Here is a 70,723-nt window from a genome sequence, read left to right as displayed (position 1 = left end):
TGTTTGCCAGAGTGCAGGTGTTCCTGTGACTGGGGGAGGATTTTAGTAAAGCAGCTACTGGCTGGTTTTAACCTCGCTCCTGTGAAATCAAGTGAGTTCAGTTATGAGGCCAGTGGAAAGTGAGTTAAGACCAACAACGTCAAAAATACTGCAATTACAGCTCGTGTGGCTTTTTATTTGTTTGTGTAGAGTGTCCTCAGACTAGAGGGTAGAGCAGCAGAGGGAGAGCAGAATTGCTGAGGGGTGAAGGGAAGGCAAGTATCCTTTCCTGCAAGCATGATACAGATTTTTGTCTATATGTACAGACAGGAGGATCTCTGTGAGGTATATTCTGTGTCAGTCTAAGGCCATGTCTCAGAGTTTCACTAATTAAATCAGACTCGGGCACACAAACATAGAGTGTGAGCAGGAACTCTTGCATGTTCATGCAGCACAGAAATGGCTGTGGGAGCTGCTGTGCCAGCTGCCCTGAGCCCAGAGCAGTGCTGAGGAGATGCTCTGTGGGGTGCTGAGCTGCAGGCCAGGACACTGCCCTTGGCAGAGCTCTTCCAGCTGGGGACAGCACAGGGAGAAGGTCTGGTTCAATCTCCATGCTGCCCTGCTGACTGAAGTCAACATGCAGAAACCCTCAGGGATTTTTGGAAATGGTGAGCACCTCTATGAATCTCAGTGGAAACAGCAAGCTGGATGGCTGCCAGGCAAGCCAGAATCAGATGTCTGGAATTAGATGAGTACATGCAGTTCATTTTCTTTTTGCTGCAACTCTTGTGCTGACAAATTGTTCAGTCTGGATGGAAAACATGCATAGAAAGGGCAGTGCCCCCACGCCCAGCTGAGCCACGCCGTGAGCCACGGGCTTTCCATGGTCAAGTCATAGCTCACACACATGTGCAGGAAGTAAGTCTTTTACCTGAGTGAGAAATCACACAAAAACTGCTATTTCAGCAACTTAATCTCACAGGATTTGGTGTGGGCTTTTAGGCAGTTTTCTGTCTGAGGCTGGTAAAGTTAATTGTGCAGAGGCAGGCAAATGTGGGTCATAATGTGGGCAGTGGGGGCTGGAAGAAGCACAGAGCTCTCAGGATCCTCCAAAACAGAAACGGAAACCTTCTGACAAAGTTTTGTGATTTTTTTTTTTTTTACTCCTCCAGGGAAACTACTCTTTCCTCTTCCCACTCAGACAATGGGCTGCCAAGTGGGGTGTTCAGCAGCCCAGGCTCCTCCTTCATCCTGGACGAGCGGGTGCAGCTAACCGTGGGCCTGCAGACCCAGGAAAGACATCTGATTTTGTTGAGTGATGTGCTGGTCATTGCCAAGTCCAAGTAAGAGGAATTTCCACTCCTTCCCTTTCCCCAGTAGGTGCTGTTGAAGCTAGCTCAGCATGTGGCGGGATTTTTGGGGCTGTCCTGTGCAGAGCCAGGTGTTAGACTCAATGATCGTGTGGGTACCTTCCAACTCATGAGATTTTATGAGGCTCTGATCTATTTGTGGAGCACATAGCAGCCTCTAAAACAATGTTTCTTTGGAAATGTGGATCTAAACGTGGCATTTCCCCTTTCCACCTTCACAAATTCTTCTTGGAATTAATGTTTCACTCAATTTTTCTGAAGAAAAAAGTTGTCTAATCAGTTTTCCCCATTTCCTCATGAGGTTGCTTGAAGATACACCATGAGGGCAAGAGGCAAAAGGACAAAACTGACTTTCAATCTGACTCCTGTCACATATAAATTAAGAGCTCTAACTGCATCTGCATGGCTTGAAAGGAGAATTATCAGACTCTGGAGGTCTAAATGTTATTCTCTGGCCTAAGGAATTAATAACTTCCATTGCAGATCCTCCTCCAGCCTGAAGCTGAAAAAGCAAGTGCATCTGAGTGAAGTGTGGACCGGCACCTGTCTCAGTGAAGTGACAGAGAAAAAGATGAGTCCTGAGAATTCATTTGTCATTGGCTGGCCCATCACCAACTACGTTGTCACCTTCAGGTACCTTATCAGACATCAGAGCTCCCTCTGCACCCCAGTAGCTACTCAGGTCTCCCTGTGTCAAGTGAAACAATGACTGAGGCTAAAGGGCCCATTTCCTTTTCCATTTCCTTACCCTGAAACCCAGGTAACCTGTGCTGGCAGCAATAGTTCTAGGAACAGCAGGCTTTGGGAAGGAAATACCGGGAGAAAGAAAATAGCAATTAAAGGTCGCTACAAACATAATGAGGGCCCACAAGATGAGTTAACTCCAGCTTCACAGAAAAGGATTTTCCCTTATCTGAACACTCACCAGTCTGACAGGAAACCTGGTCCAGTTTGTTGCTGGGATTTTTTTGTTAGTATTATTTTTGGTATTTGTTAAAATAGAACAGAAGAAGGAAAGGACTGTGCTTTTGTTCCAGGGCTTTGCAGGAAGCAACTTTGACTTACAGCCATATATAAATGCAATTGGGTAGAGTTTCCAAAGGCTGTTACCCATTCAGCACTTGTTTAATGATCTGCCTCCCTTTTTGTCTTCAGCTCAGCTGATGTGAAGGAACGATGGCTGTCAGAGCTGCTGGGGTAAGTGACCCTCCTTTCATCCTCCTTCCTGGTGGTTCCTCTACAGGCCTTAGAGAAATCTGCCCTTCAAATTGTGCTCTGATTTTCAGCATGTTAAGTGTCTAAGTGCTGATTGAAAAACCCACTTTTGAAATCTGAATATTGATGCCCCTACAAGAGTGCAAAATTGGAGCTAACAGTTGGGAAAAAAGGGGACCCATCAGAAGATGATATTGATGGACCATCCTTTTTCCTTTGGAGCTGGAGGCCAACTTTGCTAACACTTGTGGAACTGTCACAAGTGTTACTGATTCTTCAGATGTTTTTTGATTTGAACTAAAATTTTTATTTCGTTGCATCTAGAGGCTACAGTTTTTTCTTTTTTTAATGTTTTATATATTGCTTCCACTAACACCCAGACAAAAGGGTTTATATAGAGACAAAGAGGGGAAAAAAATCTTCTGACTTGTGGAGAGCAGTAGTGATCCTGAGGGAACACTGGAAGGAATTATGCAGACACATCTACCTGCACTGAAGTACTGCATGGGGGGGATTGTCAGTCTTTGTGCTCCAGGTAGATAAAGAAGTCACTAAGAGCACATGGCCTCACTATGAACATTACATTCATGTTTGTCATAGTTAATCTGTATTTATTACAGTGCCAAGGAGGACGTCCCATCCAAATTTTATGGTCTTTCTCAAATTTGGTTGGGAAATTATATCCCTTCCCCTTTTCTTTGACTTCCAGGCATATCAATGAGGTAAAACAAAATGAGTATGTGAAGACTCTGACCCTTCAGATCGTTGTGCTGGATGATGACAACTGTTCCTCTGTAAGTAAAGCTAAGGACCTGCTCATCAGATCAAGACTACACAGGGGTCTGTGGAGCAGGGGAGAGAATGCAGGGCTGTGCTGGTATTCCAGCATCTGAATACCTGCATCCTTCCCACTTGGAAGCCCACTTGGAGAGTTTTGGTTTGAGAAATGAGAAGGTAGCCAGGCCCTTATCAAACAGCACTTAATTTTTAAGATTATTCTTCACCTCTGACTTCTTTTCTCTTTTCCTTTTGCTTCAGTTCAAAATTTATGACAGTTTGTGGCTGAGTGCCACAGTCAATTCCTATTTCCAGTGCTATGAATTGAGGATATTGATCACAGAGTCACTGGTGTGTTGTCCTGAATTAATTTACTGGAATGTGTCCCAGCCTAGCACACATTTCTTGGCTTCATGCCGAGCTTGGTGGGTCACATTTGCCTCCTGGGTGTTCTTCCCTCACAGAGTGACCCCTGACACTCTGGTTGATGAGCATTGCCATATTCCATATTCACCCTTCTGAGCAACAGCGGCATTATGATCAGCCAAACACTGATGGGATCAAACACAGCATCTAAGCACCACCCAACTCCTGTGATTTCTGCTGGATGAAATCTTTGGGTGATATAATAGACCCATGACAGAAGAAGTAGTGGAGAATAGCTTTCACTTTGTATACCCATCATCCTTTCTGGTGTAGTTCAAATTTGTACAGCTCATCCAACCATGAATATTTAGTAAAGACAGTCACTAGACACAGATGTGACATTTCCCCCAGATTTTGAAGCTATAAGAAACTGCAACCAAACTTCTCACCTTTGTCTTAGCTTCCTGTATTTTCTCTGTTTGCCTTTCTAGACTACTGCAGTCAAGGTGTCCAATGTGGAAACTGCAGAGAGTGTGATGAAGAAGACCCTTCTACAGCTTGGGCTTCCTGTAAGTGGCAAATTTTAGCTAAGGATGCTGGCAGCATCTGCTTCACAGAACAGAGTGGGTGTGGATAAGTGTAGATTTGCTGTCTGCTGCTTTCTGAGTGGAGGGCAACATCATGGACCCTCACTCTGGCCCCTGTCAGCTAACATTTTCTCTTTGCTCCTCACCCAACAGGGCAGGACCAGTGAACACCACCTCTGGGTGATCTCAGGAAAAGATGAGCCTGCTTATCCTCTCATTGGTAAGAGCCCTCTGGCACCAGAAGAAAAAATAATAAATTGTATTAGTGTATGTGGCAGAGAAACATCATAAACATTGCACTCTTCACTTCAAAAGCAATAGCAGGGAGACTGTTCTTGATGTAAGATGTGACATCAAGTTGCTGTGAGATGTCTCTTGGCTTTTATCATCTCAGCATCCCCATTTAATCAAAGCATGGTGATATCTTTGAAAAACTTGACACTTAAATCCCTTTTCTAAGCAAATGTGTGCATTTCTGGGTGGGAGCCCATCACACTTTTAAGCAGATGCTCCAAATAAATGGGAGATCTTCAGGCTATACCAGGAAGTACCTTGTTTGCAGCAGGTGTGGTGCAGGGGTAGGACATGCCTCAAAGCCTAATTCAATCCCTCTGGCTGCTGGTATGAGCTTGCAGGGCTCCAGGTGTGGAGGCTGGTCATACTCTCCTGCTCAGCTGAGCAGGCATCTCCTCACAGGCAGAGCAGGAGGTCAGGGGCAGCCTCTGCCCACCTTCACTGTCTGTGGCAGAGGTGTCCACTGACCTCTGTCAGACAGAGCTTCTCCTGACACTTCCCAGGCCCTTTGCCGTTGGGCTCTGTCAGAACCAAACCAATTGATGCAGTCAGGTGGGTATTCAGCAAGGGTGTTTTACATCTAGAGGAAAGCACTTTCACAACTGAAAGAAGCAAATTTTTCCCATGGTCTATTGGTGACTTACAAGCCTCTAGTTAGGAAGCCAACATATTTCTCCTACTCTTTTGGTACTTATTTAGTTTTAATTGCATTTCAGTTCTCAAATAATGACAATATTTTGTGCTTTCTGCACAAAACATTGCACCATATTGAAAACCCAGTTTGTTGAATATGGGTTGCTATTTTCTGAACTGCAACCTTAATCCTAAACTGACATCATGAGCACATGTAGGCCACTTGCATCAATGCCTTCACAGGCTGTTTATTTGAAAACTTTCCTTTTAGGTTTAAGAAACTCCTCAGGCTTGAGGGCGGGTAGGTGTGTATATGGGAGCCTTGAGGACAATCGCAATGGTGTTGGAGTGCTACAGATGTGTAGGGGATGATTTCAGAAATAGGAGAAACATTTTAAAATAAACCACTGAATTTTGTCTGTTAAGTTCTACGCATTCATCATGGCGATCACCAAAGCTGGAATTTTTCAAGAACAGTAAGAATTTTTTACCATAGCTCTGCAGTTTTGCTTGCTCTTTACACAACTCTGCTCAACAGGGCACGAGCATCCCTTCAGCATTGCCCTGAGCTGTCTCCGGGACTCTGCTGACCATCAACAAAGAACCAACAATAACACTGTCCTGGCTGATGGCACAGAGGCTTCCTTCCTTGCTCAGCTCTCAAAGGAAAAACAGTGTCAGTTTGTCCTGAAACCCAGACTCCAGGCTCCGATGCAGCTGAGGAGAGGTAAGGACTGCAGGAGAGTGGTACAGCCGGATAGAGACTTTACTGACCAGTGCAGTGCTGAGCTCTTCTGGCATCAAACATGTATCCAGAGTTGCTGTCACACCTGAATGGAATGTAAAAAGGAAAAGACTGCAGAGAGGGGAAATTTCTCTGTGCAAATATTCAGACTTAGCTTTTAGTCCTTCATTAGTCTGCAACTGCAAGTAATTGTAATAGAATCATAGAAAATGCTGAGTTGGTAGAGAACCATCAGTATCATTGAGTCCTGGCCCTGTACCCAAGAGCCCCTGAGAGCATCAGCCTGAGAGCATTGTCCATATGCTCCTTGAACTCAGACAGCCTTGATGCTGTGACCACTGCCCTGGAGAGCCTGTTCCAGTGCTCAGCCACCCTCTGGGTGAAAAACCTTTTCCTGAGATCTAACCTAAACCTCCCCTGACTCAGCTTCATGCCATTTTCTCAAGGCCTATCACTGGTCACAAGGGTGAAGTGATTCTTGCACTGCAGAGACAGCAAGAGAAGAATGGTGGTTGAGAGTTTTGCTGATGGTTGAGAGATGAATAAGTGATTTCACTGATTAAGAGTTCAGTTAATAAACAGGTGAGGGTAGAAAGTGCTTGTTTTGCTGGGAACTCTGCCTCCACTGTAGGCACTCATCACTCACTGTCCAGCAGATAGGGGTGTAATGAAGGTGTGTGTTTGCTTTCAGAGTCTCTGCAGAAGCACACCAAGAGGAAGAAGTCCTTGATTGACTGGGCCCTGCGCCGCAGCACCAGCACCCCCACGGGCAGCCCTCCCTCACAGTCCCCTACCACACCCCGCAAGCTCTTCGGCCTGTCCCTGTCCTCTGTCTGTCCCGATGGAATCCTTCCCAAGCCAATCATGGTGAGCAGCAGCCTGGACTGCTTGTCTTGATGTAAATTTGGTGTGTTTAGCCCAAAATTTAAAGCCCCTTGCAGCACTGATGAGGATTGAATGGGGAAGAGGACCATAGTTTACTTGTGATCCAGACTCAGCTCAGTAACAAGGGTGGGAACAACCCTCTCCTGTAATCCCCATCACTTCATTCACAGGCATTTGTCCTTTTCAGTGGGTGTCTCAAGGTCATCACCAGCTGACAAGGGGCAATGTCAGTGGATCCTGCCATGCTATGTAGCCTAGAACTCACTCACTACAAGAGTCCCATGGGTTTACACTTGTCACAGGATAAGCATGCCCACATGAACTTTATCTGCAGCTTGCCTGTCAGGTTCTTGTCCCTGGTTAGATCAGGAAAAATCTCTTGTATTGTTTTCTTCCCATTACCGACTCGGTCATCTGCTAATTACATTGCAACACATGATGAATAATATACACAAACAAGAGGGTAAAGAATTAGGCTCTAAAGTACAACTGGCTTTTCTCTTAGGATATGCTGCTCCTCTTGTACCATGAAGGTCCCTCTACTACGGGCATTTTCAGACGTTCTGCCAATGCCAAGACTTGCAAGGAATTGAAAGAGAAGCTGAACTCTGGAGGTGATGTTCAGGTGGATGGAGAGTCAGTCTTTGTGGCTGCAGCTGTCATCACGGTAAGTGTGGCCAAGTAACTCAGCTGTCTGGGCCAGTGACACCTTCCTTCTTTAAGGAAGCAGTGATTCTTTATGGGCAGGGAGGATTTCAGGGGAACAGAAAGCGTTTTCCAGCAAGGAACATTTTCACCTGTTTGTGGGCACAGAGGTGATTCAGTGGCCTGGTTTTCACATGCAGATATGTGCAGCCCCTCAGGATGGGGCTCCCTTTGGCACCTGCTCATACCAAACCACTCCCAGCAGGAAATACAGTGATGTCCACCTGCAAGGCAGCTGTGATGTCTGTACAGTGCCAAATAACATGGCAGATGCTGCACTGACATATGCATAAAAACCCTTTGGTTGCAGCAGCACAGATGTTTTCTGTCATTTCTGAATGCAAGGCAGAGGCTGCAGAAGCTTTGGGAGGCTTGTGCCACTTGAGGGCAGCTGCTCTGCAAGCCCCAAAACAGGAGCTGACCTGTGCTCTCTGAACCTCCAGCCTTCACCCTCTGATCAGCCAGCAAGCACAAGGGAAAGCAGCTGCTAAATCCAAGCAGAGGGGCTGTGGTGGGTAGGGGATGAAGCTTGTGATAAGACCCATGTTTCAGTAAGGAAAAACCTGTATTTTGTACTGGCAATTAAATCTGGTCAGAGTAATTTAGGCACCAAAGTATAAAAAAATCCCCTTTTTTCTTGTTGGCCTGATATCCAGGCAGTTCCCAAGACAAGACATACATTGAGTTGTTGAATAGTCCCCTGAGAAAAACCAGCAGTCCTCCTAGCTGAGAAATGTTTCAGAGAGATCTGTGCAGAGCCCCAGGGCTGAGTCCTCTGCTGGACTGGAAAAGGGACAGTCCTGCTCTGGAGAAGGGGCAAAACAGAAGGGCTGCCTGTTCATCCTGCAGTGCTGCCACAAAAGAGCCTGAGGAAGACAGCTTGGTGGGCATGGGAGGGGAGAATAAACATGTTTGTGTAGTGTCTTGTTTTATCTTGTGCTTAATATGAATAAACAGTGACTGTATGCATTGTGAAACTGAAACCAGGAATTCAAAACTGACCAGACTGCTCTGCATATATATATTTAATTCAGGATTTTCTCCGAAATATACCTGACAGTGTTCTATCCTCAGACATGCACGGACTGTGGATGGAAGCTATGGACACAGAAAATCGGGCACATAAGATTGAAGCTATCAAAAGGTTTGTAAAAGTTTCTTTTGATGGGTAAAGAGGGATCATATGGGCCTAAGAATAGCCTTCATTTTCTGGGAGATTACTGGCAATGCTCCAGGCCACAGGGGAGGAGCTATTGCTGATTGCCAGTGTCATGAATCAGAAAATTTTCTTTTCAATGGTCTTTTTCGAACATCCTCAATATTTCTGATGCCAAAAAAGTAATTTAAAAATTCTCTTCTGATGATTAGTTCAAATTACCAGAACAAGTAAATTGAAAAAGCATAATAATTCAGCTACCAGGAGTGCATCTATGGTAGCAGAATTAAATCTTTAATGACAGTAACTGTATTCTTATGTGCACGAAATGAGGCTGATCATCATATTGGCAGTCAGTCAAGGTGGAGATGTGGACCTTGAAAACAGCTTTACTGCCTTGAAACTGCTGCCCTGAACATGAGCAGTTTATCAGCCTCCTGTTGGATATCCCGTTTATTCAACCATGACTCAGCTCAGTTTTTGAACCTTACCATTTACCTTGGGCCTTCTTTATCCATGTTCCCCACAGCACATGACACAGCAGTGTCTGTGGAGCGCTGCTGGCCTGGAGCTGTCTCCTGTATCCTCTGGCCATTCCCTGTTTGGTTAAGGCATTGTGGGTTTCCCCCACATGCTCTGAACCCAAGTCCCTTTGTCCCTCCAGCTCTGAGACCAGAGCAGGTGGGAAATTTGGATGCAGAGTTGTGGCTCTCACATGAGTTGGTGGAGGGGAGTGACACAGATTCACCTTATTATCAAGTGGGGATGTCTCAGGCTGGGTACAAAGGGGCAGGAGGGGGGAAAAAGCTTTGGGATGCAACTTCTGGAATCCAAAGAGCAGATGTTTGTGAACAGCACTGTTTTCCTTTTTTCCCTCTCCCTGAATAGTCTCATCAACCAGCTTCCAGAGGCCAACCTCATCTTACTCAGACACCTCTTTGGAGTCCTGCATCATATTGAGCAGAATTCTGGAGTGAATCAGATGAATGCCTTTAACCTGGCTCTTTGCATAGCACCCAATATGCTGTGGCTACCCAGTCCCACTGGGCCTGAAGAGGAGAGCCGTTCTACAAAGAAGGTAATCTTCCATGGGTTTGGGAAAACTTCTGGTTTCCTCTTTCACTGCTTTTTATGGCACTGCCTTTTGTAGTCTAAAGGAAGGCACAGGGCCAGTGGCAGTGCTGGCTGAGTGGCACCCAGGCCCCATCCTTTCCTCTGTGCAGCTCTGCCTGTGCTGGGAGGGGTTTAGCCCCTCAGGCTGTCCAGGGTGAAAAGGGAAGCAGTGATTGCTTCACCAGATGAGCTTCCTATATGGCCAAGCAAGCCCAAGAAAACTGGAGCAGCTGAGGTTGGACACTGCCACCTCAGCTGGAACAAAATGAGCAATGAGCACAACAGTGCACCAGAAAGGAGGAATGCTTGCTTGGAGCTTATGAGGTGAAGAATAAGTGAAGAATAGCAAGCAATAGTGAAGAAAACTGTAGAATGTGCTATACCTGGCTCACAGCACCAGTTCACATAGTTCATATTCTTGCCTCAGGTGTTCATACAGATGCACTGCCACATTATTAACAGCTTCTTGAGGAAATTACATCTGTAAAAAAAAAATGAGATGATCTGGGTATGGTTTTACTTGCTGTTTTCATGAAACTGAATCTGAAAATTCCTGTCTTTGCCAGGTGGCCTTGTTAGTGCAGTTTCTGATTGAAAACTCAGGAGAGATTTTTGGGGGTGATATTGCTTCCTTGTTCCAAAGACCTGACATAAAGAAGTCCAAAAATTCAACGGAATCTCTGGGTAAGTTGGTGGTAGTAAATCTTCCAGAAATATTTAAAATCTTTTAGTAGGTAAAGTCCTCAGACAAAAGAGTTTGCTTTACCTTCACGTTTCTTCTAAGGAACAACATTGAAAACCAGCTAGGTTTTGTTTTCCCTTTGCCTGTCAAGCATAGGCAGGAAGAGAAAGCAAAGCAGAGGGTTGAGGTGCAGAAACTCCAATGTGTCCCCAGAGATGGTTGTCTTTCTCTGTGGATGCTGTTAAACCTACTCTAACCATTGCAAGAATTTAGTGTAGCCTTAACACTGCCATGTCCCAGCAGTATTTTTATTTTCCAGGTTAGTTCTATAAAGCTAAACCACATGGTTTGTATGGAAAGAGATGTAGTTGTCTCTGTTAGCTGTCCTATGAATACAGGCCAATGGTGAAAACTGGTCATCAAATCAGGATTTTTTTATTATTTCCTGTGAGAATAATGAATTATCTTTGTTTTTCCATGGGCTTCATACAATTTCCCTGGTTTGGTTGTGAGGTACTATATATATAGCAACAAATAAATTTGTGTCCTCTGCCCCAGACATAGGCTTGGCTCAGCATGATGATTCCTCCGATGAGCTGGAGTTTTCCACTTGTGATCCAGAAGGGCCAAAGCACCACCTGGAATCTGACGATGCCATTTTTGAAGTACCCAGAAGCTTGTTACTCGATGAGGATCAGGAAGACTGGGACTTGTTCAGCGAGATCACAGCCTGCTACCAGAGCAAAGCGCAGACCAACGCCAGCGCAGACAGCTACGAGCTCCTGGAGGAGGACGGCTCCTTCTGCTCCATCGGCTCCATCTGCTCGCTGAGCCCGGCCCGGGACCGCTGCTCCTCCGAGCCCAGCGTCTGCCTCAGCTCCCAGCTGCCCCCGCAGAGCCACGAGCCCGTGGCCCGCCAGTCCAGCTGCGACGCCACCATCATGAGCAGCCATGCTGACTACGTCCACAGGCTCAGGCAGCTGCAGATGGAGAGCCAGAAGCTCATTGATGAGGGCCTAAGCCCTGGGGTTAATAAGGCCAGGCAGAGCTTGTGGCAACCACCTCAGAGCACCTCCAGGGTGAAGCAGATCAGCCTTCAGAAGTCCAGCCTGTCCAACAGGTCCAGTTTCTCCAGCCTGTCCTCTACCACCACCTCCCCCTCTGCCTCCTCACTTAGCTCCTTGGACAGTGCTTTCTCCTACTGCTCAGAGTCATCAGCCATCAGTCCCACAGAGGTCTCATCCCTGCCATTCATGTTTGGCACTTCTGCCAGGCTTCATGCTGTGTCTCCCACGGCTGCCAAGAGGTCCCAAAAAGAGTGGCACAAATCCTTCACATCTCCTTTACATCTGTGCAATCTGGACAGTTTTCATGAGGGTGAACCCAAGGCTGGAGAGACCAGTCATTTCTTTGGAGAGCAGAAAAGTTTTCCATGTGTCAGCAGAGCTGCCATGGGAAGCTCATTCACTGACATTGACTGGGAAGAGGAGGAGAGACAGCTGAGTTGTTCAGGGTACCCTGGCCCAGGGCTCAGGAGCCAGGATTATAACAAAGAGTTTGAAGAAAGCCCTGAGTACCCAGCTGCCAGCCCATGCAGTGAGACATCCCCACAGGTCAGCTACCAGCAGCACAGGGAGAAGACAGTGAAGAACATAGAGATCAAAGGCATTGATGACTGCCCTCTGAGCCAGGAGAGCCTGAAGCGGACCAAGATAACTTTTTATGTGGCCCCAAATAAAGAAAGCTCTCAGGGGTCTCAAGTGGGAGAAGAGGAGGGATCTGTGACAAACACCAGCAGCACAGACTCACCCAGCAGCAGCAGTGAGCAGAGCCTGTCCAAGAGCTTGCAGACTGTGAGAGTCCACATCCCCCAGACATTGTTCTACGGGCAGAACACCCCCCTTGTCCTGCAGTCCTTCTCCAGGCGCTACCACCACGAGCCAATGGTCCCATCCCTGCAGGCCAAGCACAGAGAGAGCCCCCAAAGTGCCTCTGCTCCTGAGGAGCTGGAGAGACAACCAGTGGAAACGGCGCAGGCGCCAACCCAGAGCAAGGGCTCGGACACATTCAGCCACACCATCCGCATCATCCTCCCCGACACCATCCGGAACACCATCAGGGACTACTTCAAGCAGGATGAAACCGAGCCCTGCCCCACAGCAGAGGTGGAAGCAGTGGAGAAGGAACTGCTCCGGAGCAGGGTGGAGTGGCTCAGGAGCCAGCCTGTGGCAGAGGTGGCCACAGAGGAGCGTGACACAGCGGTGTTTGCAGAAGAGACTTTTGTCTAAGGCAATGGTTGTGGAGGAACTAAATATTTTTTGTGTATGTGCAACAGAAAATATTCTGTAATATATGATCAGGGTGTGAAGAATTTAGCAGGCTGCCTGGGGCAACAAGTGTAAAGTGACACTAATGTGTATGTAATACTCATTTTGGTGGGAGGTGGGGGGGCTGCTCTTGTGTTTTCTTTATGCCCTTTTCTGATGAAAGAGACTTCACTGGCTGGGTGTGGAATGGAGTGAATACCACCAGACTCTCCCTGTCCTTGAATTAGCTGACCTGTACAGGGCCTGACTCCATTTTTTAATAGCAGGAAAAGAGAAATGTTGCTTTATTTTCTCCAGTCAGCCGCTGATGTTGGTGGATGACTGGACAACAGGGATAGCTAATGCTTTTAATAATTAATAATCTTTACACTTGCACAAAACCCACCGTTATTCACAGTTCATCACAACCATTCATCCAAAGGAAAATTCTTCACCTTCATTCCAGAAATCACTGCTGCTTCACTCTGCTCATCTGTTGTCTGCTCTGGTCTAGCTCACAGCCCTCAACCATTATTGGTTGAGGCCGGGTTCCAAAATCAGCAGCTGGAGCCCAGAGTCCAGCATTCACTGACAGACAACATGTGTAACATTTTACGGCCAAGATTGCTTTTTTCTGGAATTAATTACACTGTGATTCTTTCTTCTCATACCTTCCCCAAAGTTAGCATTTGACAGAGACACAGTTGCCATGAAGGATTTTAGTACTGTCACTTTGACAGGGCTGTGAATGTTCTTCTGTGTCCTCTGGGAGTAGCTCAGTAGCTAGGAGTTTCAGTCCTAGTGAAAGTTGACAATTTTCTGTCAATGTTGATGCCCCTTTCTAGAGGCAGTGTGGATGAGGCAAGTGACTAAATTCCTAGCCATGCTGAGAGGGACTTGAGCAGGGCTTGGTTTTAGCATGAGGTCAAGGAGTTGTGGAAGTTGTCAGGAATGTTGTTGAGTAGATGCTGAAGCAAAGTCCCATCTTGCCAGAAAGTTGTCAGTCCATGCACTGAAACTGTCCAGGCTTCATCACCGATGCTGGCTCAGAGAAACACTGAGTTCCCCCTCAGCAGAGTATGTGGCCCTGTGCACTCCAGTAGAATTAATTTTGGGGAATTCCAGGCAGGGATGTGCTAAGCAGGTCGCTGGTAAGGACCACCAAAGAGATGCAGCCAGTGGAGTCCTGAAGCATCCCTCAAAGCCATGCTCAAAGTGCCACAGACAAAATGGGACTTGTTAGAGCTGAGCTCTAAAAAGATGCTGAGAGCACCACATTAGTTTGACAAGTTGTTTTAAGGAAACAATGGGAAAGGTCTCAAAGGTTGAAAGGTTTGGGATGGTTCATTTGAAAGTTACATGAGAGTTTTCTATGGTGGTATCTGTCAGAGAGACAATCCTTTTACTCAGTGAACAGTGAATGGGTGAAGGAAAAGAGAAATACATGAATCCTAATGACTGAAAGCTTGTGGAATAAGTGTCCCTGCAAGCTGCTGAGTGTCTGCAAATAACCAGAGCTGGAGCTGCATGACAGCTGCCATGGTTCAGTCCTTGCATAGATGGGAAGGCCACCTCTGTAAAATTATCTGGTGTCAGATCGCTCCACTCATCTGCCAGGTGCCTGCGAGGGTCAGTGACAGGAACCTGGCCCAGCACTCCAAATCCACATCATCAAATACTAGGGCAAGGGAACCAGGGGGAAGCCCAGAGCCCACTTTCCTAGGTGTATACAGTCTATTTTGTTAGATGAAGGGTGTTTATCTCTTAGATGTGGCACTCTGTCCCAGATCACCTTTGTGGCCCTTGTATAATGAAAGGTGTATATAATCATAACACAACTCCACCACCAACATAATTTTCCTCACACGTGAACAGCAATAAAGCATCCACAGTTCTTTTTTTCCAGAGCTAAAGTTGTAACTGTTTTAATAAAAGACACACAAGTTGTCACTGTGGTGTTGTCACCTTTTGTTCCCTTGCTCTTGCTCCCCTCTCCCCTGTGTCAAGGTGGTGGCATTTGCACTGAACTGCTGTGAAACACACTCACCTCCCAGCCCAGCTCTGCCAGGCTGGCCACGCTGGCAAGAAGCCTTCTGCCAGCACAGCACTCTAGGCATTACTCCTGTCTTTTCAAGAAGGTGAAAGAACAGTAAATATTATAAGAAAAGTCTGCCTGTTCTTGGAAGAGAGATGGTTCTGTGTTCTAAACATACTAACAGATGTAAAGTCAGTGACTGGGCTCAGGTCAAAGGGGACCTAAACCAAATGCAGAGTAAGAGCTCATAATTTGCATCACCTAAAAAGATCACAGGAAACTTAGAAAGAAATTAGTTTAGAGAAACACTGGGTGAAACAGGGAAAAACACACAATTTTTCCTTGCCTCATCTTAGGCTGCCTAATGCGGGCACAGTTCTCTGGGTAGCTGCTCTAACCTAGCTCTGTATTATAACATTTTTCTTTATTTTAAACAAAACAAAATCCTGCAAAACTTAACACAAACCAGAGTTCTGGGCTTGGAAATTCACAGCCCTCCTCTTCCATGAGCCAGACAAAAATGCAACTCAGAGACCAATCCTGAAAATGTTCCACAGCCCCCAGCTTGCTCATAACAAGAAATAACAAATGCACAGACACTTGGTTGGCTTTCTGCCTCAGAAAGGCCACACTTTCCCTTAATGTATAGACCTGGGAGGCAAACAGGTTTTTCCCTTCTTTCTCTGCCCTTTTTCAGATCATTTAGACCATGCTGGCCTGTCACACACTAACAGCCCTGCCCACTGCCCCAGCAGATGCAGCTCTTGGGAAGTCGTGTTCCATGGTCACCATCCGGGAAGTGAGGAGCCTTCAGGGCCTGCTCCCAATTTAGACCAAGGCCAAACAAGTCCAGTTCATCTGCCTGGAAGAGAAATGACTCATGAAGCCTCATCTTATTTCTGTTCAGGATATATGATTTCTTTCCTTATCCTGCAGGCTGACAGAAACGTGACAGGAGTGCCTGAGGCAGCTGCAGTTTACTTTAAACTTTCCAATTCTATTTCGGATGTTTCAACTGTGAGGAAAGCCAGTCTTCCAAGACATACTCTCCCTCATCCTTTGTAGCAGCTCCTCTGTGCAGGGGCCTCTCTGTTATCCCAGGGCACCTTCAAGGGACAGCCAGCCCCACCAGAGCAGCACGGGCTACTCTGACCCCCTGCATTTCCATGCTAACAGCTTGTGCTAGAAACTCTTTCTTCAGAGGTCACCCACACTCTGAAGAGGAACACAGCAGTCATTCAATCCTTCCAAGCCAGAAGCTGCTCCCTCCCTCGCCATCCTGCCACGATGTGTGGAGAGCTGACCTTTTCCAGCAGCAGCCTGGGCTCCAGCTGCCAGCTCACCACAAGGTGGGGACTGAGGAGTGGGACTGCAAAGCTCCAGATCACCTTGGCTTTGTAAGAGACTTGAAGTGCTACTGAAGGTGATGGCTTAGCTGCTTTCATTTAATCCATATTTATTATCTTTGCTTTTTTTACAGTAAACCTGGGACAAGTTGGAGGAGAAGAGGTTTCGGAGAAACAGGCAGAGCCTGGAAGATTTTTCTGATGTATGACAAAGCAAAGGGCTATCCTGTCACATGCCAGTCACAATCCTGAAGCCTTAATACATCACCACATCCATGGCCCCCAAACAGAGCTGGGACCCGGCAAAAACCCACCCTGCTGCCATCACCTCTTACAGCACATGGCTCTGGCCCATGCCAGAAATCCTTCCTGCAGGTACCCTTCTGCTAAGGATAAAATTCTGGCATGGATAAACATTTGTACCCATTTTTGCATGAAGAACTAGACAGGAACACAAAGCCCACTGAGAGGATTCACAGATCACTCATCACCAGTGCCCACCGGGATAGCAGGCCACGCACGGCACGGCAGGGCTGGTGTGTGCAGTGGGGAGGCATGGAGGTTCACAGAGACCATTAGACACAAATGGCAGCTGTGGCTCCCCGAGACAGGCCCAGGCACCGGTCAGGGCGAGAAGAAGGAGGAGGGATGGGCACGGATGGACACAGGGCAGCAGCCCGGCCGCCACCGCGGCCTCCTCATCCTCATCCTCCTCGCAGCCGCCCCCGCGCGCCCCCTGGCGGCAGAGCGCCGCCACAGCAGCCCCGCGGCCCAGGCTCAGCGGTCGCGCTGCTATTCCGTAAATCACAGAACCGCAGAATATCCTGAGTTCAAGGGACCCTTCAGGATCATCGAGTCCGACTCCAGGCCCTGTGCAGGACGTGCCAAGAATGCCATAATGTGCCGAGGAGTATTGTCCACACGATTCTTAACTCAGGCTGGGTGCTGCTGCCCTGGGGAGTCTGTTCCAGGGCCCAGCCACCCTCTGGGTGAAGAACCTTCTCCTGAGATCCAACCTAAACCTCCCCTGACTCAGCTTCGTGCCATTTTCTCGAGTTCTGCCACTGGCCATGAGACTGAAGAGCTTGGTACCTGACCCTCTGCTTCTCATTGTGAGGATGTTGAAGAACAATCTCACCTTAATCTCCTCCAGGCTGAACAAACCAAGTGACCTTAGCCACTCCTCATAAAGCTTCCCCTCCAGAACTTTCATCACCCTCATGGTCCTACTCTGGACCCTCTCTAGCAGAATAATGTCTTTTTTACATTTGGTGCCCAATACTACCTGCAGTATTCCAGGTGAGGCCCCAGCAGTGCTGAGTACAGCAGGACAATCACCTCCTTTGATCAGCTGGCAGTGCTGCACTTAATGCAGACAACCAAATTTCCATGCATCTCATTCTATTCCAGCCAGGCTCATGGTACCATCTTGTAGGTCTGAAAGGCTCATTGTTAGAATTTTATTTGACAGGTGGGATAGTACAGCAATGACAAAATTTAACATTTGGAGAAAGTGGCTCCTCACAGCACAGAATAATTCAGGGACCCAAAACATCTCAAGTTCATAGAAGTGGTGCCTGCTTACAGGAACCGTCAGCACCCAAACGTCCTCAGTATGTTCTTTCTGACCAAACTCAAGTCACCTACATCACCAAGCCCATCAGTACACTGTCTTGCAAACAGCAATCTCTTCTTAAGCTTCCCAAACTGGAAAAGTCTGCTACACTTTTAAAGAGTCGAGCCTTGCAAAATTCTCAGCAGTTAATCAGAATAGCAGAATTCTTCAATTTCAAAGGAGAAAGCGAGTCACATACAGCAGAGATATTTACCCACCCAGGGAAATATAAAGCCATACACTTTAATCCAGTTGGTTCAGCAAAGCATTTAAGCACTTAAAACACGTACCAAAGACCCTATTAAGCATGCTGCCTTGTTCAAATAAGAGATTTGCCAAACACGCCTTTTATACTGAATCAGACCTTTATGGCCTACTGCAAGCCAGCCACAAAAAGCAATAGCGTCAACCAAGAGCTAAGTACCCTGCCACACCTAAATGAGGGTGTAAGCTGTGCAGCAGTCGTTTCCAGTCACTGTTTGCTTTGCTTTCCAACCTCCAGCTGCCTCCTCATGTCCGACACATCCATGGGGACCCTCAATGTCACACCATCCATCCACTTCTTAACGCACACCTGGCAGCCAAGGCGTGATCTGAGAAGAAAACATGAAGTGAGGCTCCTCTGTTCCCCAGGAAAAGGCAGAAATCCCCCACCCCCACTGGGATGTCTGGCTCAGGATGGGTTTTCACTAAAGCTCCTGTTAAAGATCAGCTGTACCTCAAGAGAAAGCAGCTCTCAAGGCACAGCTGTAGTACAGAGCAAGCCCCATCCCCTTGGAAAGAGGTGGCACATGGTGAATCAGCCTCGGAGGCTTGAGGATCTGCTGTGATCAGCGGGGAGGCTTACGTGTCAGTGAGTCCATATGCCAAGTCCAGCATGTCTAGCTCTTCATCTGAGATGGCATCAAGCTTCTGGAAGGTGTCCTTGTCAAAGATGAGGTGACAGGTAGAGCAGGCTAATGTCCCTTCACAGGCACCTGGTGGAGAAGTGAGGGAAGGACTGCAAATTAGGAAAATAAGGGGATGAGAGAGACCATCTTTAGGAACAGTGTGAGAAAAGGCCCTTTAACAGATCTGGAGCATGTCAAAAGAGATGCCAGGAAACACAACAGATGGATGCAGTTTCCAGCCTGCCTCTTCTCTGGGAGAATCACCATCAGTTTTCAAATTTTTACATCAGCTCCATGCAGCCAAAAGCACTGACAGAGGCTGCTGCAATGCCGGTGTGACAGTGTGAGGTTACATTGCCATCTCAGCATGGTGAGCCACCCTGCAAGCAGCTGGTGGGGAAGGGAAACTTGTTTATGGTCTGGGCAGAGCACAGTGGCAGATCGTTGCACTATTCCTAAGCACCCACTGGCCCTAACAGCCCATGCACATATCCTGCTGCAGCACCTACCAAATCCATCAATGGCCAAGTTGTGATTGACTACCACCTCCAGCAAGCTCTCCCCTTCTTTGGCTGTGGTCGTTAGTCGCTCTCCATCCCGATTTATAAAATGCACTGTCACCCGATCCTCAGAGCTGTAAGACAAATTTGCAAAAAATCAGGACTCCACCCTTTTCTGCACATCCACAAATGAGGTCTTGTGGCTGAGAGCTAGAGACATGGCACTTGGAGGGAAATGTGCACACAAACACTTTCTCAAAGGATTGTGCCATGTGCATTAGAAAAAATTCAAATTATCAGTTCTCAGTGGCAGGCAAATCTGAGTTGACCCAAAATATTTCTCACTTTATCAAACAGCCCACAGAATAAATGTCTATCTGTGCACAAACAAGTGCAGGTGCCCTTCAGGTGCTGCCCCTGCTTGGGCTGGCTGGCAGAGGCAGCATGGCTAGGCAGGCAGAGCATTTGCAGGTCCCAGGCCTGGGCTGTTCATCCTGGCTAGAGCAATGCAATTACAAGCAAAGTGCTCAGGATCAGATACTGATACAGCAAGAAGGGCTGTTGTCATTCGTGATTTGCTTCCCCTTCCCTTTCCCAAGGAGATTACTTGGTGATTGTTCCTTTTTTGCTGCTTTTTCTTCCATGAAGTGCCCATGCCTTTCCTTAACTCCATCACAGGGAGCCTTCTTGTGGTAAGACATGTTCAGCCTCAGCTTTTACAGAGCTGCTGGGCTGAGTAATTTCCTCTGAGCTGATATGATCCATGCTCAAGAAAAAATGCTAATTATTTTGACAGCCTGCAAGATTTAATCTGGCCAAGAGTTAGGAACACAGCCATCAGCTTCTCTTAATGATAACTGCAGAAAGGGACTCTACAAATGAAAGGGAAACAGCATCCAGTTCATCTCCTCCTGACCAGGATCTCACCAATCTGGAGAAGGATCCTACCCTGACAGCAGTGTTCAGGATTTCTCACCAGACAAGCATATCCTGAGACTGTTATATTTGCTAGAGGAAGCAAATATGAGCAAACTGGTTTTTTCCTTAGTGTACATACCCAACGCTCACTTAGATATAGATATATATATCTATCACTTATATATAGGAGGTCCCAGTCACCCAAATGTCCCAGCTCCTGTGCAGAAAGAAGGCAGCACCCTGGAAGTGGTTGGGCCTTTTGTCCTGTAACTCTCAGTGTGCCACTGCCCAAGTGCCCATCATCCAAAGCTCAGGGCATTCTCCAGTGGCAGAAGCTTCTCTTTCCCCAATTTCCTTCATAAAGACACCTACAGATATTTCTAAATATGCAATTTAAAGACTAGCCCTCAAATGTCAAAACAAAACAAAACAATCCTCCTCATTTTTAAAGGATCAGAGTAATTTATTCCATTTGTATGGCAAATAGGCATGTTTCTAGGCAATGTTTGGTTTATCTTTATGGGTGAAATAATTTGTTACAAAATAGAAATGGTAAAGTGATAGAATGCAACTTAGTGGTGCAACCGAATTGATTTTTTAGCTGGATAATTGTCAGAGGTTTTGAAAGATCTTACCAGGATGTGATAAACTCAACACTGTAAATTCAGTGTATGCCAACTGATTATTTCCTTTTAAAAAATAAAATCTCAAACCTTTTGTGACACAGGAAAGTGGTGAAGGAGGTTTCACAAAAGCAGTTCTTCCCCCATCAATGTTTTCCTTGAAAGATACTTTCCAAGGCTATATAAACCAGCAAGATGCCTACAAGTACTGCCAGAGATAATTTCATAAGCAACAAACCAGTTAGAAAGAAATCCCATTGATAACGAGTCTTCATAAATCCGCCCAAGTGGGGTTATCTATGACCTTTCTCTAAGGTCAGATGGCAAAATAGTTTGTTGTATTTTCTGCAATGGTTGGCTCTCTCTCTCAATGCCTAGCAGATTACAGTTTCACTCAGATTATATTAGTCTAGGAGATCCACAAATTACATTTATTTTACTTTCTCTTCCTGAACTATCCCAAAAGCAGAGAGAAGAAAGGCTGAAGATAGAAGAAAGGCTGGCAGGGAGCCTGCAGTAGTTCCTGCTGTGGAAATGAGCCAAAGGACTCTTGTGCCTCTTTGTCACCTTCACTATCTGTGGCCCCACAGCTCTGGAGGCAGGACCAGCACCTCTGACAGGCCCCCACAGCTCCAGGGATGGGAAGCAGCTCCTCTCAGGCTGGGTCCTGGCACCACCTTCCTCCCCATCACCATCTCCTCACCCAAGCTGGTGGTTTCATCCCCCACCTGCCAGAGGCCATGGCTTGGCTGGCCTCTCTCCTGTTCCTGCCAGGGGCAGGTGCCTCCACCCCTGTGGGAGCATTTGACCCACCTGGAGTCCCCAGGGGCATCCTGGTGCGTGGAGCTGAAGGCTCTCTCTGCCCAGCCCCTTGCTGGGCCCTGGTGCTGCTCAGTCTCAGCACACAGAAGAACCAGGCGAGTTCTGCTGGCGCTCAGTCTGCTCTGCAAGGGCCGCAGGAGCCCCAGGATGCCGTGAGCCATCCTGCTCCCTGTCCCCTGGGCTGTCCTCTGATGCAAGGACAGCTTGATTAGGCATTTATACATACAGCTGGGGAGGATGGGGGGAAGGAAAGGAAAAAACCATAGTAGGACAGCCTCCCTGGGGGTGGAGGGAGGGAGGAGGGAGGGGAAGCAGGAAGGAAGGATGGACAAAGGGATTGTGCTTGGATCTTGCTGCAGTCCAGCCCAGCAGGGCATGGGAATTGGTGGAAGCACGGGAACAGGTGAAACATCACATCCACATGCCCATTTCCAAGCAATGCTCACTTTGTTTTCTTTACACACTTCAGTTTAGGAGCCAGAACTAAATCAAATCTCAGGAGAAATATTAATTGTGATGTCTAATCATACAAGGAGTTGCAAGTTGAGGGCTGGAAGAGCAGAGAGGCAGGAGTGCCAATGACTGCTTGAGAAGAGGGGCACATGTGGGATCTCAGCACCTCAGGATGAAGGTGCAGAGTGACCGAGACCACCCTTAGGGGGCTCGGGAGTCCTGGAATGTTGCCAGAATTGTCTGGTGGCTGGACTTTGATCCTACACAGGAGATGACACCTGTATGAGGACTGGGAGGATTTTACTGGGTGAATGGTGAAGGGATAAGTTAGTTAGAGTATAAAACACAGGGTTTAGGATTTCTGTACAGGGGGGTCTAAAGAAGTAAGATGGAGGAATTGGGGCGTGTCCTGTCCTTCTTCTTCTTCTTCTTGGCCTCCATCTTCTGTGGTGATGGTGGCACTTTGGGATTGGTCTTTACTAGAAGTGCACCGGCTAATAAGGGTAGAAGGCATTGAGGAAAAATTATAAATATTGTATACGTAACTTCAGGTATAAAGATAAGTGACCGCCCCGGGGGCTCTCAGTGTGCCCATGGCTGACTTGCTGTGCAGACCTCTGTCGGGCTGAAAGAAAATCTTTTAGATAAACAATTAATAAACACCGAGACCGAAACAAGATCAGAAGTCTCTCCTCGTCCTTTGAAGCACCGGGCTGTCGAAGGCCACTCTGGGCCTTTCCAGGCCACCTAAACAGCCGAGAAACCAACAGGCACACAGTTCCTACAGCAATGGAGTGAAAGCAAGACATGAATTCTGCTCTTTACAAGATGGCATCCCATCTCTGAAATGTGAATATTCCCTTACTTCACATGATGGTGGTGAGAGGCAGCCACACTTAGCTTGCTAAACTCTCTGCTGAAAAGTACCATAAAGGTGCAGATAACTATAATTCATTTCATGCTAACTGATAATCCACATTACTAAGCTTTGAAGCCTTGCAGAAGAAAACTCTTAACTTATTCCCAGAAACATTGGTTTAGTCTACCCTCCTCTACACAGTAAATCAAAATGAATTTGAGGGCCAAAAATACAACAGTAGTTTTAGTTCCTGGTTTCTGTGGAGTTAGGGAACAGCTCTCACCTCAAGAGCATGAATGGTTCCTTCCATCAAATTTACAGCTCACCATTTGGTAGGATGTCTGCTTTAATCAAGCTTTTTTAATGCAATAATATATTGGTAGCCAGTATAAGCAAAAAGAAAAAAAAATGTTGATACTGGACTCTCTAAGCAATTTGTGCAGGGGAAAAACCACAGCATAAGATAGAAAATGTCTGCCTCAACACAGACACACACACAGAGCATTGGATTCATAGTTCTGAAGATGACCAGAAAGTTTTGGCTTTTTGCCCCAAAATGAAAGTTTTCCACCCAAGGCCTTCAGGTTGGAAGGGCTGGAAAGAGGTGCTTAGGCTTTCTGAAAAAACCATCGAAGACATTAAGGAATGCAAGTGTTTTCCATAAGCCAGGAAGGAAATGTATTCTTCAGTTCAAAGGCAAGTGTTCAAGCATTCAAACATACCTCTCAGACAGCTCCAGTGGAGACAAATTCATGGGCAATGCATAAAGGATTAAAAAAATAATAATAATTCTCAGGCCAACTTTTCCAGGTGGTTTGCTCTCTCCTACAAGCTGCCCCAAATGCTGCAGGCTTCAAAGCCAAATTCTTGAGCTCCATCTCACCCCCAAACTGAAAACTACTCTGTGCAGCTTCTGCAGCTGAGAGACTCTGGCCAGTTCTGCCTTTGCTTTTCAGGCACTACAGAGATGCAGCAGAGAGCCCAGTTCTGTCTCTCAGCCATTTCCATGGAAAGAAAGCAAGGCTGGCAAAGAGAGCCACAAGGAGAGGGGCCACAGCACATACAAACCACAAAGCATCTTATCTCTCCAGCAAACCTTGAGCTGAGAGAGATACATTAGATATATGCACAGCAGTTTCCACAGCAAGGACATTGGTGTGTTTGTCTGGCACTGACTCCTCTCCCTGCCAGGAGCTCAGAGCACAGCAAGTGACAGGTCAATGTCACCTGATGGAAGAGAGGCCAGTGCAGAGAGGGAAATCAGGGAGACTTTGAGGTGCAGCAAAGGGGACAACTGCTCCCTGCTGAAAGCAAAACAATTCTGCTGGGGCAGGAGAGAATCAGGCCCTTGCAGATTTTGGACAGTCTGTTTTAAGATCTTTGAAATACTGAGAAAGGGCAGAAGTAGGATCTCCTTTCTAGAGTAAATCATTGTTCATTTAGCTAAGGGCACAAAAATAGAAAGCTTTGCAAATAACCACCCCTCCCACCAAAAAAAAAAAAAAAAAAAAAAAAAAAAAAAAAAAAAAAAAGGCGCCAATAAAAAACCCAAATCAAACAACCAACTAAACCAAAGAAGAAAAAATATCAGTGCTTTTGGAAAGGAAAAAAAAAAAAAAAAACCAAAAAAAAAAACCCAAAACAACCTCAAAATTTTGCTTCACAGGACAGCACATATTTTATAATAAGGCCAGGCACAGCCAAAGAGAGCCCTTAGCTCTGTTTCAAGTATGGTTTGGCAGGAACCAACCTCACAGCAGTGCACACAGGCACGTTGCCCCCACCTCCCTGGTTTCTTGCCAGCAGTGCACACTCTGTCAGTGCAGTGGCTGTGCCACACATCCAGTCATGTTCTGGCACATGCTGGTAAGGAAATGGTTTTCTAGCCTGAAATGCATTGTCCGATATCTTCTGTAGCACACACCAAACAATGTGGTCCTCCCTCCCCCCAGTCTAGGCACTCTCATGCAAATATCCAAAACACTTGTGACTGCCTCAGCTCCACCTCAGCCCCAACTTCTGCACAAGGAAGTGAACAGTGAAATCAGCACTGGCCTAACCCAACCAGAAGCTACACAACACCTTTGCAGCCCTCCACAGCAAGAAGCATACTTGGATTTTTGAGATAGCAAACCCAGCTCCTCTGGGTTAGGATTTCTTTCCAGCAGGCAGAGCTGCCCTGGCTCAGTCTCTGCCCATGCTGTTCCTGTGTAGAGGGAGACAAGCTCATGCTGGTCCCATGGGAGAAGTCTCAGGGACTGTAGTCAGAGCAGCAGGCACACAGACCCAGGAACAATGAACATTTCCAGAAGGCAGCCTTCATTAATTGGAAAAGCAAGAACAGCTTACCCCTGCCCTCCTAACCAAGCCTCACAAATACTCCTGTAGGGAAGCAGATATGGGCTGCTTGCTGACACAGAACTAAAGCACTGAACAAAACTCAAATTCACCTTTCCCATTGTCACTTTAAAAACCCATTAACCACCTTTCCTGTTCCAGAGCAAGTTGCTAATAAAAGCAAACAGAACAGCTTGTACTGGTTTGACTTTTAGCAAGCCCACAAGCCCAGACAGAATGCTTCTGCTGCCTCACAAGAGATGCACTGAGCACAGATCTGGGACAAAGTGCACAACCAAGGGAGCTCAGGTCACAGATACTGCCTCAGAGGCTGGGGCTCAGGGAGAATATAAATATGCCTCAATTTCTATATCTCTCAAACAAGGCTATTTGCCCCATTCTAACCTTCCCTACGTGTTCAGTAACCTTCTGAGAATGACACAAACAAAGGAGCAAGAACCAAATTGTCAGCACTGGAAGCAGGAGGGCAGACATGCAATCAGAGATGGGCTGGCACTGCAACAAGAAAGCACAATGAATTCACAGCAGGGCTTTGGACAGCAGCCATGTCTGACAGAGCAGCTGCTCCTGGCTGGGTGAAGGCCACTAAGAAGTTACAGTGCCCCAGCCAAGACCTTCACTTGCACAGGCTTCTCCTTCAAGCATCCAGTCAAGGATGCTTCAGAGATGGATGGGAGTGCAATACTGCTGCATGTGGGGTGTGGACAGCCTTCACCATAACCTCCCAGCTCAAGAGCAGTTTATTTCACACCCCCTTCAAACTTGTTGACTCCAGACCAATCCTGGCCTGTATTTTGTTAAAGGATGATGCACAACCACAGGCTGCAGCAATCATAGGGGCTTGTGATTTTTAAATTAGCTCTGCTCACCAGAAATGTGTGTATTAACACCTGCCCTGAGCAAGTGCATTCTGACCATAAGCTGAAGGTACAGTGCCTTCCACAAGCATCCACTATTACTTTTTGCAGTTTCAGCACTACTTTTTCTCTAACACCCCCTCATTCTTTCTTCCACTTTTCACTATACCCCTCATCCTGACACCTGTCCTGAAAAGCTCCATCTTGGAATTACTAGTAATGTTTAGAGTCCCATCACCTGGAGCTAGATACTCATTTAGGCATTGTTCAGACACAGGGACCTGCTCCCTTGCCTACAAACTGCACTTAGAACTGCAAATCTGAAGACAAAAGCCAGTCTCAGCCTAGCTTTTCATACATTGAGGCCCAGACCTTTTGTTTACAGAATGCTTTGGTTTGGAAGGGATGAAGATCATCTGGTTCCAATCCTCTGACCATGGGCAAGGCTGCCACCCACCAGACCAGACTGCTCAGGGCCTCATCCATCCTGGCCTTGAACATTTCCAGGGATGGGACATTTTTCTTACAGAAGGAATTTTTCTGCAAGGAAGACATTAACATCACATGTGGCCCAATTTGCATATGGGTATGTAACAGTTATGGTTTGGCATCAGTGACAGAGGAATTCTGCTCTCTGCCAGTTGTCACATGCTCTGAGATTATATACTCTGGTATAAGACATTTAAATTTTACAGCCAAGATTGAGATATGCACAGCTGCAAAGCTGGCAGGGAGCAGAGCAGTCATGCTGATGGTACAGGGCAAACAAGCCATGCCTTGGGTGCTCTCTGCTTTCTCATTGCAGTCTGTCTTTGCAGGTGCTCAAGCAGCTGCCATATGGGTGCCTACAATTATCATACCTTACCCTGTACATTTCATTACCAAGGTTTGGATGCTGGAAAAATCTTGTGCTTCCCTCCAAACATTTTATCCTGAGCAAGAAACTAATAAGCATCTACCTAGAGAAATCCCTACAGGGCTTGTCTGCATCAAAGCAAATCAGAATTTGGAGACCATGCCCTTGCACTTCCCTGCTTTAGAAAGAGCAAAGAAGAGAAGGAGAAAGCAATCAGTCTTATTTTCTGCAGTTGCTTTGTCCTACTTGGGAGTCAGTGCATCTCAGGCCAAGTGCATTAGTCTACCAAACAGATTGAACTCAATGAATATTTTACTCTGCAGAGTTACTTTGCCTTTTCTTTAGAGTTCTTAATAAATTGCACTGCTTAATAAAGGAACATTGCAGAACCTGCCAAAAGACAGTGTTTCTAGTCCCCCAACCTTCTGAGAGCCTTTTATGCTCTAGTCTGCCCCTGTCGCACAGACAAAAGCATCTGGGCCCCAAACATATGTAGATATAGCCTAAACTGGATCTGAAACATCCCAGACAGACTAGCAAATCCAACAGAAGCTGTCTACAAAAATTAGAGGTTAAATGCAAATTTCTGATCCTAAACTACAGAATGCCTTACAACAAACTAGAAGAATAGGGTGGTGTGGATTTTTTTAACATGGTCCTGCACAGAAGCAGTCTTCAGCTTTTAATGCTTTACCCTTCCATTTCTTCAAAGACAAACTGAATATAGATAAATCTGCATGGAAAATTACTAAGCCTCAAGCCTCTAAGGTAATGTCCATTGAGAAGCAAGGGCACTAGAAACAGCAAGAACAAGATCAACCTTTCCAGACCTGTGCAACCTTCAATTGAAGGCTGCTGTAGCATTAAAGGAGACATGCAATTCCTCCAGGGCTCAGGTTTTTAGAATCCTGGCAGGAAGGAACCAAAAATAAAAAAAGACTTACCTGTAGAAAGTGAATCCAAGCCATGCCTGGTGGGGATTGCAGAAGCCTCTGTTGCTCCACGCTTCATGTTTTGTTTATAGAAAAGTCCAAGTCTCTTCCCGAGCACCAGATCTGTGAGCACTAACATGTTCCAGTGAAATCTCCACCTTATTCTGCAGTACAGCAACGATTAGGCAGAGGTTCTGTGAGGCCCCTCTTCACAACCACCAAGAAAGCAGCTGCAAATAAAGATCACACAGTTCATTAACAGAAAGGTGGCAGCAGCCACTCTTCCACTGCTGGAACCCATCCTGAGGCCCTGGGAAACAGGCAGAGGCAGCCACAGCAGGGCAGCTAAGAAGCAGATTGTGCCCAAGTCCCCAGAACAGCTGATGGCAGCACAAACTGGGCAGGCTGTCCATGCAAGCAGCAGCCCCAAGGCCCAGCCAGGCTCTCCTGGGTGCACCCAGGCCAGGGCTGGGACAGCAGGAGCTCACCCGCAGCAGCTCCATCCCTCCCTCTGGCCAGTCCATCTGCAAGTTGAACATTTGTGCTCAGAGCCTCCACAAAGAAGTGTCCATTCCAGGATGGCTCCAGCTGGGGAGGAGGAAAGGGCTGTTACTGAAGCTGCTCCTTTCAGAGTGCAAGAAAGATCTCCCTGTTTGTGAGGGAGCTCCCAGGGTGACCTCTGAGCACCACAAGGCTGATCTGCCCTGCTACAGGACACAGCTCTGCACTTAAAGCAAACCTTAAGTAACCAGCCAGACACAATCTGCTGAATTTCTCTGAACTTTATTGGCACTTCAGGAAGAACAAGGTATGGATTTTAACAACTCCTCTGAATAGGAAAAACATGTCTCAGTCAAGGTTCTCTCTGCAGATAAGCACATGGACCCATTAATTACTCCACAACCTTAAGGAATTGATGTTTTATTATAATCCAGTAAAACAACTGGTCAAAAACCTTCAACATCATAATTTACAGCAACAAAAAATAAAACAAGAAAAAATAAGCCAGGCAACATGTGATAAAGTACTTCCCTCCCCCCACCCCCAAGAGGAGTAGTTATCCAATTAAACTGGAACATGAAGAGGAAGAACAATTCACTGTATTCTAACAAATAAAAAATGTGTCTACAAATCTCACCATAATACTGAAAGCTTCTTACATTAGTTTTCTTGCAAAATATCATCTTTATAATACAGTATACATTTCCAAGGGGAGGACCATAAACATATCCTCCATCCCTTGACTAATATTTTCTAATTGTGCATAGCTAGAAATATTGAAATCAAATATCATTAGATACCACTGGAATATAATACTGGTTAAAAAGAAGGCAGAGCTGAAACAACTACAAAGAGTTAGGTGGACTCACTGGCACAAGCCGTTCTATTCCTTTATTGGACCATGTGGAATTAGAACGTTTAAAAACCCATATAAACAGAAGTCATGCCAACATCAGAATACATGAGAGCTCAGCAGTGTTGTGTGACCCATCAAAGCAGAAAATTACTGGTTTATTATTTGAACACATATTCCAGGCACCATACATCAGCTTGTTAGGAAATTATTAAAATATTAGATAGGATTTTTTCTCCCCTCAAATGCATCGATAGTTGCCATGGACAGAGCAGAAGTGCTGAGAACCAGCTTTAAAGCACCAAAACAGAAGTTTAAAGGTTGTCTGTTCCCCAGTAACGAGACTCGTGCAGACCCAATGCCAATCACCTTCAGTACAGAAATATGCAAATACATTCTGACAAATTTAACTCCAATCTTTCATTTGTGACTTTCATGGTACTGAGGCATATTTTTCTTGGCCAACAAAAAGCTTGCCATGTCATGTGCCCCCCAAAAGCACTCTGTGTCCAGGGGAGAGAAGGGGGCTCCCACATGACACACCTGGAGGTTTAAGGGCATAGGTTGGCATGTTGCTTCTAACAGAAGTTGGCTGGTATTTGTATGAAACCCTACACAGATTGCATTGCTTTCGAAAAATAAAGTAACACAGAACTGGTGAGGTTGTTTCCAGCCACCCAAGGAATTCTTGGGGAAATACTGCAGTTTGTTAACACTATCATGAGCGTTTCTTTTTTGGCACAGTCTCCCTTTGCCCTTTTTCATACAGCAGGGAGCTGAAAATGCTCCAGTTCTCAGATGTTTTCCTTCTATCATCATAACCAGTAACATCATACAAAAGGAGAATCAACAAAACTGAGCAGGTCACAAAATTTGGAATTATGCTAGGCAAGAAAATAAATCCCAGGCTAACCTAATGACTTCCTATAGGGACAAACTAATCCAAGGAGGGCAAAACAAAGGAGGACTTCACTTTAGTAGAACCCATTTTTAAGATGACTCTCCTGAAGGTTAACAGTTCCTTTTATGAGGATCAAGGCAACATCCAATTCAACCCTGAGCATACATGGCTATTTCCTCCACAGAAATGGCAGGGAGGACTCTGGGTAGCTACAGCATGGGCAGCTTGGATGACAGGAGGTGATGCTTATTACAATACCTGGCACAAGCAGCTCTCAGGACCAGTCTCACAACCATTTGTATCCCATTTCTAAGAGAAAGCCTTCTGTTCTCAAAGCCACAAAAGGCCAAAGCATCCTTCTGGGGAAGGAAAAGCACTTGAGCCAGGGATGTGGCAGAGTGCTAGTGAGGATTAAGAAAGCAATTGGACAAGTGTCTCAGGATCCTCTTCCCTCAAATGCTGCTTGAAGCCAGGAAGACAGATGCAGTCTTGTACATGACCCAGATATGAGAGCAGTTTTTGGTCCCCAGCTGCTGATCACTTTTTTTGATTGCATCTAGGTTAAACTAAATGTATCTGAGCTACAGTAGATCTATACACAGTCATAAGGCACCAACAACTATGTGCTAAAAAGGCCTCTTAAGGAAAAACCTGAAATCTTGTTCATGTAACTAGAAAAGTATCTGTTCAGCAAGGGAAAATACGGCTACAATAATTTTCAGTCTTTTACAATTCTACCTCCCACTTTAGGTTTTCAATGGCAAAACCAAAAAGGAAGGCAGTGTACTCTAGCTATCTCTGCCTCACTGGTTACATTGAAGTCAGACAAATGATAGTGAACAAAGCCATTGACCAGAGACAAAACCTCTGGAAAGCAGGGAATTCGAGGCTTCAAACCACACTGTATCAGTGGAAATATTCCAAAGGCCTCCTCATGATTAGAAAATTCAAAACTCCATCATTAAACAACAAAATGTAACACCAGCAGGAACACCACAGAATCTGTTTGGTCTGCTTGTTTTTGTAGGACAAAAGCTTTGGTCTTTTAGAGAGAAAGTCCATATTTTACCTTCGATCCTTCTTCCTAAGCTCCCCTTTTTAACTACATGATTCAGACTCTGGGTTAAGTCAAAAATTCAGACCCTGGCTACTAAGCTTAATCCTGAAGCTTGCACAGGTTAGTAGGAAGGCAGAGTGTCAGACTGTCAGCTCTTGGCTATTGAATGCAGTACAAGTATCTGCTGGTCTCCCCACACAATGGGAGAAGACAGCAACACAGCCGCCTCGGTGGGCAAAACCAACACACTAACACTTTACCCCAAGCCAAACAACTTCAGATTTGCCCTAATACACATTTGCTTCCCCAAGCCACCTCAGGCAGACATTATTTAATATTCCTTCTTCTGTCACTTAACTCCAGCATTTGCCCAAAACTTGATAAATAAGACCATGGTCACTCTTCTGTAGTGGTTCCAGCATAGCACGATTATGAGTGATGATGGGAGAGGATGGGGAAGAGGGGAGAAGAGAGTGCAGGGCAGCAGGTGCAGGGGGAGTTTACATGGACTCGAACTCATCGATGCGCTGCTTGGTGTTCCCCTGCCGGATCTGGCGCAGGGTCTTGTACTTGTCTCGGCCCAGGCGCATGTTCTCAGCGTGGATCATGTCATTGGCTGTCTTCTTGGTCTCATCCCGAGCGTTTGCCAGCTCTGAGGAAAGAGCCTTTGGAGGAGGAGAAACAGACAGCAGCAGGTTAGTACCAGAGCCTCAAAGCTGGACAAGATTTCCTGCTGATCCTCCTAAAGATCCGGTGTCTATATAGAGACAGGAAACAGACAAGCCCCAGTGTATTCTTCTGGGCAACCTGCTCTAGCTGACCTTGCTTGAGCAAGGAAGTGGGGTTAAATGATCTCATGAAGGCCCCTCCAACCTAAACAGATCTGTGATTTTGTGGAAGTTGTTCATGTTTCTCCCTAATATTTGAAGGTATAAAACATCAGGCAATCTGGCACCTATTTACCTTCATCTAGCACAGTTAAGAAAGGTTGCCTGTACTTTAAAAGATCAGCCATGTAGAGGGATCACTGAAGACAGCAAGAACATCTTGCAGAATCTGAGGAATTAGTAGCTTTCCACCAGAAAAGAAACTTACTGCAGAAAATAAAATGCACCTCTACCCTTCTGTGTGTAATACCAAAATACAATGCAGAATGAGCAAAGCCTGGTGCAAGTCAGGCAGCACAACTAAATGCTTGGAATTGAACACCAGAACACTGGAGTTCCTCACAAGAAGATGATGCAGTAGTGCTGTCTCTGTGCTGAGCTCTAGTGGGTTACTCCAGGGTTTTGCAATGCAGAGTTTTGCAATGCAACCCAGACTTGACAGTTAGAGACAGCTGCTGGATAGGAATCAGACAAAGTTCTTCAATTCCTTGCAGCCAGAGCTATGAACAGCTGTCAGGTGGTTGGCAATACTCACAAACAGCACACTACATCTGACAGACACTACTTGTTGGCACTGCTTCAAAATACTTCACTGCTTCCAGTAAAATGGAATTCAAGTGCCAGGAGACCAGAACTGCCTCTCTACTCAATGGCTAAGCAGCTATCTGGCAACATCATGATCATCTCCCTTCCCTGTGTCTCCCATCATTTTTTAAATAACAGCAATACCTTCCAGCTGCAAGAAACATTGAGAAAAGCAGAAGCAGCACCCCCACACACATTCTGCTGCCAGCTTCTTACCTTCAAGTGTTTCTGGACCCTCTCATTCTTCTCTGCCTCAGTGGTGCGCTCCTCCTCGCTGCGGTCCTTGATGGTGGCCTCCGACCTCAGCTCAGCGCTGGCCTCTGCTGCATTCTCATCCTGCTCATCATCGTGCTCGTTCTCAGAGTGCATGGGCTCAGTGACATGAGGGGTGCTCATGGCAGTCTTCAACTCCTCTTTGGTCTTCTCTAGGTCCTCCTGCACCCTCTGTGCCTGCAGTAGGATATGCCACAGTGAGTCAGTCAGAATAATCCTGAGTGCCTGAGACTTCTCACAGAAGCACCACTTGGTGCTCGTTACAGGAAACCTTGCACCTCTGAAGGGGTGTATTCCAAAGCTACTCAGCTACCATCAGTTGCAAAATTTTCTGCTGGATAACACTTCAGAGATTTGAAGAATCGTTACTGTTAATGGAAAATGGGCCACGGGTCTAATTAGTCAAAAATTGCTACATGGAGTTAGAATAAGTCACCAGTTCCATGGAGAAAACCAAAGCTGCATATTTACTATAGCCTCAAGCTTGCAAGAACTGAGTCTAGCATGGAATCTAGGGCAGTAGTTTAGGTTACAAACCAGAACAAAGAGCAATTCCACAGAAAGGATTCCATTTGCTCAGATTCTGCTTTACCTTATACTGCCACTCCTGTGCCTCGCTCTCCTTCTTCTGCCTGGCCAGCTCCAGCTGTGTGATCCTAGCTGTGAGTTCTGCCATCTCAGCAGCCTGCAGAAGAAAGGTTTTTAGTGGAAACAAACCCCAAGGTACATCCTAAATCAAACATTTAGTTCAAGTCCGGAGTGAAAACACATCTTTTCAGTGAGAAGAAAGCCTTCCTGTTAACTTCAGTTCCACCAATACCTCCATGATGAAAGAGGAAAGGAAGCCAAAAAAATTTTGCATTTCATTGTGGGTTGGGGTTTTGTTTGGTTGTTGAGTTGGTTCTTTTTCCTTCTCCCCAGAGCAACACTTTATCATTATCACATACAAAAAAAAGGCATACATTTGTATTTATGCATAATTTCCATACACTTGAGGATAAAAATTAAAGAACCTGTGTATATAGTGCTTCCTCACTACATTCATAGCCTGGTTTGCTTCAAAAGCTTCTTCTTTCACTATTTTCCCTACTTGATTTTCAGTTCACCAACTTACCAACTGTTCCTGGGTCTTTTGTTGATCATGGGATGCTCTCAATAGGGCCTCCTTGGCCTCTTCTGCTTCCCTACGTTCCTTAGCCAGTTTCTCTGCTTCCTCCTGAGCTCGTTTCCTCTCCTGTTCCAGCTCCAGAGCTCTGCGGGTCTGTTCTTCCAATTCTGAAAATAGGGGAGCACATTTCAAGTCAGATCAAGTAAACAATGGCAGTAGAAGAGGAAAGTCTGTCTGGATAAGGGTTTTCCTTCAGAGGGACAGGTAAAGGACGGATGCAAGCAACTGTTCCCTGTTCTTCCTTTACATTTAACCTGAAGCTGTAAGACTAAAAGACTTCAGTCTAAAAGTCAGGCCCACCCCCAATGGATTTGTGGGGAAGCACCCATCCTAAAATTACATACCTAAGGGTAGAGAAGCATTCAATATTTTGTATGGGCAACACCACACTAACTCTGAGCAATTAGACAGTAAATCACCACAGCAATGGCTGGTGTGACCCCTGCTACACTGACTCTTTCCTCTACAGATATGCTGGGATAAAGCTTCCAGCCAGCACAGGAGCAATGGCAAGGTACTTCTGCTGCCAAGAGAGACATTTTGGCTGTTACCTATTTCGTTAATGCATATATTTTTTCAGCAACTGCATATTGACTTATATTCAGCTTCAGGAGGCTAAACCAGGGCCCTAACACCAGCTAGCACACAACACTGGAGAGACAAATTACTCAGAGATGCTCATAGCTTTACTATTTGAACCCTTCTCACTCAGACTATTCATCATCAAAGGAAACACTAAAAGATTTCCTATTACCTTGCTGAGCTTTCTTGGTTTGCTCCTCAATTTGCTTGAGTCTCTCCATCAGCTCCTCCTTCTCACGCTCAATCTTCTCCTTCTCCTTTTCTGCCAACTCCCTCTTCTTCTTCTCATTCTCCAGCAGGGCTCTGATGGAAGGAAGTCACAATGTAATTTCAAACCAACTTGGAGCACTTCCTAGTAAACACACAAAAAGAGCACACACAAGATGTGCCCTACAGCACTCAGATAATGAGTTTTACTCCCTTTATAGAAGAGCAAAAATATAAAGCTCTGCTGGCATTCATCTCAATGACAAGTTCACAAGTCCAAAAAAGTAATGGGAAGTCACATTTGTGGTGAGCACCATTACTATCAACCCATCAGACCTACTGAAGCAGAAAGCAACCTGCTTTACTTTTGGCTCAAGCAGATTAAGGTGCTGCCAGCCATTTATCTAGCATAAGATGCTACTCAAGCAGTAATTAGTCACACCCAGGTTACTCAGAGCCCAACCAACCTCTCCATCTGTTTCTGGTGTTTCTCTTCCCGAGCCTGTGCCTTCATCTGCTGCACCTCGATGGTGTCTGGTTTACGTCTGCGCATGTAGAGCTCGTGGTTCCCCATGCAAAGCGCCAGGATCCGTTTGTTAATCCGTAACCGAGGGGCATAGAACACAAAGTCCTTGGGACAAGGAAAAGGCAGCATTACATTTGTTCTTTCAGCATAAGAAGCCCCTTGTGTATGCACTATGCTCCTAAGACCCCAAGCATTTTAGAGTTGCCAGCCAGCTTTTCTTAATAGCATCTAATTCACTGGTGGTGGCAGTTGGACACTTATTTCTGAAATGCATTTCAACCTGACAAGCACACCCAGGGCAGGAGCACCCAATGTGTCATTCCAGTGCTCTGGGTTTCACTGTAGCACACCCCTAGCACCAAGCACACAGCATCTTGCATCACCACTTCATTACAAACACCAGCAGGGCTGCTTTACCAGGCACACCGAGTCCCTGGCTTCTCCCACCTTCCTTCCCACTTCCATAATCTGTATAATAGCCTGGCCAGCCACTTAGGATGTAATGTCTTGGCTTATGCCAGAGGGGGTGTTAAATGTTACAATCAATGGATAAATAACTTTGTTCTGTTCAAAAGGAGCAACAGGGAAATGCTTTCAAGCAGCAACGAAACAAGAAGAACAGAAGGTACTGGCTAGCACTGGAAATTATTAGGCCTCAAAGATTAAAGCAATTACATTCAATATAAATTTGCAAGGAAAAAAATTCCAGCCTACCCCACAAAATGACTTAAAGCTTTTGCTTTAAGTAAGGTGAAAACCTGCGAAAGATCATCCCACACACTGTTAAAGACAACAGGTTGCAAAGGAAGCGTCCACAGTTAACAGAGATCCCTCAGATCCCTAACTGTATTATCAGAGAATCTGAACAGTCTTAGGAGAATCAGAAACCCTAAGCAAAGAGCTACTCCCTGCCACTGATGTTAAAAGTTTAAGCTTATACTAAATTTCTACCTTCTTAGCCAGAAAAAAAAAAAATCATAACTATCACTTGACTGCCCTGAACAGGTTTCCCTGCTTACATCAACGTTCATGCTATTGATGAAAAGATTCTGTGCAGAAAACCCCAAAAAGCCCCCAAAACCAAACCCAAAGAAATCATTCAGCTAAGAAGTTGAAATTTTAATAGCTTAATATGAATCTTGCTTCTTACTGGTGCTTTCTTGTCAATAGGCTTAATAACAAATTTCTTGTCATTGAATGAGATATTTCTGATCTCACTCCAGGGAAATCCAATTTTCGGTGTTAGCCTGTAAAAATGGGAAGCAAAAAGAAATGAGAGAGCCCAAAGTCATTCCAAATTCTTAACTTAGAATATAAAGCTCAAAATTATACCAAATCTACCCTCATATTTAAGTGCGCTTATGGTAGTTGAAATCAGCAGACAAAATTAGTCACACAGATGAAATATAAATATAAGGAGCAGTTTTTCAATCCCACTTTTTTTTTTTGTCTTTTAAATGAAAATCAGAACTGGAGAATGCATCTATAGCAGGAAGACTAGGGATAAAGTGAAACTATCTTGAAAAGATTTGCCCACTTCTTGTACTTGTTGGTCCAAAGAATCACATTTCATGGATTATTCTGGCAATGTCAAAAACACAGCCAAGAATGATACAGAAATGGTGGAGTTTAGTTTAGTTAAAGATTTGAATTCCAGGAGAGATTGATTTTACATGACTTTATATTAGAAAGGAACTGAAGGCAATAATGAAGAGAGAGTGGTTTATTACCTATCATTCTGCTCATAAATGTTGAGTCCAAGAGCATCTACACCTAGCCAGAGCTCAGAGCCTTTCTTGTTCTTAATGCTGAAGTAGTTCACACCGTACATTTCCAGATCCTGTGCAATTTTCAGGTACTCCAAGACTGCATCTTCTCTGTAGCATGTAAAAAGAAAACATATTCTCTTTTGAGTCTTTAAGCAATTTGAGCAAGAAGGTTCTAACTTCCCATGTGGACAGAGCAGCAACAAGCTGGCAAGGGTTCTAAGCATCACTCTAGTAGATAATTACAAACTCTGCAAAATCAGTCATGTTTTACTAAGAACAGCCAGCTGAAATGGACCAGCAGAGGCATGTAAACCTAGTTACTCTGAGCAAAATAACCTGAAGAATGCTAACTTATCCTGAAGCAAGTCACAGATTTTTTTTTTATGTATTTGTACATTACACATTGACACTACTTTAAATACAGCAGTTTCACACTGCATTGATTACCTAATCATTCCTCGATGTTCCTCATGCCACACCTGGATCCTCTCCTCCCACTGGTCCTTGTTAAGTTTGTGCTGCTCCAAAACCCTAGAAAGAGCATACATGGGATGTTTCAAACCAAGCACTACATATATGCACACACACAACCACATCACTCTATAATAATGCTTCATTAAATACTCCATTGGCATCAGAGTTCCCCCACAAAAATATTCCAAGAAATACAGCTTCATTAAAAAGCTAGATAGAGACAATGGTCAGTATTCAGACTTCTAATAAATGACAAATTTTATTCAGTTTCTTCTTCTTGTAGTGTATTTTGTTTTGCAGCTTCTCTCACTACTTCTGATTAGAGTTTCAGAGTAGCAATAGGAAATTTAAGGTTAAAGCACTTAATTAATTGAATGCTAATCTAAATACTCAAAGTGGCACAAGGCTATATTTTATTCTGAGCATTGCAATCAAAACACCCCCTACATTTAAAAAAAAAATTAAAAATCACAAACACTTTAAGAAAGAGAATGGCTAAGACTATGCAGGTTCACTTGCCTTTGTGGGAGCAGTTTGTCACTAGCAAGGTAGCCAGACTTGTGCACATCTTTGTTGAAGTCTCCGTATTTGGACTGGACGGCGTAGGAAGCCAGCAGCACAGCTGTTTCTGGGGGACAGTAAATGTCATCGTTCAGAATCGCCTCCTTCACTTGCAGGAAGAACAGGCGCTGTGTGATGTCCTGGATCAGCTCTTCTGCCACATCTTCTGGGTAGAACTTGGCACGGAATTTGAAAAGCAGGGGGGTTTCTTTACGTACATCCTGTGCGGTTACCTGCAACAGTTAGCAGATTTTATAGCCTATATACAAGTGAAAGGGAGCAGTTTACAAACAGGAAGACAAGCATGCATTAGAAAAAAAAAAATTCTCCTTCCCAATGTAGAAAAGAGTGCAGGAAAGCAAGAATTTTCAATACTTACTGTTAAATACCTCATCACTTCTCCCCACGGGACTTACAGAAGCCAGTACTTATGACCAGTGGTAGCTAAGTTACTTCCCAGGTTTCTCCCCAACCAAGATGCTCACTTGAGCACAACATCAGCATTTTACCAGGAAGAGTAACAAATCTGGCCTGTTTAACAGAGCTAGATGCAGGACAAGGTCAGACACCACAACTCCTCATACCCTGGGGAGGGAGTGTGTGGACACCACAGCACCAACTCACTGAGGTTGCAGTATTTGAGGTGCATGGGTAGGGAAGAACAGATCCCTGACAGAAGTATGGAGACTGAATTTGCCCCTGCACTCTCAGAAGGGAACAAGGACAAGCAAAATCTTGGAGCAAACATACCTTTTTGTTCAATTTTAGCCATGTTGAGAAACCCTTGGTGTCTTGATACTGAAGTCCAAAAAACCAGACCTCTCGCAAACCAATTGTCTTGACAACCTGAAAGAAAGGTGATTATTAGCAAGATCCCCAGATGGACTGAACTTGTCCATCAGTGGCTGAGAACATGTTAGAGGTAAGTTCAGACAGTGCTCTGACCACCTGCTTCTCCTGCTGCAGTGCACAGAAAGATGACTGGGCATCTAAGAGGTCTTAAGTGGATGGGTATGATATTATTTTTTCTCCTTCAGCTCTTTAAGGCTTGTTGCTATTTATAAACAACAGCTGGGACATCATTTTTTTTCAGCTACTTATAAGCCAACATGTACAGCCAAAACACAATGCAGCAGCTCTGACAGGTCTAGTAACTTCCAGGAATGAGGAACACAGCTCCATTTTCAGGTATATCCCACACTTATCATGCAAATGTACTATTCCTGGGCAAGTCATGTGCTACTTTAAGATTTGTTTCTACTCCACTCATAGCTACAGACAGGCCTTTCATGCAGCACTTTACTGAGCAGCACCATTCAGAGGAAGTGCAGAGGCTAAATCCATATGCTATCCCCTGTGCCAGCACAAAGCCACCACAGGCCACTCACAGACATGAACTACACCACTCTGTGAGCTCTCTCTGTAGTTACTTCCCAAGCACACCAGGCATGTAAATAGGAATTTAAAAGGCTTTACAGACATGTTGTGACAAGAGAGAAGAGCTTCATGGTGGGGCAGCAAGACTACTGCAGTACAGGGCCACTGCTGGTTAAAAAGAGGGGGAAGTTTCTCCAAAGCCTGATTGCTATCAAGACATCCCCCTTTGTGCCCTGAAAAGCCTGGGACATGCCACAGGGTGCAGCAAGGGGCTAACATTGGTGCAGAGACTGGCTTGCCCTGTGAAAACCAGCTACCAGGTCAGTTAATATAATTTTGTACTGCCCAAAGGTGCACTCTGTTCCCTTCTGATGTTGGATACAACACTAAAGACCATAGGTTCCCCACAAACACATCACTAATTAGATTGTTTAGGGCTTGGATCAGACATTTTATCTGGCCTTTCCAAAGAGCATTAGGGCCTTTGTTCCTTTCAGAAAAACCAAATGCAGTTTTCAGCAGAGGCGTGCCACTGGTGGCACACACATAGACAAAACCTACACTAGGGCATGTAGTCCATGTACATCATCCCACTGGGGTTCCTGAAATTATTCAGCCTGTCCTTGCTTGAACATGAACAGGAGAGCTGGGCTAGAGCTCCTGCAGATTCAGGGGGATGCAGATCACTTGTGCATCACACAGCTGACGAGGCTTTTGGAGAAGAAGCAGGGTTTGCTATATACATGAAATTTTGGTCACTGCAATATAGGAAAGATATTAATCTCTAATATTAAAATATTAGAGAGGGTCTAAAGGGGGCAATGAAGATGAAGGGCTCTGAGGGGAAGCTGTATGAGGAGCAGCTGAGGGCACTTGGTCCATTCAGCCTGGAGAAGACTGGGGGGAGACCTCATCACACTCTACAACTTCCTCATGAGGGGAAGAGGAGGGGCAGGCACTGATCACTTCCCTGTGGTGACCAGTGACCAAACCCAGGGGAATGGCCTGAAACTGTCAACCTGATTAGGGTGGATATCAGAAAAAAAGATTCTTCACCCAGAAGGTGGTTGTGGGGCTCCCCAGGGAAGTGGTCACAGCACCAAGCTTGACAGTTTAAGAAGCATTTGGACAATGCTGTCAGGCACATGGTGTGATTCTTGAGGATGGTCCTGTGCAGGGCCAAGAGCTGGACTCAGTGATCCTTGTGAGTCCCTTCCAAGCCAGCATATTCTATGATTCTGTGATTGGAAGCAGATGGTTCAAGGAGGGGAAGAAAGGCTGTCCTAGAGCTCTGTTCTTGGAAGCATTAACATATGAATGGGATGGAAGCTCCTCACTCGACTGCAGAGGTCTGCTTTCCTCTCTTCCACTTGACAGCAGCTTATGCCTGGGAATTGAACAGGCTGGGCTGCCAGCAAGGAGCTGAAAGGCTCCACACTGTGGTCCCACACAAAAGGACTTTTATTCCACAGCAGAAGCCTGCACAGCAATGGCAGAGACAAGAACGAGCTGGGGGCAGAAAGAGGGGACACAGCACAGCACTCACCATCACAGTCCCAAGCTGCCACTGAACTAAGGCAGGGAGGACAGTCCTCCTCCCTCCTCAGCTTTAGCAGGCTATTTAGTTCCATTTAGCAAGGAGAAAAGCATGAAGAAGAAACAGCTTTCTACAGCTGCAAGGAATCTGGCTGGCAGCAGCATAATTATGTCTGGGGGTGTACAGCATTCAGAGCCCTAATGAACTGTGAGATGTTCCAAAAAGCAAACAGCTACTGGCAGTGGCTAGGGATGGAGAAGGGCTGGCACAAAGGATGGGAGAATAGACAGTCTGTTTAACACAGACCACAATACTTAAATACCTAAAATTTACACTCTCATCCATCTGGAGAGCAGCATCTTTTCTTCATTCCAGGGGGAGCATTAAGTCAGTCCCTGGGTCTTGTTTAGCCTGCTGGGTAAAGCTCAGTTACAATGGGCAACAGATTGGATAGAGCCTTAAAACCCAGCTGTCCCATGGTACCTTGACAAGCTACTACAAAACTTTAATTGAGTACTACTTTTAGCTTAGAATTCTATTCAGTAAGCCATACTGACATAGGGAAAAAGGTGCCTTTCTGGTGACTAACTTCATCCTCTGCAGAAAGTCTAAACACACATTAGTAGGGTAAGTTTTTTAGTTATGTTCAGAGAAGAAACAGAAGACCTTTCAGGGAGCCTTTTCTCTCATTCCTTCTTACTCCATGTTTTCTAGGTCTGCACACAATTCCTGTCCTTCCCCTCAGCACTCACCCAGCTCCCTCTGAACTGTGTTCCTACAGTTGGGTGCTGCTCCACAGCAGAAGAGGGAGCCACAAGCAGCCTCTTAAATGTACATTTTAGCATCAAGATGATAACTGAAAATGGCTGTCATTCTCAGCCCAGGAAACACAACACCACACTGGCAAACAAGTACAGATTCTGATGAAAGCACTATTTACACACAGGCAAGAGCAAAGCATGCAAGCAGAGGAAAAGGCGTAGCACTTGGATCATGTTCCTGCATCAAAGGCCAAATATCTCAGGCTATATCATGGGACAAATTCCTTGAATGGGCCCTAGTTAAAGATGAGGTAGGTCTCTCTCCCTCTCTATGACAGGCATGTCAAGGATATCTGAGAGAAAACTGCCAGCTAAACTTATTGCTGGAGCAGCTCTGAACTGGTGCCACACCTGCAGTTTCATATGCCAGTCAAAAACAGCTTAGAATGGGGTCTTCCAGGTACCCTAACTTAGTACCCAGGTTAGGCTCCATTTACAGCCACAAATATTCAACTGTTCCCCCTCCATTTAGCTGGTGGATGTACTTTAGTTTTCCCTTCCAAAGTGCTAAAATGCCAGAGTGCTAAACTACAGGATCTTTGAGTTTTTGTACTTACTCCAGTTTGCCATTGACATCTTTAGCAACAAGCAGTCCATTTTTGGTTGGAACTACTGCTTTTCTAAAAGTCAGAAAGTTTCCACATGCTCCTGTGAAATTTGAGACACATTTTCATACTGCTCAACCACAAACCTTCAGCACAGGGACAAGAGTTCTGGGGTTTGCTGGGGCAACCAGCCACCATCCTGAGACTTGCTGCTTTCTGCCATGAAACTACCTTGGTGAATTTTGGTTTCAGTGCTTTCACCTAATGGATCAGGTGTTCCAGAAGAGTCATTTTATATGTGTTTAAACACTACTAGGTAGGACCTAGTAGTAGCTAAAGTAGCTAAAGATTTCTTACATTCTCCCTCCTCAAAAAGCTTCGTTTGCAGGCCATGAGACGCCAACCATTTTTATTTCAAACACAGCTCAACTCAGATGAAGTCACTCAAAATTCAAGAGGGGTTTGATCAGCCTGTGCTGTAGACTTAAGCAAACATGAAAGAAGTCTGAGAAATTGGTACTCTACAAAACCAAACTGGTATTCTACAAAACCACTAAATTCACTGCAGCAGGTAAACAAGGAGGAAGCTGCTAAGCATTACCAATGTTTCAAGCTGCACAACAGCTTGGTGGCCATGGAGATAGAAAAGCAAGGCAAGACAAGCCAGGGCACACAACATCAGAATCTCAAGAGATCTGGCTCTTAATGAAATCTGAAAAAACCTTAAGAATTAAAAAGAAAATGCATAAGACTTAATGCTGAACATAAAACACAGCATTAGGGACCAGGTTTAAAGTGTGCAGAGAGATGCTTATTGTTATCATTTTAACCCATAGATAAGTGCACATTTCTATTACAAGCTTAGTTTTGGCCCCAAAAGCTTACAATAATGAGGAAAAGCATCTTTGGAAGGTTAACCACATGTTTTTAAAGTTTGAAGTGATAGCTACTGAAGTTTCTCATGTGACATTTTCTTTAACCTGTGACTTGTCTTCATGGCTCTTAATGGGACAGAAATCACCTTTAAGGAGATTGGATGCTCAGTGATTCAAACTACCCAGAAAAGGGAGGGGTTTTTAATGCTTTTTTTTTAATCCACAAAAAGGAAGTTTGAGGGGCAAAAGATTGAAGAGACAATTTCAAACCCATCCACAGCAACAAATAACTAAGAATTTTCACCAGACAACAGATTAATCTTTGCTGTGTAGAAGACACAATGCAAAGCACTGCTGTGGTTTACTGGCTGCTCTCTAAACCAATACAGAAAAGGGTCAAAGGAGGAAAATAAGCAGCTATCACTGTTGCAGTGCCTGTGCTCTCCATCCCTAGGAAAGCAACATTTCAAGGTACCTGGGAAGTGATAAAGCCTATGTGATAAGCAGCACCTCTGACATGCAGAGCCCATCCTTGAGCTACTCTTTTAATCCATCACTGGCAGCTGAGGAATGGGAGCAAAGTTACAGTTCTTGCTAGTAAGTAAATGCTGGAGTTCAGCAAGTGATGTTAAAAGGTACAGCAGCAAAACTGCAGCAGACAGACAGTACAATCCTGTCTCACTTAATCCAAGTTTTGTCCTTTCACACAAGCCTAAGATATTCAAGCTAAAGCTGTACAGTTACAAGATTAGGGAATAGGAAGAGCTCTAGAATACATCATGATGTTACTGCACATGTTTATCAGTTCAGTAGTATTTCTACAGGCAGCTGCTTCGGGGCAGAAACCACTTCCTACATAGCAGTGAAGTATCTGCAGTGTTCTGTCACTACAAAAATTCACTTTGAAATTTAACCAAACAGGAAAGAGGAAGACAGGAACATTTCTACCTCATGCCCATTCACATATTATTACTACAGAACTTTAGACTCAAATGCTTTTCCCCTCATTAAGCTAAAACCTAGCTACAAGCTTTCTGAAATTTTCTGAATCCTATTCCGTGGGCCAGAATCATGTGTGGCATAATGAATACATTTATCTATCTTTACACACAACAGGTGAAAATAAATACTGCCTAAATGTTACTGAGCAAAGGCAGCAGATTGCACTGAAGTAGCCATGCAGCTAAAAAGCTTGGTAATGCTTAGCAGCTTCCTTCTTGCTTAACTCAGAACTGACAGTTCAAAGTGAAAGGGCACCCCAGGGCAAAAAGATGCTGGGTATCTTAAAATTTTTCTGTACAAGAGTCAAAAATCAAGTTTCACACCAGAAGTCAATGTCCTACAACAGCAAAACCATATATCTACTTTGTAGAGGAGCTCTCCCTTCCCTCAAAAAAGCACTGATGAAAGCAGATCTTTTTTCAGAACCAGCATCATGCAGAAAACACTAGATTATCAAGTCCAGGGGCCCAGCATGGCTTAAGGGAGCTAGAAAATAAACAGGAGTAACTTTATTCTCCCACACCCCATCACGGTCTATCTAACCTAAGGATAGAAACTGAGGCAGAGTGAACAATGTCCAGCCAGAGAGCAGCCACAGTGTCAGCAGGGACAGCAGCCCTGGGCTCTCCCTTTACAGGAACCAATACACAAAAACTGCTCAGTCATGTGAAAAATACTGGATATGCAACAGCTGACAATACATTTAAAGGCCCATCCCTTTCCTACATGGAGCAAGTTTTATGTCAATCAGACCTTTTTGAAATAACAAATGTTTAAAACTAGCTTCAGACACTTTTTTTCCCTCCCTCATTTCCAGCTTCACCTACAATCCAATTTAGGTGAAGTAAGCATTGCCTCAACTTAGAAACTCAGTTCTGAAACAGCATTTGTTTTCTCCCTTGGCAAAGTGTTTACTGTGGAAAAAGCAAAACAAAATTCTGTTTAGACAGGTGCTGTGTGAAATGCACTGAAGGGAGGAAAACGTGCAGCTGTCCAAGAGCATGACAAAGGAGTGAAATCAATTACTAGACACGAAGAACTGCTATATTGGAAACATGGCTGGATGCTTCTCAGAGACAAACTGATGAAGCCCGAGTCTGCCACCAATGTCAGTGTGCAGCAGAAATCACAGATGACCTAAAGCTGACTGAAAATACCATGTGTAGATTAAAAATATTACTGATGTGAGTAGTATTGTTTCTCAGCACTTGGTGCTTTGCTTGGATAATAGCAGAAGCCAGATATTGAAAAATAATCATGGGAAGCATCCACATGAAGAACACCACCTTAAAAAAAATTTAAAAAACAAAAAAATCCCCCAAAACCAGTTCATTTTTTAATGAGCCTGGGGACATGTCACCTCAGCTTCATTAGCAAACACTCTCATGAACTAACTGTGGCAGAGTTCCATGTTGCACAGATGGATTCTGGATAGAATTTGGCTTTCACTTTTATAAATCCAAACCTGTCAGATCTGAGACCACACAGGGCTAAAATATGCAGGAGCTACTACATAGTAAGACACAGACAGCTGAGAACTACACTGCAATTCAGAACTTTTCCAAAAGCCTTTTTCCATTATGAAAGGATGCTCTTTCACTAAAGCTTTGGATCTCCCTCCATTTCAGGGCTGGGCTGCAAAGAGCAGTATATCATCTAGTGCTGAATCATCCAGCTGAGTACAAGAGAAAACAGTAGTTTGTGGTTAAAGATCTAAAAAAATATATAAAAATTTAAATTATATTTGCTGGCCCCAAATGAAATAGCTGACTTCAATGGGTGAATCAGCCCTTAAATTTCTCTCTTCCTTATGATAGGTACTATGTAGAGCTGACCCCAGAATGCTCAGCTCTACTGAACCACACCCAAATCTGACCTATCTGGTCTGGCAGTTCCCTCCTCTTGTCATTACTCCAAGATTCAATTTGCATATCTTTGAGCTATGAATTTACTGTTCCCATTTCTCTCCAAGGAGCAAATCCATGGCCAATTACAGCAGATAAACACTGCTGTGGAGTCTGACAAAGTTTCACTCTCTGCAGCTGATAATGCCTGTCTTCTGCTGCTCCAGCTCTGGGCTGCACACACCTCCCTGCTTCTGCCAGAGCAGCAGGAAATGTCCCTGCCCAGTGAAAGCTGGGGAGGGTGGATGCACATGCAGACAGCCCAGTGAAGTGTGGTACAACCACCACTGCTCCCAAGGTTTCCCTCAGGGCCTGGTGGGAGTACAGAACATCACTTTACCTGCACTTAAAGGCCACAACAGCATTTGAAACCCAGCTGAGCCTCTCCTGGTTTAGAGACCAACTACCCTTTGCAATCAATTACACAATGCTTGCAGGTAAGTCAACCAAAAACAGCTTACTGGGTCCCCCACAAGACTTTTCTTACAAACTACGACTGCAGATACCTAGTGCTTTCCAATTACTATTATTCTGAGCCATAACACCAATTCAGCTCACTAGAAGTAATAGCTCCTAACACAGTCTTGGAGATTACAAAATGCAGTAGTTTTGGAAAAAAGTACAATTTCTTACTGTGCTGAGTTCTCTTGAAGCTATTACATATAGTGACACTCAGTTTTTGAAGTCTTTTCGAAATTATTTGCTGTTGCCTCAATAAAATTGCAATGTCTTTATCAACTTTATATCTTCTGCAGCTCCATCTCTTACCTGATCAAAGAGTTGCTTCCCTGTGGTGTTGGGCTGGATGGCAAACTCCAGCTCAGCATCCATGGTGGTAACACGCACACTGATCTGGAAGATAAAAATGCATCATTACCACACATGCTCTACCCAAAAATGAAAACAAAGACCTGCCCAGGAGCAGGATTCAGCTCTCAAGCTTCCAGGGACTTCACTAACAGCAGGCACAAAGCCACCTCCTCTGCCAGCATGGCATTCACAGCTTTCCTGTAGAATATAACCTTCCTGTTTTGCAGTGTTTTTGTCCTCTGTGGTCAAACATTCACATGTACTGACACACACGAGAGCCATTTACATCTTACAAAGTTTAATTTCCAGAGTAGAACACTCTGGTGTCTTTCACAAAAGCAGAGATGTTCCAAAACTTGGTGCACACAAGAAGACATCCAACCCTTTTGTTTGAATCAAGGAAGTTATTCCAGAAGCATTAACAACTCAGAAGGCTGGTCAATAACAATACACTTCCAGTTGTTGTGAGTATTTGGAGAAGTTAAAGGCACAATCCCTGACATGCTCCAGGGCCTGTGGGTGTGAAGCAGACAGGATGCAAGGATGCCCTCACAGGCTGCATGATGAACATGAGAACAATTCCCATAGCAGTAGAGCTGCCAGTGCTGCTTTCCAATTCTTTCAGGGGGATGAAAGACTTCTAAAAACTGCAGAAATTGATTAGGTCTTTTTAAAATTGTAACCAAGATTTCATTACTATACTAGCCTTAGATGCAAGATCATCAATGGTCTTCCAGAAGAAATATTACATGATGCACTATTTTGACAGGAATGTCTCACCATCACATTTTCACTGGTGGCATGAAAGTGGCAAGGAACTGCAGCAAGGGAGTTCACAGCTTCATCCCACAGAAGCAGGAAGACACACACACACATTTTTCACTTCTCATGAAGCCAGTTAAACAGCAGAGGCATTTCAGGTCAAATGCTAGTGTAAAACACTGCTGATCCCATTCAAAACTCCTGACAATTACTGGGAAACATGATTTAGATGCTTGGGGCTAGACAGAAACTGTCCTGGCCTGAAAGTAGATGCCTTAATTTTAGGCCAGGGAAAGTGAGGTCTGTGAGTACACCAAGCTGCCTGAGAATCCAATTCTACTTGCATGCCCATCAACTGAAAAGGGTAAAGATATTTCACAATTTTTGAGCACAAACTGTACATATTAAAACAGCTTTATTTAAAATATTTTTCCATCTGAACTTGAAATTGTTCAGACAAGATACTCACAATGCACCAAACCCCAGCACACAGGCCTTGCACTAACAATTCTCTCTCTTGCTAAGTCATTTATCTCAGATCAACAAATCCTAATTTTTTTGCTCTTCAGGGCAATCAATACTATTAGTACACTCCACCAGGCTTCCAGTGGTGAAGGGTAGAGGGAATTACATTGTGAAGAGCTTTGAGAGCCACTCCAAGTCATATTTGGACTATAAGCTAACTACATGACACAGGAGACCAAAAAAGCAAGAGTAAGCAGAGAAATATTCAAAGAACCACATAGTACCAATATGATCACAGGCAGTTCTGATTCCTGTATTTTTACCAAAAATATGTACAGATTTCACATCTTGTTTACTAAGAAACTAGACTGCAAGAGAAACTAGGACGAGGGTTTTTTCCCCAACAAGCAAGAAATGTTCTGCTAGTTAATCTAGGTAAGCACCAAAAGAGACCAGTAACTATAACAAATACTTTTTGAGGTTTCCCAGAAAGCCTGCTTCAGACTAGGCACATCACTTATTTTGTACTTGATATCTGCTTGAGATAAACCTAAAGGTTTTCTTGTTTTAAGTTAAGCTAAAAATTCTGTAAGGTTAAAGGTAGGATTAGCACAGCTAAGCTGAAGTACACATAAATTGAAGTTCTGGCTGTTTCATGCAAAAGGAATGTTATTTAGACATTATTAGAACAAAGATATCATGAACAAGTATATCAGGATCAAGTTGGTTTTGAAGCCCTCTAAACCTTGTGACAGAATGTCAAACTAAGGCAAAACCATCCCACAGAAGTAGCAAGGAAAGCACAAATGGCCTAAACTCCTAATAATGAAGTTGTTTTTTTTAAATTAGCAGCTTTCAATAGCATGCAGATGCCTTAAATTCTCTTAGTGTATACCTTCCCAAAATTATTCTCTTTGAATCCTGGGCCTTGACAATGGGCTAATTTCATGGTGTTTTGGTGAAACAAGAATTTGGCCACTTCTAAGAAGGGCTGAATGCTCCCCAAAACAGCTTTGCTGCTTACACTTGGAAACAGATTTCTGCTTCTCTCCTCTGTAAGCCTGATTCACCCAGCACAGCCACCAGCGAGTGCAAAGCTGTCCATAAGCTACATTCAGGTATAAGAAGGGTTACATTAAATGAGCCATTAAGTTACCTCTTACATTTTGTTAGCTTTGAAGTATTTCCTGTTCACCTAAAGCATGAATGTATCAGCTACCACGAAAGAAAAGAGTCTCTGCTCCACTGTTTATGGACAAAGCACAGTAGCTACTCTTATCTGATATCATGTGCATAGGTGATTAAGGACCAAATATCTGAGCACCAGAAAACTGAACTGAAACATCTGTGTGCCTAAATAGCTCTTAAGAGTTATTTAGAACAAATCACACCTACACATTTTAAACAAAGCTGCTTCAGTAACTCCATAATTCATGCAGAATACTTATTAAAACTCACATCTTTGTTAGCAAAGTAAAATAAGGTCCCATGCTGGGACCAGCAAAATTCCTTCACTGTCAGTCACTTATATGCCATTAAACTATCTGACCCAATATTATCCTTCAATTAGCACACTCAAGAGGGAGATTTACACATTTCCCCCCACCACCCCCAGCAGTCCCCTGTGCCCAGGATGAGTAACAACCCAAAGTCTTGAATGGGGCTGCACTGGCAGCTTGAGGCTGATCGAAGAGAGCAGAAGCTGAGATAGCACAGGAAGCAGGCTCGTGTTTTGCAGAACCACACCCTGGCAGTGCCGTTTCCCCAGGCTGAGCAGGGTTTAACACGTTCAGCAGCACTCTGCTGTGAGCTGTCAGCACAACGAGCTGGGGGCACAGCACATCCTGGGCCGTGCCACTGACATTTTAACCATTAGTTACTTTGAACCATCAGTGGTAATTTAATACTTGGCTGAGAAGCTAGTTTGCTGTAAAATTGAGCTTTGTTAAGGCTCATTGGTGTGAAAACAACACACAAAGATATTTTTTCCCCATACCCTACCAAGCTAGAGTGGTTTTGTTTTTCCAGTTCACAACAAGTGGCTCAGAGGGAGGTTTCTACCGTTTCAGGTGGTGGGAGGCACTGATTTAATGCACTCTGCCTGCAGCTCAAACCAGCTACAAGAAGAGATCTGCAGACTGCTATAATGTCTACCAGACAAGTACGTGCCAGGCACTGCTTGTTTACCTTCTTCCTCTTCAGTCACTTAGTCTCACTTTAGGTAAAACCACTTTACTAAGGTATTCATAGCTGAGTACTGACCAACACAAATGTTACACATAGGAATAAAAATGCTATAGCAAAACAGAGCAACACTATGCAGTCCCATCAAAATTTAGATTAATTAGCTTCATTCCTTGAGAGTGACTCTGCCAAAAAGCACTTTTAAACCATCTAACTAGTTTGCTACCAGGGATTATTCTAAGAAAAGCCTCAAGATTCATCAGCATTAAGCTATCAGATTTTGTATTTCTAAGCCATCTGATAAGGTTTTCATAGGTTTGAGGGATGGCATAACCCTTGGGATGTTTATAATTTGGGTTGCAAACAGAAAAAAAATGTCAATAATATATCTGACTTGAACTGCTGATCATATACAAATTTAGCTCTGTCAGTCCAGACAAGTAAGGTGCACACTGCTGAGAGATGTGCAAAAGAGACATTGCACACCAGTGATCCAATCACAAGGTCCAGCGGCAGCACTCATCCCCAACTATACTGCCCTCCTATCCCAAATATTCTGTTAGTAAACATCTATCAAACTTTCAACACTTAGGAGGTGCTTTAAGAAGGTTTACTGGATTTCATCAACAGATTTATCAAAAATACTATCCTAAGGCAGTAATTTATACTCAAACTCTGTTTAAAGCAATTAATTGAATTTATTCATCATAGCATTAATAATATACCCACTGCAGCATGCAAATGTTTGCAACTCTCTAAATTCTACTTGGATCCTAAAGTCACAGAAGTTTATTGTAATAGGTGACCTCTAAATAGTCTGTTGTCTTTCCATCATCATTTAATAGCCTCTCATACAAACAGCTACTAATTAAATGCTTCCAGACACCATTTTGCACATTGCGAGAACATTCAACTATCACATTTCAACAGGCAAATTTATACTCATCAAATTTTAAAAACATGCCAAAAAGAGTGCTCATATTTAACTGATACCTTTCATAACAGCTACAGGAAAGAGATAGAAAACTAGCAACCCTTCCTCTTCTCTATTTGGGGAATTACCATAGTTCCACCAGCCTAAACCCTGCTAAAGCTTGCCAGTGCCAGAGCATTAAAGAGTTTCCTGCTGCCAAGGACAGTATTGTCAAGCGTGGTACATCCTGCACAGACAGAAACTTGCATGGCAGAGATACTCTTCCAGCCCCAGAGCAGCTGTAGCCAAAGAAAGTTCCCTTTGACCAGCAAAAGCTTTCCAAAGGCCCATGCCACCACTATCCCCCTCTCCCCATGGTGTTCAGCAATCTGCAAGGGACACACTTAAAAGACAGTGGTACCAGCCACCTATCTGCAGCATCTTTTCAGGTATTTTAATGTTTCCCACATACCTTCAAGTCTCACTTTCTGCCCCACTGTGATTCCAAATAAATTTTACTAGCAGCAGTAATTGTCGGGTTTCTGAATAAATCCTCCTAATAGTGTGCTATAAGAACTTCCTGAGATGAAAAGGTGTAGCTGCATATGGCAGGACAAACAGGAAAGACTGATCCTGTCACACTCAGGAACGGATGTATGGCCTGTGCTAATGCCCCAGTGCATTGAGCAGCACGAGAGGTAGAAAAGACAATTCTGTTTGTCACAAGCTGAGACAGGAATAGAGTACTAGGAAATTCATGTCAGAATAATAAGTGGAGTCAGCACCACAGAGTATCGACCTCTACAAAACCCTGACCCTGAGCTAAAGCTTCTTTCCTCCCTGCATTTCCTGTAGGCAAGGAAGCTGTTGTACCCTGCTGGGCTGGAGGCTTCAAGCTTCAGATATTCCCTGCTCCCCAGCTTCAAGCCTCCAAGTGGACTAATTCTGGAGAAAGTATCATAAGGAAAACTTAGACTTTATTGCAAATTTGACTGGTACAGAAAAGAAGCAAGCTCAATTAAAAAGAAATTCCAGACCAACCTTTATAGCCTTGCACTGAAAGGCACCAGTTCACCCAGCAGTTACTCCACATAAAAATACTAAACCAATACCATTCACCAGTTCCAACCTGGGAAGCACATCAAATCCAGCTGGAGTTGCACAAACTAAAATCTCATAATGCACCTCAATAACCTAAAAAACTGCTCAGTTTTGGCTTTTTAGCAAGATCAGCAGCAATATGGTGAGTTTAACAAGAAGTGTCCCCTGTTTCTCAGAAGGTGCAAGTGGAGCAGAGTGCTCTGCAGTGCTGCACTTCCCTTCCCACCACTCTCAGCCTGCCCAGCCCTCTGCAAGGACAGCAGAGCTGTGCAATGCCTTGGAGGGGAAGCAGAGGTGATGCCCCACACCTCAGCACCAGCCATACTCACAGACATCTGGCTCCTTCCTGAGTGCCAGCACCCTGCTGGAACAGCCCTGGCTCCTCTGTGTCAGGGTGAGGCTGGGATCGGGTCATGTGAAAGCGCTTGCAATTTCTCAAAGGATTACACTTAATTAACCAAGCCCCCTTCCAGCAGTCTTAAAGGGCCTTTTCATACCTCTAAGCTCATCAGGGAACAGAACAGCAGCAGGGACACCCTAGGCACCACCCTGCAGACCCCAGAGAGAGGTTAACCCTCCCTGCAGCTCCTGGGAGCTTCCCAGCTCCCTGCACCAGCCCCATCCTGCTCTGCTGGGGACACAGCACTTCTCATCTGACTGGAGCACAGGCCATGCAGTAACTCCACAGGAGGCATCCGATCCCATCCCATCCCACTATTTGAATAAAGCTATCACCCAAGGGGAAAGCCTGCCATGGTACTTCTGGTACCAGTGAGCCAGTAGTACTACTCACATCCTGTAGAGTATGTGGCTTTCTTTTGGTACCCAAGTACAGCCTGTAGCAGGAATGCACCCTTTAAAGCATCCCAAATGACTTTAGCACGGAGCCTGAAAACACAGAACAGTGAAGGGGCAGCTGCTACTACCCAGCTTCACAAACTTCTCTGGTGAGCAACAGAATTCAGGCTAAATCCTAAATTTGTGCTCATATGGTGTTATTCCTTCCTTGTGAAGGAGCAGGGCAGGAAGCCAGCTTGGACTGAGAAGCTGCTGTGGAGCCACACCTGAGCACAGTCACACCAGAGCTGTGTCCCCACCACCAGCAACTGCTCTTTGTCCCCAGCAAGACAAGATGGCTCGTGTGGGCAACAAACCACAGCACCCACACAGCTTCAGGAGCCACGTTGCTGGGCACAGGAAGGGGAAGCAGGCCAGAGCACCAGCCTGCAAGATCAACAAAGTTCACAGCTTTGAGAAGCCTGCTTGCAAAAAGTGTATAGAGAAAGGCTGGAGGCACCAGCACCTAAGAAAGGGTGGAAGCAGCAGTGTCTGGGCAGACATGGTCTGTGCCATCTGTGGCATTTAATACTTCATTGAGACACCAAAGGATGCTGCCAGTGTTTGCCCATAGCTTCCAGCAAAACTCACCTCCACAGCACCAATTTAAAAGCACTGGGCACGGGGGAAACATAGTTACATCACATCAGCCATAAAAAAGATAAGCTTTCCTATACGGAGCTTGAAAGAGCAGAGGATTTCTGCTTTACCTAACAAAGGGGCTCAAAATAAGCCAATTCTGTGCCCATTCCAACTGCATTTCCATAAATTTTCTGACAAGGTTTATAGTAGTCATTGCATCCAGTGGTTGAAACCCTAACCCTGTTCTTGAAAAAAGTAAAGACAAGAAACTGACTGAGGTGATTAATGAGATTAGCTCTGTTGGTTAGAGCATGGTGCTAATAGCATCCAAGATTGCAGTTTCAATCCCCCTACACATCATACACTTGAGAGCTGGACTTGATGATCTTTGTGAGTCCCTTCAAACTCAGAATAGTCTCTGTGTGTGTGTATGTGTCTGTAACAAAATCTGCTACAATATATAATGCTAAAGGTCAGTTTCAAAAAAGGAAACCAAGTGATTTATTCTAATATAAACCCTGGCATACTGTAGTGTCAGAGCCCTGGTATATTTGTTTGACTGTTAATCTCAAAATAATCCTGTGTTAATTTGTACTGCTTATCTCACAGTGATGAGAAGGAAAATAAAGTTCTTCCATACAGCAAGTGGTAATCAGGAATGCTTCCATTAAAAAAAAATAAATCTGTTTCCTTGAAGGCAGTTGCTGCCATTGAAAAGGCAATCCCTACAGAGCACAGCAACACTTTATTGCTTATCTGGTTCTCAAGATCAAGCATGAGAAGCCACAGCTCCCTTCCTGTTTAAGTGCTCCTCTGCATGTGATTGATGCCTGGCACTCAGAGGGGCCTGAGCAGAGGATCACTAAGCAGAGTTGGAGGGGATCATCCTTGCAGGACATGCTTATCAGTCCAGAGATCAGCTATTCATATCAAGTTAGGGAATCTACTTCAGACACCCTTATAAAAACTAGGGATCCCGTTTTTTTTTTTTTTTCCTCAAATGGTGGAGAATCAGATTTATTACCCTCAAGGACAGTTTCTCTTACAAGTGAGGTCTCCTTCAAACCATGTTCACAGAGTTCACAAGAAAACTTCCAAAAAGCCTGCTCCTCATGCAAAGGGTCTGTTTTTTGCAGTTGCCTTGCTTTAGATGCCTTCACTCACTCACCCTGCCCCAGCTTTGCAGCTTTCTCACAATCAATGTTTCCCTGCTCTGGAGACACCTTCCTTCAGTAGCACCAGTGAGCACTCAAAGCCAGGGCTGTGCCAATGCTGGCTCCATAGGGCTGCAGATCTCCACACTTTAGAACTCTACAGGTATCATTTACCCAATTTAATCAGTGATCTGATTTGGGCAGGCAACTTCTTCAGGAAGAAGGTTCTACTTTACAAAGACTACTACAAAGTTATTAATTCAAACCTACTATTAAAATTCCCCTACCGCCCACACAGCATGGCTTCCAAAATCATTCATGATGTTTCCAGGTTAAAGGTGCTTAAATATAATTCCTTACTTTTCAACCAGTCACCTCCCACCAATGGTGTTTGAACACCCTGGCTATTAGCAGCTTGCCATCCTCTCTAGAGAGCAAAGGAGTTTCACTTAGCGGAAAGGAGTTTCACGATGAGAGTACTGAGCCAGCAGAAGCAGCCATGGGTGGATCCCCATCCATTTACGGTCAAAACCAGATACTTGTATGCCACTTATTACACTACTTACTCCCAACCTTGTGCAATGGATCAATTCCTCTATTTTTGCCATTTCCTTTTCCATAAATAGATTCTTCAAGCACCTCCCTTTGCTTTCCTGTAGCTGTTCCAAGTAATTACCATTGCCATTTTCTGTTTCTTTAGAGTCAGTTTGAAGAAGTCCTTGGAATAACTATTTTTGTACCTGTTGTTTGAGCTGCTTAGAGAGAACATCCTTTACTAGTCAAAACTAGGAAATTAAAATACCATGGGGAAAATCCCCAACCCCTTTTCCTCAACATCTGGATCAGCAGGTAAAACTTGATGCAAAATCTAGCAATGTGCAGTTGCCATCATTCAACTTTTACAATCTGTGCAGCTTTGGGTCTTGTTTTGGTGAGGTTGCTTGTTTTGTAAACACCTTTTTTTTGTGCCTGTTAGAAGAGCCTTTCTCTGGGGAAGCGTACACACCTACTATGGGCTCTGCACACTAATAGTAGGGTTGGCAGTGGTATTTCACATGTCAGACCTTAACCACATCCCTTGCTAAAGCTCTTCAACCTCAGGGCAGTTAGCAGGCAGTGGGCATGTTTGAATGCCAGCACGGTTTGGGTGACATTCCTCACACTACTGTGTGCTCCTCCCAGGCAATCCTACTCACAGGTTACAAACAAGAGTTTTGTGCCACCTCCCTTATGTTGTAGACCATACAAAGGTGTTACAATCCTGGCTGTGACTGCAGTCGCTCAACCAGCAAAACAGTCCCTGCACTCCCTACCACCACCAGAGGCACTTCAGATTTGCTGAAAGGCTCTTAGGAAGCAACTTTCCCCCCACTCCAACCTCCCCTGTGCCCAGTTCTTCCCCTTCCATCCTGAAGCCAAGGGCAGGGAGTTTCCCAGAACTGTTTAACGGCTGCAAATACCCAGTGTGAGGGGCTGATCAGGCAAGACTGGAGCCAGGATATGTTCCCAAAAAGTCAATGAGCTTTCCAAACATAGCATCCAGTGAATGCCTGCCAAGTTCACAAGCACCTACTTTGCTGGAAGGAGCTCAAAACAAGATCAAGACAGGATGCTAACAAGACAAGTGTGACCTACATTGAGGCATCACATGTAAAGCAAGTACTTGAGGTTCATGAGCTAACAGACTAAATACTCAGCTCCTATGAAAAGGTCTCTAAATTCATCTACAGTTAAGAATTGTTTCAGAAGTAACTTGGAATCAAGGGCAAATAAAATTGCTACACTCCAACTCTCTGGTAATCACTAAAGACACTTTCCACAGGGAAAAAAAGCACGAAGATAACTGCTGTGGCCAAGCTCTTCCTTCTAAAGGACTCACATTTAGATAAAAGAGCAAGCTTATCTTGCTTCACGTGCTTCTCTCTGGCCTTCAGCTAAGAGACTCCTAGCAGTTTAGCTCTGTTACAGGGAGGGGAGCTGAACACAGGGCTGCCTGTTCTAGACACCCAGAGCATGGCCTGGGTGTGGCACATCAAGTTCTTGGCCAGCTCACAGCCCTCACTGAACCTCTGAACAATGGCCAGACTTCTAGGAGCTAGAACACAGTCTTACTGTGGGATCTGACTGCCCAGACTATGAGCCATCCCTCCAAATTTAACTACATGCACAGTCAAGTATGAGCTAAAGCTGTTTCATCATCCTGTGATTTTCAGCTTTATCATTTCCAGCACGCTAGACAAATCCTGCAACTTCCTTTCAGTACAGGGTCTCATTTAGGCTGGCTAAATTTTCATATCTATTTAGGTCACAGTTCCCTAAAACACAGGATTTCCCCTAAATGGTTCAGTTCTACACTTCTTTTTAATATTCAGTTTCCCCACCCATATTAGCTTCCCTCACCACCGACCTATTTTAGATTTTAAATAGTTCTGTTGGGACTGTCCACAGTGTATAAAAAATCAGCTTGTTATTGCTGAAGTAGTCTTTGTTATTTTAAGCTCCATCTAGTTAGGCATCTGAGCTTTCCTAGTACACAGGAGAGCAGCTACACCACCCTGACACAGAACCCATGTCCCAAAAGGTTCCTGAAGGGGCACAGGAGCTGAGGAGAGCAGAGCCAGCACATACAGTGTCTGTATCCACCACCACAGGAACCCATCCTGCACAGCCTGCACCCTCCCAATCACTTCTCTGGCTTCATTCTTGTACTCCACAACTACACCACAAGTAGGAATTCAAAAGGCTGAATCAGGGTGGGAATAACTCTTCTGTTATTTTCTCCAACAGAATAATTTCATTGGTCCTATTCAGCACATTTACACAGGGGCACTGCTGCAGGCCATAGAACAGCAACAAGGGCAAGATGGGTTTTTGGGTACAACTGGGCAAGGTGGACCATGCTATTGAACCACTCTCATTCCTCACTCCCAGGCATACCTGCTTTATCCTTTGCAGCAGCTCTGATTCACAACCCCTTGGAGAGATTTACCATCAAGCCACATGTACACATGTCATTAACCCCATTTTCTGTTGAACTTCAGAACAGACCTGATGCAAAACTTTACAGTGGCAGCAAACCATCAAAGCTCTCAAGCAAGCAACCAAGTTGATTTAGCTCATTCAAGGCTGCAATTAAAGCCACACTCTTGGCTTCACATTCAAACACTTCTTGAAATACACTGTTTGAAATGGGGCTGTTTTAGAAAGAAAGCCTGATAAACTTCAGCTAACACCTGAGACCTAGATGCATTGATAAAGACGTTACTGAATGGCCAGGAATGTCAGTGGTCAAGTAAGACTTATTAACATAAACAGACTTCTTGTATCAACTGGGCAAGAGTAATTTCCTTCCATGAATTGCAGTTTCAATACCTGGATCCCTAATTCTCCTCTACAGAGATGTTATGACCATCTTTATGCAGCCAGACATGCAGATAAGCCAAACTGTTAGTGCTCCACCTAAAGCTGCAGGTCAAAACTGGGAAACTCCACTGGGTAGTAGGAAGAGAAATAGCCAGATGCTGAGTACATCTCCTGAGTAGGTCATACATGCAGATATAACCTAAAAAAGTAAAACTCACTACACTAAGGAGAGGCAGGGAGCCTGAAAACAAGCTTCCTGCAAAGAACACTCAAAAGTCATCTTGAGAGTTTAGCTCTTACCCAGACCTGCAGTGTGGGGTTGCTTTATGTTTTCAGGTTTTTCCATCTGCTAAGGTACAGCAGCATAGGGCTGACAGACTTGAATTCAACTTTGATCAAAGTCAGGGCTCCTTCAATGCTCCTTCATGAAATATCTTACCCCTAACTGCACTTCACCAGAACAGTGGGAGCTGTAAGAGCAGCTAACTACTCCTGCTCAGGCTTGATGTGGAAATTGATAGATTCATATTAATGCATATAATCACCCATCTCTCTCTAAGGGAATGGCAGAGCAGCAAAATCACTTGGTTTATAAGACTGTCTGAATCCTCTCTGATCACAATTATTGTCAAATCCTTCCAAACACTGCCAAATCAAAGCTGTCATTTGAATATGGTAAAAGCATTTAATGGCAAAGCCTATGAATTAAATCTGTCAGAACTTGAAGCAGCAAAGGAGCAGGGCAGCCTTCTGTCAGATTTTTACTTGATTATTTACCACTGTCAGAACAAACAGTAAGATAGCATTGTATTTCTGTGCATCATGCTGAAGCAAGTGCTGTTCATATTGGTCTGATTTTGAGTGATTTGAAAGTGACTCAGTCATTCTATTTACTCTGTTTTTTGGTAGATTCAAGACAACACTACTATACTGATATATACTGAAAATGCTGTAAGAAATAAAATAAAATGTAAAATGCTGGCATGGACCCTCTTTTAAAAAAAAAGATCTCTACCCTAAACTGCTGAATGTGCAAAAGGGTATTCAAACTGAGCATAATACATTGCATTGCCTCTTGCAGTCACTCTACAATCTGAGATGTTTGTAACAAACCACAGAGCAAGATAAAGGAAAAAAAAAAAAAACCTAAGTTGGGGGTTTTTGAGAGTTGCACTTCTGTGTGTATGGCTGTCAACACAGAAGTCCAGGTAAACAGTGCAGAATCTATTGGTCTCTATAGATTTCACAAACAGCAGCAAGACATTACAAGTAGAGCAAGAAAATTAATTTTCAGGAACTTGCTGCTGCCCAGTTTGTCATAGCTGGGTCATAATATTATCAATTCCAGGTACAGTTTAGTGTTTTAAGCAAACCAAAAAATTTCAAGGCAACACTTAGGGTTTTTTTCAATACTAACTTCAGGTAAGAGGGGTTCCTCGATAGCTTTTGAAGCAAAGGTTTAGCACAGCAACAAAGTAAGTATTTGTCATCTCAGTATTACAGCAAAGAGTAAGTTACAGTCCAGCTTCTGTAACAAAATCAGCACAGTGGAGCTGCAGGCTGGAGGACCAAGACATCACTTATCAAAATGTTTCCTTGGCTTAGTGATAAAGCATTTCATGGTCTTGAATAATAACACTCTTCAAGCTTTCCACAGTCCCAAACATGGATTTGAAGCTTCCTGACATTTTTAGTAACACTAGCATTTTCTGAGCCTGTTGTTCAAATTACCAGCAACCTTAGAGTTTTTGAGGCAGCTCACAAAATGAGCAGTCATGTCTAACAGCTCATACAGCAGCTTCTGGTTGTCTAGGGGATTGTGAAGAGTGAAGTGATAGAACATAATCATTTTACTGCTCTCTGCTTCCAGTACTTCACTAATGCAAACAAATCCACATGTTGAGTGTGCTTTAGTGAAAATTACAGATACTGCAACAAAAATCCAGCAGCTTAAAGAGCACATTTTATTTCAGTAACAGAAGAAGCCAGGTTTCTCTTTAGGCAAGCTCAGATCCTGATTTTTCACTGTAAGTGGATAACTGTAGCTACAGAATACTGAATATGGACAGACAATGGATTTAATACATCTCAGCTGAAGCCTTCATTGTCTACCCAAAAAAAAACAGGTTAAGCTAATCAGTCACTTTTTAAAAAGTGGTTTTATGACTCCTTTAATACTGAGATACACATAGGAACAAATGAAATAAACAGATGTTGGCAAAACAATTATTGATGCTTCGGCTTTCCATCTCATCTCACAGACCACAGACATTTCTTAACATTTGGGTGTAGTAACATACAACTACATACAGTAGTAACTAACAACACACTAGAGAAGCAACACCCCTCTTATGCCTGCTGTGCAGTGTCTCCATTAATGACTGCTGTCAAAACTTAGAGGGACATATGAATACAGTGAGCAATATAATATAGTGACATTCCTAAATGATAACTTTGCTGATTTAAAAAAAAAAACACACACACAAACCATACACCAAAGCAAACACATCACAATGTTGCATGTTTTTATTTCTTTAACATCAAGTATTCTATTGTCCTGGCTGTCCTATAAGCAAGCTTCTTTTAATCCTTCCAGCTTTCCAGGCAATTTTGCTTTCTTGCAGATCTGTTTTAGAAGTCAGAGAGTAATTAGATTAACCAAGTTACTGGGTGGTACTGAAAGGACATTAAAGTGTTTAAAAGATAATGCAGTCATCAGGCACAGCATATGTGGGCTGTTGGTATCCTGCTACAATAAGGTCACTCACTCAATGGATGAAGGAAAGGTGGTGGATGCAGTTTTTCAGTATTTTAGTAAAGCTTTTGTCTCTCACAGCATCCTTCTGGACAAATTGTTCAGCTGCAAGATAAGGAAGCTCAAATTGTGCAGGATGAAGAAGCAGTGGAGGCAGGGCTCAGAGGGCTGCAGGGAATGGGGCTGTGTCTGGCGGGCAATCAGTCAGCAGTGATGTTCCCCAGGTCTCCATAATGGGCCAGTGTGGCTCAGTATTTTTATCAAATGATGTGGTTTGCAGGGGCTGAATGCACCATTAGCAAAGGTCCTGACAATAGCAGCACTGGCTGTGCTGCTGACTCACTCGAGGGACACGAGGGCTTGAAAAGGCATCTAGATAACTCACAGCATGATTGATCAGTGGCATTAAATTTAAAAAGAACAAATGCCAGATTCTGCACGTGGAGCAGAGCAATACCAGGCAGAATTCCAAAGTGCAAGAGGAGTGGGAGGAGAGCAGCCCTGCAGAAAGGGATCTGAGAGTGCTGGTCAGCAGCAGGCTCAGGAGCCACCAGCACTGGGCCCTTGGAGACAAGAGGGCAAAACACACCCTGGGGGCATCAAACACAGCAAAAACAACCAGTCCAAAGAGGTTATTTTCATTAAAGTGTGCACTCAATGATCTGTAAGCAAATCCTTACTTCTCATACATATGTACAAGCCCCTCCCTCTCTATCATTTCTGACTAATAGGATTGTTTTCATATAAGATGTATGGGACCACCAAGTATTGTGTGGGTTTTGCAATAAAACTTTTTACTGGGCAACCTGATATTGCTTGAATTTGTTAGCAGTGGAACTGCCTTATTTCTTACAGTGTGCCTTCAGAACCATGTGCTGACATTCTGCAAGTCCTGTAGACTACAATCGTCAGAAAGATATCCAGTTCTGGATTTTAACAGAGAAAAAAAATTATACACAACCAAAACCCTCTTGTCCATCCAGAAAACTGCCTGAAAAGACATTTAGCATATTGAGGAACTTTTTTTTTTTTTTTTTTTTGCCTTCTGAGAATACTGTTCTGGCAAAGTGAATTTAAAAAATAAAATCTATGCCATATTTATATTCTTAGAGACATTATGAATGAAAAGACACACCTCTGGGGGATGGAAGATATCATGTATCCTGACACTTCATCCTAATCATTTCTCTGGCAGTTCAGTTTCTGCACTGTAACCAAGCACAATGGAATTCTGGGCTAACTTTTTCCTTGCCATAGCTTTTGAACTGTACTGTACAGCTGTGGCAAGGAAAAAGTTAGCCCAGAATTCGATTAGTTAGCCTAGAATTCTATACTTTATTAGCCTATGCTATATAAAACCAAATACATTTATTAAATGCTGTGACTAAGTGGTTGATCAGATTGCAATAGCAGATTTTTCCTGTACTAAGTCACTTTACCACCATAACTGAATTCCCAATCAAGAGAGGAAAAAATGCTCTGATAAAGGACTACAAAGGAGAATAGTAAATATCAGTGAAATACAGACAAGACTGGTTCATGGCATATCATCTGTTTACAGCTGAACTCAAAGATCTTTTCCAACCAAACTGATTCTATGAATCCACCTCAAGAATATAGGAAGGTATACAACGGCAGAGCAACTCTTCTCCAATATGTTGCATGCAAAATTCTCCAATATCAACTAAATTCTCCAATATCAACTACACAACCCCACTAAAAAAAAAAAAAAAAAAGACAACAAAAAATACAACAAGCAAGTTTTTACAGTATTCACACTCCAGGACAGTCAATTTCTGTGCCTGAGAACCCTTCCTCTAGGAAACAAACAAAAAGGAACTAGAAATTTGCAAGAATACAGCTCAGTCTGGGCCATGAATACCATGGCACTTGATTTACTGTTTCAGGTATTCTTTCTGAACTCTTCTGAGATTTCCTTTTACTCTACACAGAATCACAGCTGGCACAAAGGAGTGTCTCTTCCCTCTTCTAGTCCGTCATCTCGTTCTTGCCTAATTACATGTTTCTCTACAGAGCTGATCAGGTTCAGAGCTTTTTCATTCATTCCTCCTTCAGGGGCACTCCTCTGCCCTTTCCCATAGCTATTCATCAACCAGCAACAGCCAAAGGGAAAGAGGCTTAGCATGGCCAAGTACTCCTCTGCCTTAGCCTGGCAAAAGGATGAGAACTGATCAACGTTCTTTCCTCCACACTTTGTATCTTTCAATCGGCTCCTCAGCTACTACTGCAGCTTCAGAGATGTTAGTACAACTAGGAAAAAGCATTCTGCAGGAGTCATGCCTTTAAAAACATCTTCAAAGGATGTTTTTTCCCCCATTTGAGTTCAACAAACTGCTATACAAAGGCGAGGAGTTTCTGACTGCCCCACTGCTGCCCTGGAGGATCACACATTCAGAGAAGTGAATATATCCTTTCACAGCTGCACAGGAAGGAAGCAGCACCAGATCACCAACCTATTGATAGCCACAGTTGCTGCAGCCATAATTATTTCTTGTCAATATAAGGCCCAAACTTCTGCAATTTCAGGTTCTAAACCCCTGAACAGTTGTAGATGTTCAACTAAACCCCTGCCAGTGACTGTCCCTTCCTCCCCACTAAGTATTTGCTTTAAATACTACCTTAAGAGTCAGCATTAGCTACTGGACTCAGAAGGGTGAGGTTTGTGCCCACAACTTCCAAAACACTTGAATGCTCCACCTAGAAACAGCCACAGCGAGGTTACATAGATGTCCTTGAAAGAGTGGCCTTCCATCAACCTAGAGACTTCAGCCTAGTTTGGAAGTTTCAGATGGGATGAAAACAAACTTTTAACTCAATATTATTGGCTGCACTATGCAAATACCTGCTGTTCCCAAATACCCCTAGGGAAAAGCAAGCAATTAACTGGCTGCTTACTATTGCTCTTAATTTACATCAGTTAATTGCCCTGGATTATTCCTGGGTAGAGAGAGATTTCCTCTTTTCCAATAGTGTGAGTACAGCAGCAGAGAGTTGGTTTCTGGTGTAATCACTGAGCAAACAGATAAAAGGGAAACGGGACACTGGAATGATAGAGATCCAAGGAGTTGAAATCTTGGAGCTCTTTTCAAACAAACCCCATTGTAGTTCTCAGAACAGTGATTAAGCACAGATAACAGCTTTATTGTGCAAATTCAGGGAGGCCCTCTTGCTGCACAGAAGGGGAAAAAAAAAAATGAAGTCAGCCAAATAAGGTTGCTTGAGCTGCACGGAGCCAGGAAAGAGTCCAGGAGATGACGCAGCCAGAGGAAGCTTTTAGTCAGTTTCCTCCAGAGGCTGGAGCAGAGCCAGAGCCACCTCTGTGGAGGAAGAGGAGCTTCTCTGAGGAGCAGCCATCGAGCAGCAGGGACGTGGCCAGGCCAGCAGCCCCAGCAGGGCACTGTCCCCAGGCACACCCAGGGCCGCAAGCAGAAGGTGTTTGAATCCTTCGGCTTCAGTTCATCAGCTCTCTCAAGCAGCTACTAGGGACTTGGTGAGCTTTTTGAGAATTTCACTTCAGACTAGACATTATACATAAAACGACTGAACCAAGTTTCCTCTAGAGGCAGAGATGCCGTTTCCTTTCAAAATAAGTGAGTCCATATTAAGACATCTTATGAACCACCCTCATGACTAAAGCAAGAATTGTAATGAAACTTCAGGGGTGACTAATCACACAAGGTGGAATCACCCAAGGAAATGCCCTGAAGGTTTAAAAAAGAAGCTGTTTGTAGTCGTTATGGTGACAGGATATTCGCAAGAAGCAAGTGATGGCGAACCCCTGATAGGAGGCACCCTGTTCCCCATGGGATTCTTACAGCAGAAGCAGCAAACCTAAAGCTCTCCTGGGGCCCTTTTTATTGGGTGCACCTCACCAACCTGCACCGTGATCAGCTGCCTCAGGCAACAAAGCAAGAGGGCAAAAATTAAATAAAGGACCCAACTAAGACATTTAATCTTCTAAAATCTCTTGTATGATAAGTATACGTAACATTGTCACCTTGAAGTTTTATGAACTCAATCATGGCTACCAGTTCAGATCAGGCACTTGGAACAGTTCTTGCTCACAACAGTGTAAAACCACAACAACTGATGGGTTTTGCCCTGTCAGGGCTAGGGCTTGCCATAAGATGAGAAAGGAAGATTTTACCAGTATGTAAAAACAAAGTGAGTATTTGTTTCTCATCAATGGTGTACTTTTAAATCCCTGTTTAACTTTAATATAGAAGGCCTAAAAGTACCAAACAGAAGCTTTTGCTCACTGTCAAGCTTTATTGCTTCACCTGACATGAAGTAAAACCTTGCCATTCTTGCAGAACCTAGGGACCAAGCTGTTGAATACAACACAAGCTAGGGTGCAAAGGCCTTTCCTGTTTTGCAAAATCCCATGGTAGGCATAAAGCTACAGATAATTCACTGCTTCCCAGTTTCAGTGGTTCACCTGCTTCCACTGTAAACTCAGCATGTTTTAGCTATTGCTGCTTCTGAACTACAAAGTCATCTGAAAATCACCAACAGGGGAAACACTTCTGTATAAAAAGGTCTTTGGGAGCATTCAAACGCATATCTTTACAGCAAGTCATATCTGATGGCATCAGAAGAAACATATAATGGATTGAAGTTAGCACACATGTAAAACTTGGACCAGTGTCACCAAGCTTCCCAAGTTTACTGAGTGAGGAAAAGAAGAGACAGCACCAATGGGCCAGTCATGAAATAAGACAGCATCTAGAATGCTTCTAGACTTCCTTCATAGCACAACAGGATGAGGAGAGAAGTGCCCATCTATTAAAGTCACAGTTTTCATCACTATGCTTTTCCTCTTCAAGGCATCAAGCAAATTCCACTAGAGGAAATTAAAGAAAAACGATCCAAACAAATGTAGCATTCTACTCGTAGTTGCCATCTTGTTGCAGCATTTGGTAGCAAGTAGCCACAGACAAAAGAAACTAATTAACCAGAGGATTCTCCTGATACGCACCTCAGTATCTCAGTTGCTTTTCTTCTAACCAGAACCTTGAAACTCCAAACAACAAAGGAAAAAAAAAAACTTCTGGGACCTTTTGAATCCTGCTGGGAATTAGGACCATCAATTCAAACTACAGATAGGGTCCCTAAAGATCCTGATAACTATTACTACACTTAGCTTCGAGCTAAGGTATAATAAAGTCTGGACTGGTACTTTTTCCCTTGTTACCTTCTAAAATTTCTGTATTCACAAGATTAGCTCTGATTAAAGCCCTTTCTCTACAATGTTACCCAAAACAGAACTGCCCAAGTGCCGGTGACAGGACTGTTGAGAGCACACCTCACACGTGATGAATGCTCCTGTTTCACGTTCAGTGGCCCATCCATTCACAGAGCAAGCACATGCATGGGCAAAATAGTCAATGAATCCCAGAACAGAAACCTTACACCAATCAGGGAGAGATCAGAGCCTACTCATGGCAAATAAACAGACTGCACACACAAATGGAGGAGAGACTTGCCAAAGCTTGACACCAGCTCATTTTTAGCACTCATCTACTTCCACCCTCTGCAATACAAAGCTTGGGAGGCATTATATGCCCTTTTTGGTGTCTCCTTTAACTGTCCTGTTTAAACTTTGCAGGACACAACATATTTAAACCAGAGTTGTATCACTAAATTAAACAGGGAAGGTTTCCTATTGAGAGTATGGCAAGATCAGCAGGCTGATGCATGATGGACTTTCTACACAGCCTACAAAGCCTCCAGCAACCAAACCCCCCCATTACATGTCACAACAGCAAATCATGTGCACTAGTTCAAAGGTTACCAGAGTTAATCTTGGATTCTTATTAATAGTGCTACACAGCCTAGTGTCACTCATAGCAAGCCTCCCATAACAAAATGGAAATCTCCAGCTACATGTGCTAACATTTAGCCCAGCTTGAGGAGGTGTAGAGACTCAGAACTCAACAGGTTTTGCTGCTTAAGCCACGCAGCAGCATGTTACTATAAGCCTGGTGAGATGAATGATAAGAGCTACCAACCAAGTAGTTTTGACACAAATGCTTTTCCTGCCCAGCCAGAACTGTTCTCTAGAACATTTCCTCCATCTGTCTTCTTCACAATGGATTTATTTTTGTGATGAAGCCCACATAAACCTACATCTACGTGCCCAGGTTTCACCCACATTTGACCTTGATTTTTTTTCCTTGACTGAGGAAAGTGTCTTGGATTTTACTGTTTTGTTAATTAAGCAGCTATTAACAAATCTTAAGCCAGCACAGTAGTAGTCATGTTTATTTCACACGAAGAACTGATTACACAGTTATGCCAGCATATCCTGTTCCTGCAAACCAAAGCTCAAGAAATAATGTTTCAAATATTATTTCAGTTGGGTCTGTAACTAGAGCAGATGAGGCAGGAAACCAAAGGCTGATACAGCAGCAGGCCCTGCAGCTCTGTACTGCAACAGGCACAGACACTGAACTGCTCTCTGGAGAACCCTCAGCGTGCAACACAAAGCATTACACCAAAACACTTGCATTTCTCTATCCGCTCCAGTTTTTAAAAGCCCCAAAAGCAGAACTGCTCTGTCAAAACCAGAAAGCAGCAGACTGAGAAGGTGAATCCGGCCCAGGGTGTGTCTGGGAGGCTGCAACGAGCACCTCGCTGCCAGCTCAGATTCAGCCTGGTGCTGGGAACCCCGCCCCGCAAGCCGCTCTCGGTCAGGATTTCTCGGCCGATCCACGCTAAAAAAAGTCACTCACCACGACTGTAAACTCTCTAGCTAAAAGGTCTCAAGCATAGAACTCCCCTAACTTGTGCCATTTCTGTTAATCTTACTGAACTTGTTGCTCTATGTAGGCTTTTTTAATAAGTAAATCTTCACTAATCACTAATATTTAATGGAAGGCCTTTCTAAAGCTTAAGAAAATACTGTCTTAATCTTGAAGAGGCTGAGGTTTGATATCCTTCAATACACTGATGTTTGAATAATAATAACCATGATCTACCTATTTATGCTATCAGAGATGGCAGTTAAGACATCAGGAAAAGTAGCTGTCAATCAAATAAGCATTCAATATCTACAGTAAAGAAAGTAAACTATTAAAAGAAAATCACTGCAGATTTCATGTCAATTTCTATTTGCACTGAGGTGAGTTTTTGTTTGGATTCGTTTTTTTCCTGTCCTTTATGCAAACCCCAGGCTCTTAGCTTAAACATTAGATTTCTTAGGCCATTTCAGATCACTCCGGTACGGAAACATCCAGAGACTTCCAGCCTGCTCTTCCTGTTTTATCAATGAAGGGCTGGGACTAATCCTTTCGCTCCAACCAGGAGAAATTAAATGGAAAAACCCCATGCTCCTCATTAGTCACCGAACTCCTGCTGCGAGGAGAGTCAAGTACGGACTTGACTAGACTTTCTAAAGTACCAAAATCTCCTCGGCCAAGAAATACCTCGAGTCAAGCTGGGACAAGGTTCCCTGGCAACCCAAACTGACTAAGCGCAACTTGTGAAAACCCCAACTTCTGCTCTTCGGGGAGCGCACGAGGCGGCCATAGCAGCCGCCCGCTCCCTCCGGGCTCTCGGAGCCTCGCCCCGCTGCCCCCCCGGCCCCAGGGGCACACGCGGGCGGGCGGCGCCGCCGCCGAGCTCCGCCGGACATTTTAGGGCGGAGAGGCGGCCCCGCCGCGCCGAGACCCCGCGCTCCAGGCGCGGCCCCTCGGGCGGGGGAGCACAAGATGGAGGGGCTGGGCGGGAGGCTCCGCTCCCCGCGGCTCCTCCGTGCCCCTCACCGCTCCCTCCGGCGCGGCCGAGCCCGGGCGGGAGGAGCCCCCAGGCCGCGCCCGCCCGGCCCCGCGCACCCGCCCGCAGCCCGCGGCGGGGCCTCCGCGCTGCCCCGCGCCGGCGGCACCCACCGTTTTCGGCATCTTCCCGGCGGGCTGGGCACGGCCGTCGCTCCTCCTGCGCCGGTGGGGATCCGCACGGGCTCCTCGCTGCTTCTAACGGGACTCCGCGCCTCTCCGCCCGGCCAGGCCCCGCCCGGCCCCGCCCGGCCGCTGGAGCCCGGCGCCCCCGCCCCGGGAAGGCGCGGCCTCGGGGGCTGCGGGGCGCTCCCATCGCTGCTGGAGCCGAGGGCTTCCAGCGACCACCGACAGCCCCGGCCGCAGAAGTTTATGCGCGGATCGTTGGGATTTCTGGTCCTTGATAAAAGCGTTCTTTAAGAACAAATTGCTGTTTCGTCGGCGATTGCACTGTTCAAAGTAAGACCGCAGCACTGACTTGTGACCCATGTTTCTGTCCCTTTTGAGCCAGAGCTGTGTGCACACAGGTGCAGCTCAGCCCCGGCTCCTCGGCCTGTGCTGTGGCCGGTGAGTGTGCTGTTCTGTGCAAGGTTTTCACAGCCATCTGTTTGACTAAAAAGTACACTTCCAGCTTGTACGGAAAATCACGCTGCGATAAGCCAGTCTCCGTAAAAGAGGCAGAGGAGTCCTGCAACTTTATTCGAATAAAGAGAGAGAGTCCACTGGCCCACGCACACACATGCCCAGGGTTTTTTCTCTCGAGGTTTTGGAGGGTACAGCCTCCTCTTATCCTGAGCTCCGGCCGCACGTTGCCCTTTTCCTTTCTCCATTGGCTGAGGCACAGCCTTCTCGAACATCCTACTGCATATTCCCCCTTGAACCTGTCATTTTACCCCAAAGTTCAGAAACTCAAGCTTGTGCAGACCCACTTGCCTGTTTCAGGAGCTAAGCTGTGTGGGATCTGCAACAAACCTACTGCCCAAAGTTAAGTAGAGACATTAAGACCCATTTCAAATCCTTTAACATCCATATCTTCACCAATCGAATTGTTTGTAAAGACATTAGCACACAGCTTCCCTCTCAAGTTCCAGATGCTCCAAAAGCCCAAGGGACTGTGGCTCCCTGAAGCTTGGCATGTCACATCTGGTCTTCAGGGCTTCTCCAAGGCCACACCCACAATCACAGAATATAAATGATAACCAAATTCAAGGATAAAAATAGCAGAGGACCAGTGGCAGGCCATGCACCAAAGCTTCTCTTGCTATTCTGTTTTGCAACGACTGATGAAGGGAATCAAGGGTCACCATTTTCATGGGGATTTAAAGAAGCGGTCTCATCTCATTTGAGACTTTGAATATAACTTTCATATAGGCAACTAAGTCCTATTTTCTCCCAGGAAATTAGAAGTCATTCTTTTTAAAGTTAACGGTGTCCAGAAGAAGGAAATTAAATAAAGCTAACGTCTTGTTTTTAAAGAAAATAGGAACATACCATATTTTTTTTCTTGACTTTGTGTCTTCTTGTCAAATCTGTTAAACATTTTTGTCTGCCAGGAGATGGAAACAGGGTCCAGGCACTTTGTTTGCTTCAGCTGAATATGCAGGTTTCACTTAAACTAGAATCTCTACGCTGTGCCTACATAGGAAAAAACATGAGTACAATTGGATTGGTGTAAACTGGTGTAACTTTTCTGCACAGAAAGTCACAGGGTGCCTAAGA

General features: G+C 44.6%; 3 protein-coding genes across 4 annotated transcripts in view; 1 reads left to right on the top strand and 2 right to left on the bottom strand.

Moving 5' to 3' along the window:
* LOC134425776 (rho GTPase-activating protein 20-like) overlaps positions 1–14,763 on the top strand; it is a 30,617-nt gene extending 15,854 nt beyond the window's left edge. The window contains exons 3-15 of the mRNA XM_063170736.1: positions 1,152–1,322; positions 1,833–1,982; positions 2,505–2,546; positions 3,274–3,358; positions 4,199–4,276; positions 4,448–4,514; positions 5,760–5,948; positions 6,658–6,833; positions 7,357–7,518; positions 8,591–8,700; positions 9,601–9,790; positions 10,392–10,509; positions 11,066–14,763. Of these exons, the coding sequence (XP_063026806.1) occupies positions 1,152–1,322; positions 1,833–1,982; positions 2,505–2,546; positions 3,274–3,358; positions 4,199–4,276; positions 4,448–4,514; positions 5,760–5,948; positions 6,658–6,833; positions 7,357–7,518; positions 8,591–8,700; positions 9,601–9,790; positions 10,392–10,509; positions 11,066–12,795 (3,268 nt within the window). The 3' untranslated portion in view covers positions 12,796–14,763. The remainder of the gene's footprint in view (positions 1–1,151; positions 1,323–1,832; positions 1,983–2,504; positions 2,547–3,273; positions 3,359–4,198; positions 4,277–4,447; positions 4,515–5,759; positions 5,949–6,657; positions 6,834–7,356; positions 7,519–8,590; positions 8,701–9,600; positions 9,791–10,391; positions 10,510–11,065) is intronic.
* Positions 14,764–17,525: 2,762 nt separating this feature from the next.
* LOC134425933 (adrenodoxin-like) lies at positions 17,526–21,786 on the bottom strand. Its single transcript, XM_063170952.1, has 4 exons — positions 21,554–21,786; positions 19,209–19,333; positions 18,657–18,786; positions 17,526–18,402 (listed from the first exon to the last, which is right to left on the bottom strand). The coding sequence occupies exons 1-4, from the start codon at positions 21,784–21,786 to the stop codon at positions 18,282–18,284; spliced, it is 609 nt and encodes a 202-aa protein (XP_063027022.1). The 3' UTR covers positions 17,526–18,281.
* A 6,858-nt stretch (positions 21,787–28,644) lies between these two features.
* MSN (moesin) lies at positions 28,645–69,249 on the bottom strand. 2 transcript variants are annotated; one of them, XM_063170734.1, is made up of 13 exons: positions 69,119–69,249; positions 47,051–47,134; positions 38,972–39,067; positions 38,180–38,454; positions 37,634–37,717; positions 37,148–37,294; positions 36,568–36,664; positions 35,359–35,522; positions 34,857–34,987; positions 34,049–34,209; positions 33,527–33,619; positions 32,878–33,111; positions 28,645–31,854 (listed from the first exon to the last, which is right to left on the bottom strand). In XM_063170734.1, exons 1-13 carry the CDS (start codon positions 69,128–69,130, stop codon positions 31,690–31,692), a joined length of 1,743 nt encoding a protein of 580 aa, XP_063026804.1. In that variant the 5' UTR covers positions 69,131–69,249; the 3' UTR covers positions 28,645–31,689. The 2 variants fall into 2 exon arrangements, with proteins under 2 accessions (XP_063026804.1, XP_063026805.1); XM_063170735.1 differs by lacking the exons at positions 38,180–38,454; positions 38,972–39,067; positions 69,119–69,249 and having other exon boundaries at positions 47,051–47,109.
* Positions 69,250–70,723: the final 1,474 nt, after the last annotated feature.

The sequence above is a fragment of the Melospiza melodia genome, chromosome 16 (assembly GCF_035770615.1).
Source record: "Melospiza melodia melodia isolate bMelMel2 chromosome 16, bMelMel2.pri, whole genome shotgun sequence".
Lineage (NCBI taxonomy): Eukaryota > Metazoa > Chordata > Aves > Passeriformes > Passerellidae > Melospiza > Melospiza melodia.
Note: the sequence above shows the minus strand (reverse complement) of the source record. Positions and strands in the feature narration are given on the sequence as shown.

Coding starts and splice junctions, on each gene's coding strand:
- MSN (XM_063170734.1), bottom strand. Junction 38,455..38,971: donor GGCTAAAATTGAACAAAAAG/GTATGTTTGCTC, acceptor TAACTGTTGCAG/GTAACCGCACAGGATGTACG. Junction 35,523..36,567: donor CTATTGACAAGAAAGCACCA/GTAAGAAGCAAG, acceptor CCTTGTCCCAAG/GACTTTGTGTTCTATGCCCC.
- LOC134425933 (XM_063170952.1), bottom strand. CDS start 21,786: ATGTATAAATGCCTAATCAAGCTGTCCTTGCATCAGAGGACAGCCCAG. Junction 19,334..21,553: donor GATGCCCCTGGGGACTCCAG/GTGGGTCAAATG, acceptor TTTGTCTTACAG/CTCTGAGGATCGGGTGACAG. Junction 18,403..18,656: donor GCATATGGACTCACTGACAC/GTAAGCCTCCCC, acceptor TTTTCTTCTCAG/ATCACGCCTTGGCTGCCAGG.